At 40.1% G+C, this 72089-nt stretch overlaps 3 protein-coding genes and 1 pseudogene across 5 annotated transcripts; 1 reads left to right on the forward strand and 3 right to left on the reverse strand.

The window, feature by feature from the left end:
* Window positions 1-26603: 26603 nt before the first annotated feature.
* On the forward strand, window positions 26604-28036 carry LOC133818077 (probable galacturonosyltransferase-like 10). The gene has a single exon (XM_062250769.1). The coding sequence runs from the start codon at window positions 26690-26692 to the stop codon at window positions 27848-27850; it is 1161 nt and encodes a 386-aa protein (XP_062106753.1). The 5' UTR covers window positions 26604-26689; the 3' UTR covers window positions 27851-28036.
* A 411-nt stretch (window positions 28037-28447) lies between these two features.
* Window positions 28448-31852, reverse strand: LOC133818079 (uncharacterized). Its single transcript, XM_062250774.1, has 5 exons — window positions 31316-31852; window positions 30928-31183; window positions 29289-29387; window positions 28871-29085; window positions 28448-28647 (listed from the first exon to the last, which is right to left on the reverse strand). The coding sequence occupies exons 1-5, from the start codon at window positions 31765-31767 to the stop codon at window positions 28572-28574; spliced, it is 1098 nt and encodes a 365-aa protein (XP_062106758.1). The 5' UTR covers window positions 31768-31852; the 3' UTR covers window positions 28448-28571.
* A 955-nt stretch (window positions 31853-32807) lies between these two features.
* Window positions 32808-36553, reverse strand: LOC133818078 (E2F transcription factor-like E2FF). 3 transcript variants are annotated; one of them, XM_062250772.1, is made up of 11 exons: window positions 36013-36553; window positions 35851-35918; window positions 35630-35682; window positions 35442-35519; window positions 35302-35355; window positions 35102-35183; window positions 34800-34867; window positions 34644-34716; window positions 34397-34458; window positions 33872-34280; window positions 32808-33357 (listed from the first exon to the last, which is right to left on the reverse strand). In XM_062250772.1, exons 1-11 carry the CDS (start codon window positions 36096-36098, stop codon window positions 33344-33346), a joined length of 1047 nt encoding a protein of 348 aa, XP_062106756.1. In that variant the 5' UTR covers window positions 36099-36553; the 3' UTR covers window positions 32808-33343. The 3 variants fall into 3 exon arrangements, with proteins under 3 accessions (XP_062106756.1, XP_062106755.1, XP_062106754.1); XM_062250771.1 differs by having other exon boundaries at window positions 32808-33311; window positions 34674-34716; window positions 36013-36552; XM_062250770.1 differs by having other exon boundaries at window positions 32808-33311; window positions 36013-36547.
* Window positions 36554-37945: 1392 nt separating this feature from the next.
* On the reverse strand, window positions 37946-39068 carry LOC133816140 (protein transport protein SEC13 homolog B-like; annotated as a pseudogene).
* Between the last annotated feature and the right edge of the window lie 33021 nt (window positions 39069-72089).

Consider the following 72089-nt stretch of genomic DNA (forward strand, 5'->3'; position numbering starts at 1 on the left):
GCTGCCTTGCTGCACTGCATGTCATCCCAGAGAGGAGATCCAAATCTGATCTCGGACTGGAGAGCCACCAGGCGCTGTCCATCGTCCACCTTAGTTTTCGAGGCTTCCTCCATGAAGCCCTGGATATAAGCCCTGAGGGTCTCCGTGGGATGCTTTTTGACATTGGCCAGTGCACTGATTTGCATGTCCATCTTCATGGCGGCCGTGAATTTCTTAGGAAACGCCAATTGCAATCCAGACCAGGATTGGATTGATCTCGTCTTAAGTCTCTTCCACCACTCTTCTGCAGGTCCAGCCAGAGTGATCGAGAAACATAAACACTTGCTGTTGTTGCAGATGTGAGCTACAGTCATTAGGCGGTTGTAGTGGGATAATTGGTCCCTAGGGTCTGCGTTCCTAGCATAGGCGGGTAGGTTTGGCATCTTGAACCCTTTTGGTAGCACCACATCCAGGATGTTTGGCGCATGACTCCTTTTCCTCTTCTTCGAAATTGGAACCTCCACCTTCTTGTTTTCAGACCAAGCGGTCCGTAACTTTCTTAAGAGCGACCAGCTATTCCATGAACTATTTGGCCATTACATCGTCCAGGGGGACTCTCTCATTCCTCCTGCCGCTGAGGTTATTCCTTAAGTCGCCTCCTGGGGGCAAATCTTTTCCTTCCGGGCCAACTCCTTCTGGGCATTAAGGCCATCATGCAATCTACTTGGGAAGTATTGTCTCCCGAACTGATGGCTTCCAGTTCTTCTTCACGTTTGTACCCTTTGTGATCTTTGTTCACGGAGGTGCTAGGATAGAAGCATTGTTCCCATTCGTCTTGTCTAAGGATATTTCGGGGCTTGATACCCTGCAGGCGCTTCCCCTGCGAATCATTCGGATGATCCCGTCCTGGGACATGATTCATTCGCTCTCTTCTAGGGAAGTTCCCTGGATTGGCCCCAGTTTTTTGAGCGGGATGAGCTTTCTTCTGGGGGTTTGCTTTTCCCCCAGAATCGGCCATTTTAGATTTTCCTTTCTCCTTAACAGGATTTGACGGGCTGGCTCTGGGATGTGGTCCCAGAGGAGGGATAGGGCTACTGTTGTGAGGTACGCCAGTCCTGATTAGTGGCATAGACAGATGCGTCCCCGGAGGCGAAATGGTTGAAGGGTTGGCTGCCAATCCTTGGGCAGCAATGAAGGCCTAAAGAGCCAGGATGGACTCTTGCATCTGACGGGTGGCTTCTTTTTGTTCGGATATCCTGGATTCTTAATCGAGGACCTGTTGTCTCAAGCAGACCACTTTTGGATCCTCCTATTCAGGCTCCATATTCATTTCTTCATAATCGATGGGGTTTTCGGCCTCTTGATCCTCGTAGTTCCCTTCATCCTCCTTATAATAGCCTTCGCGATAGTCACCCCCATCTTCGAAGTTCTGGGAATCGTCGGGAGGGACCCTTGAGGAAATGTTTGATCAGGCAATGGCTCTCCATTTTCTTGTTGTTTCTGGTGAGTAGGATTAAACACGGTATGTCTGGTGTTCACCATTTTTGCAGATGTTCGAGAACTTCCTTCAACTCTCAATGAAAGCACCAAAATGTTTACGGAGTTTTTCGAAAACTAGAAATATTATGAGAGATAAGAGCAAGAAAGAAAGGATCAAAGATCAACAAGCAGAGTTTTTTACGTGGTTGGGGCGTTAATGAGCCTTAGTCCACGAGTCTATTGTATTGTATTGTATTATTTTTTAGAGAGCTTTCGACAATGAAGTTTTTTGCAAGTTTGAGCAGAGTAATTGGTTACAAGAGAAAAGCTGGGATCCCCACTATAGTGCACAATTGGTCCTATTTATAGGCAATCAGATGCAATGGGCTTGGGCTGGACTAATCTGGGCCCAATAGGGATGTAATCATGGTTTGCTCGATAATGGAGGCATAATACAAAGGATGTTGCTAAATAAACATATTAATCAGGGCCCATTGGGTCGGCTTGGGCACGGCCAAGCCTTATAGCTGCCAATAGTACAAAACCTTAGACTGATCCACGTGGGCTTCTAAGGGGATTCAGGAGACATGATCTGTCAGAGTAGTGGCACTGTTTCCTATTAACAGTGTACATTCCGTACATAACATCTTCTGCAGGTTAGTTGAGGAGACCAACTTATGTGTTTCTTGGGGACATGTCAGTGTCAGGGAAGATTAATCTTGCCCTCTCCCGACGTCTGGTCCAGGTTCCTTTACTAATGTCCCAGTTCATTTGCCAGAGTCCTGGTTAGCTCACTAAGACGGGCTCATCCGTGGCAAGGTCTATTCCTAGACTAGTGAGTCAGCCACCTCTATTGGCATCCCAGAGGATACAGATAGGCGGGACCCGGAAGATGAGTTGGATTTGCATCTTGGCCTCGGTTCCCTTGTTATGGTCGTGCCCATCGAACACTTGTGCTCATTGACGATGAGGCCATTAGGATTTTCTTCTTCCCTGTTCATCAGCTTCAAGATGGGCCTGGTTCTCTTCAAGGGGACCCATGGACCCATTGCGTTATGCCACGTGTCACAAGGGGAAAACAGGGATAACAATATTAAACTTTTGAAGTTAAAAATAAATTTAAAAATAAAAATAAATATAAAATAAACAAAAAATTGAATTAGAATCAAACAAAAAACTTATAAAAGTCTACATTACAAAAATATATATGTTATACCCATTTTTGGGGCATTTATGACATTTCAAAAAATAATAATTATAAAGGGATGATGAACAAAACCTATAGCCTTCCTGTTCTCACGAAGCACAAAGCAAATCATGTTCTCACGAAGCACAAATCAGACTACACGCTAACAGGAGGATCATGTTCGTTCAACACATACTATCCACGCTAAGAGAAATAGCAAAGGAGTACAGGGTTGTATTTTATCAAAATATAATTGTATTTGTGTTGTAATGTATTATTTGTGGGCCAAGCCTAATAACTTAGGCCCATGATATAATTGTAACCCTAAACTCCTCACTATAAATAAGAGGAGATGAGATAGAAATATAGAAGGCAATTCATAGTGCCAAAACTTCATTCCTGTACAAATAGTCCTTATGTAATGTAAAAGCAAATGAGGACTATAGAACAACCAGCGACGCAAGTTCGCCAGAAACTATGGTTCCTAAAGCTTAAATATTAATAAAAGTGACTAAGTGGATGTAGGTAATCTTTTTTGGGCTGAACCACTATGAAATATGGTGTTATTTATTTTATTAAATCTCTATTCTTGAATCAATGCTCTTATGTTCCCAAGTTGACAAAAAATGGTGTCAACAGTTTGGTGCTTTCATTGAGAGAGAAGATTCAAGATGAAGGGATTCAATCTAACGAAGTCTGTAGATAAGACTTTGATGAAATCAACTCCAGAAAACCCCCAATGTCATCAAGGGCTAGATCAGTCCACCTGTTCGTTTTAACCTAGGCCATATGCGGTGCAATTAGGGCATAAGGCTAGAATTAAAAAATCCAGCGATTCTGAATCACAAGGTGAAGTGATCAAGGCGGTTCAAGGAAAGATCAACTTATGGCAATGACTTGTTCAAGTTGTTAATAGTGATAAAACCATTGCTTGGAACCCTTTTTTCATTTATGCATTTATGGAATCGATGGATATCACAATGAATTTTGTAAACCTAGAAAAGATCTCATGTTCGTTCACTTGTATACAATACACGAGAACAGAAAGTGAAATTTTTTCGCCTATGAGTATAAACTATAAATCCTAAAAAAAAATAGTAGTGCACTCATGCATACACTCCAAAGGAGAATAAGGATTAGGCAACCCCATCTATCTGAAAATGGAAACCTATTCGCCCATAATGGCCTATACTAGGTGAATAAGAAATTAGAAGGGCTCGAGAACCTTACAAAGCTAGTATGTGGAATTTTACTTACTTCTATGTCTTTATTAGGGGCAAGAAGAACCAAAGAAGGACTGGAATAACATGCCAAAAACATGTAAAGAACATGTTCGTTTCTATGTCTCCACACAGAAAGAGAACCTGATCGCCTATTGTAGCCTATACTAGGCGAACAGGAATGTAAAAATATGTTTAAAATTCTTCAAAGCTGCCAAAGGAAACCTATTCGCCCATAACATACAAAGAACAATCAGGAACCCAAGTGAAGAGAATTGGCAAGATTCGAACTCATACAAACTTGTTCTCGTGCCTATGAGAATCATGTTCTTAGGCCTATGTGCAAGAATCATGTTCACCCTATATCACAGGAAATTCCGAGTTGACATATATGAGGTATCAAGGACATCAACTTGCAAGCTTCATGACACCCAAGATCAAATTCAAGCTCTCATGGAAAAGAGGGTCTATCTGTTCGCTTATAAGCCTTTAAAACTATTAGGAGTAACAGAGCTTCAAAAACAAAGGGATCTTATGGAAATAACAGCTCAAAATCATTAGTGAAAATTCTGAGGTCGAAGACATTCGAGCCATAAATGGAATTTATCTTCGAGTTGATCTATGTTGTAACGCCCTGTATAACCAAGATCGTTACACTGTGTGTTTGAAATAGTGCTTAACTCGCTAAGCAAGTCATTCGAACTTAAATGTGTAATTAAAGACTAAGTCAAGGTTGAGTATTAAAAGATTTGGTCAACAAAATGGTTATTTTTCATTAAAATATTAAGTTTACACACGGGATCCCAAAATCAGTTTACAGACTTTTAAAAGAAAAATAGAATACAACTTAGCCGTCCTAAGCAGAAAAACAGGGTTTAACCCTAGTTCCTTCCAAGCTATCCCGACCGTGGCGATCGAGCAGGCTGCATATGTACACACAGCCCTTGAAGCTCTCTAACTCACGGCTAGTCCCGTTATCCATTTCCCTTACCTGCACCACATAGCACTCGCGAGTCAAGGCTCTGCAAGAAAACTTAAACCAGCATGCACTGATTAGTGCCCAAAAATGCATATTTGTTGATTTTAATTGTCAAAATATATTAAGTTTTAATTAATATTTTCATGGAATTAATATGATTTATTTTATAAATGAAAATATTTTATTACAATTTAATTTATTGTTATTTTGTAGGAATTAAAGATGCATTTTGGCATAAAGAAAAGAAAGAAGAAATAAAGAAATAAAGTTGAAGAAAGGAGGAAAAGTTGGTATTTTTGCAAAATTGAAGCCCAGAAATTCGACCCAAAGCTTTCCCTTCTCTCCCGCAGCCACTTGTCGCGCTCCCAGCCTGCCATGCGTCCCTGCTCCAAAAGCCCACCTGTCAGCAACACAACTCCTTCAGCATAAGCTCCTAACGTTAGCCTTCAGCATCTCTCCAAAGCCTTCACGCCCAGCCTCACTTCAGCATCCAACCTTGCTTTACCCCAATGAAGAACCAAAGACCCCAGCGACACAGTAGGCCCAACGTGGCCAAACGAAGACCCATTTTCCTTAGCCTTCTCCAGCTCCTTTTCCAGCGGCCCAAACGCACACAAAAGCCCAACTCGGCCCAGCTTCAGCTGCCTACGTGTCCTCCTCTGATTGGCTGGGAGTGGGTCAAAACCCTCATCTGCCACAGCCACTTTCAACCCACATTTTGTGGGTATTGGGCCTTGAAAAATTTCCATTTTGAGCTTTAAAGCTCATCTTTTTTGGTGTTTTTGAAAAATGGCATTTGACCATACACCAAAATAACTAGGTTAATATTTATAATAAGATTTGATTTTTTAAAATCATATTTTATTATTAATATTTCAGATTTATTTTGTAAACCCCAAATTGTTGTTTAATTTCTTTTTAGTCATTTTCTCCATCTATAAATAGGGACACTTTCTTCACATTTTATATGTAATTTTTAGGTAGCAAAACTCTACCAAATTTTAGTTTCATCTCTCATATTTTCTCTCTAGAATTTTATGAGAATGTCTAGCATAATAGGCTAACCTTCTTGGGAAGGTTAGGATGATCCTATATGCACTATGACTTTGTTTGGTATTTTTGATTCACTATGTACTTAAAGTTTATATATTTGAGTGATTTATTTTCTTTCATCTCTCCTTCTTCATCTTGTTATCTATATTTATGTTTACTAATAGTATATAGATTTTGTCATGCACTTTCTATGTATTATCAAATTAGTGAAAATAGTCTAGATAATATCTTTATCATTTCTCCATCTCATCCATATATATTTACTTTTGATAAAATCTATATAGAATTAGTCATGCTCTTTCTATGTATTTTATAAATGGTAAAAGTAATATTTGTGTTAGGTTTTATGTCCAATCTTTTATTGCATTATTTCCAATGGTATAATGTCATTTTTAGATTTCTCATAAGATTTATCTCATCTTTTCATGGTAAAGAATAATAATCACTTGAATATATTTTTGTTAAATATATTTGTGCTTCAATGTTAAATCTTCCAAATGAATAGTTGAGATGTGAACTATCTATTTGTGTAAATTTTGTGAATCAAAGATCCAAATAAACAAGTATGCATATTGGTGATTCTTGATCCTTCCTACTTGTTACCTATTGTTACATCAAATTTTAATTTATCTTTATTTCTAATCTTTAAATCTCAAAACCAACAAAAATATCATTTGTTCTATTTTCTTCATATTATTTATCTCTAACATTTATTTATTGATTAACTTGTTTCTTTACCTCCTTGTGGAATCGACCGCCCATCTATACTACGACTAACGCTAAGTGGAAGTCACGTTTGGGCGTTAAACATGCACAACTAGGAAACAATATAAAAGAAATAATATAAATCATCAGATTCAATTAACAATAAAATATACATAACCAACCAACAGTAATATTCAACTCAATAAAATATGTAAACCAAACTCATCAATCAATAAAAATGATTAAGTGTGAACCACAATTCTGTTTACAGTATAATACCCAGGCCCGGTGCCCTTAGGCTGAGTCCCTCGATCTCTTAGCCGACCTCGCCACCCTTAGGCCAGGCTGTGTTCCGCATGCTTGCTATCGGCCCTCAGCACCCTTAGGCCGGCCTGAAAATAGATATACTCACAAATGCACAATGCATAGGGAGCAATCAATGGCAACGTATACAAGCATGCCCATCCATATATTCTCAGCTACAAATATGTTCATATTCATATAAGGGGTTTAAGCCCCATTCACAACTCGGGCGCAGCTTTCTTACCTCAATTTCTGAGCAGCTAGCGTATGACAGCCCCAACCACGATTCCTAATCCTGAGCCCTTGCGGTATAATCTAGTCACAATGCGATAATGGATAACCAATAAAATTATAAACCAATTAAAAGCTTTGGGATAATATACGAGTCTCTGGGACCTCAATTCTACTAAACCGGGTAGTAGAATTCATCCCGAGCGCTTAGGTTAAATTTCCCGTCATTAAAACCTGAAGTGGCCAAAAAAATGACCAAGCGAGCCGCAACACGCCTCCCAGGTCAAAGATCCCCCCGACTGGAACTAGGATGTGGGTCACGACTTACCTTAGAGAGTCGCGGCGCACCTCCAAAGCAGAAGCCCCTACCTGGCCTGGGTTAACCTAGGTCGCAGGGCCCCAAGAACAGGGCCGCGACTTGAACCTACGAACCCAGGATTTCCCTGTTTTTCCTCAGCCAAAAATCCATCAAAACTTCCCAAATAAATTCTAGAATTATAATTCAATCCACAACATAACATCAATATGATACCAGCAACGAAACCCCAGCTCAACACACTCAAACTTCCATCCAAACTCAAATTCATAATCTTAAACCTTAAAGCTAGGAACAACTACAAAACCAAAATAGAGCACCATTGAAACAACAATTAAAACTCACCTTAGCTGTGAATTACTCCCCCTAGCTGCAGCTAACCAACTTCTAGGCCTCAAGTCTTCAATTCCTCAAGCTTTCAGCCACCAATTCCCCTTAGCTTCTAAGGTATTAAGTTTATCCTCTAGCCAAATGACCACTATACCCCTGCCTTACAATCTCCCATCAAAGCCCCTCAAGGGCAAAATAGTCTTTGTGTCCCATTTCCCACTAATCCTCCAATAGTCCTGTAGATTCCTAATTAATCCCGACATGCCCAATTAATCACCAAATAATTGCACGTTAACCAATAAATCCTAAATATGCACTAAGTTCCCAAAATACCCCTAAGCTCGCCCCGAGCTAGGTATTAGACCCCGTTGTGACTATTCCGCTCACTAGGATCGCCTTAAGCCGAATATTGCAAATATATCCACATAATAATGTGGTCTCAATAATTTACACACATATAATCATATTTATGCCCACAGCAGGCAAATACTACAAATATGCCCTTATTATCAAGAACGGGCCCACATGCATATTTAATACCCATAAATATGCATTTAAATTTGTATTATCATATAAATCATGTATGCCACGTAGTCACACATTTATTAAATTTTGTCAACATGTATATCCTATTATGCCCTCCAGGCATTTATCCTTAACAGTAAATTCGGGACGTTACATATGTGTACCCTTCGAGCCAACTCATATAAGTCACCTGAGTCGATCATCACTCCACAAAATTATTCGATCCATAAACGGAGTGCCTCTTCGAACTAAACCACAGTTTACAACTGTTGACAGTAAGAACTCATCAACTAAGTTAGATCAAGAACTTCGTGAGTTGTAAAAGAAGTAAATTTAAATCAATTGAACTTCAAGCCAACTCTCTTATGATTTCAAGAACACAAAATATAAGTGCTAAAATTTTATAATGAAAAATAGAGAGAATGTAGAGTGTCTATTCCCATTAACAATGTGTTGTTACAAAATTCTCCCAAAATTTCTCCCCTCCTCCCCAGATGAAGGGATGTCATATTTATAGTAGAGTACTAATGACTCTTAGTACACTGTGGTCCCTGGGGACACGACTCTGCATATGCAGTTTACATGTGGTAATGGTGCCAAGAGTGTGGTGGTTAGTTTTAGTACATGCAGAGGGTTTATTGGAGCACCTCAACTTCAGTACTTGGATGTACCTCCACCACTTGTTTAGTACGAGTGTCAAAGATTGGCTGGTGAGGACCACACCAGGTACCTTACTCGTACGACCACTACTTGTCTGGCGTGTACATCGTGTCCGTACTCCGACTCCTCTTGGTTTGTAGGTACATTTCTTATTTGTAAGAGCTCCCCGAGCCACAAGTTTTTACCCTCGCAAGGTACCTTATTCCTACGGAATTCAAGTGCTGAAATCCTTATATATTATTCCAAGATTCTTGGCAATCAAGGATCTCGCGAGATGGCCCTATGAAAATGAGACGAGAGGGGCCTCTCGACCCCAAGTGCATATTCTGGGAACAAATTGTGGCTCTGTAGGCGTATGAGGCGGGGCACATGGGGTGTTCTCACAAGTCCAAGGTGCGAGGCAAGGCTGCACGCGCGTGGCTGTGGCGCGGCTGAGCACGCGAGACTGTGGTGTCTCACGAGGTGTGGCGCAAGACATGGGCTAATGGCGTGGCTCTGTGATGCACCAGGGGTGCGCGAGGCGCTTGTGGGCTTATAAGCGTGCGAGGCGGTGGTGTCTCATGAGGTGTGGTAAGAGACGAGGGCTGATCCGCGAAGGCTTCACGTGAGGCAGCAAGCGGGCGAGGCGAGGTGCACCAAGGGTCATGGCCTCACAAGGGCCTCGCATGGGGTGAGATGAGGCAGATTCGCGAAGGCCTCGCGTGAGGCATCAGGCGGGCGAGGCGAGGTGCACCATGGGTCATGGCCTCACAAGGGCCTCCCGTGAGGCATCAGGTGGGTGAGGCGAAGTGCACCAAGGGTCATGGCCTCGCAAGAGCCTCACGCGAGGAGAGACGGGGCAGATCTGCGAAGGCCTAGCGTGAGGCATGGGTCTTGCATGGGGTGAGACACAAGTTTTCTTGGTGTGCCTGAGGTTACTAGGGGAAAGCCTTACCTTTCCTCTCAAGTGTTGACTGTGGCCCTCTCGGGATCATGTCCAATTTTTTGCATTCACATTTCCCCCCAGTCTACAAGAGGGTCTTCAGGCTCTCTGGTAGACTTCAAGGTGCGATGTTTTTGGGATGCCTGCGAAGTATTAGCTTGCTTCTTCATTTTGGCATTATAGAGAAACACACTTTGGAGTTGAGGACTATTATGAGATTTTGAGAGTGAATGTGAGCCTATCATTGTGCTCCGCAAATCCCAAGGCAAGTGCCAAGCCTCCTTCTTGACCATCGATCAAGCATTGGATTTAACGGCTAAGATGAGTTTGTGGTTCTTATAAATAGACCTTCACCTCAAACATAATGCCTACGCTTTCTCTTCTTACCTTGATGATATTTATGTCTTCACATCCTCCAAGAGGTAAGGGGTTCCATTCCTCACAAAGTCATTTTGGCTTTCTTTCCTCTTTATTATTTAAATTCCTTTCTTCTATGTAAACGTCTATATAGGGGCTAGGAGACTAAAACACCTTTCTCCTTTATTTTTGCAAACGCATACTTTCGACCCTTTGCATTCCTTCGACTGCGACGGTGCCTTCGACCTTTTGCATTCCTTCGATTATGATGGGGCTTTCGACCCTTTGCATTCCTCCGACCGTGACAGTGCTTTCGACACTTGGCATTCCTCCGACCCTTTGCATTCCTCCGACCGCAACGGTGCTCAAGTTTACCCGCTCAAGGTATCAAGGTATACTTTCTTCCTTTCTTATGTTCAACGAGTTTAAATTAGCATTATTCAGGATGGGTTGTCTTGGCCAAAGCTCCTCGTGAGCTAACCCACTTACATGCCCTTGCTTGCAGATATACCCATCCTTGCACCCCGTAGTTGGTCATTTCGAGCACTTGTGTCTGGAGGTTCTGAGCATATTCCTTTGTATTTTGTATCACCCTTTCCATCTACACTTGCACCCCTATTACCAACAAGGCGAGGTTTCATGGAATGTGGGGGGTCTTCTAGCATTCCTTTGGGGGTCGAGTTTGTAGACTTATCTTCAGACTTGGAGTCCCCCGAGAACAACCCTTACCAAGACCATGACACCTTGAGGAGGGTTCATATATGTCACCTTGAGCGCATGGCGGAGCTTAGGCGTAAAATCTGGGTGGTGGAGAGCGAAATAGATTCAGTTTTGAGGGGTGATGGAGTCCCTTTCTCTTTTGACCTTAACGATCACATTGCAAGCCTTAGAGTGAGCCTTTTTTATCTATAAATGGAGTTGGAGTTCATGGAGGGAAACCTCCCTCTTGAACCTCCTGCCTCATTCTCACCCTATAGTAGCCCTAAGGTCACACTTGGTTCCCCTCAACCTTTGTCTTCAATCCACCCGTATTTGATGCTTCCACACTCAGTGCCTCGGTGGAAAACTCTCGCAAGACGGAAAAAATGGAGGGTAAAGTGCCCTATTTCGACCTCACCTTTTTCCTTGGGTTTTTCAGATATGTCAAAGAGAATGCGATGAAAGGTGGCTCCTGAGAAGCCAAATTCTGGCCCTCTGTTGGCTTCCACTATCGTGTCTAATGTGTCAGAGAACCAGTTGTTGGGGTTATCTGAGAAATACCATATTGGCAAGGAGTACAAGCTGTACGTTCCTTCCAACAAGTACCAGGCCGACAATCCCCCCAGGGGTACGTGGCCATGAGCAAGCACATCCTGAAGGCAGGTGGGACCATTCCCTTACACCCGTTCTTCATCATGGTCCTCAACCACTTCAACCTTGCTCCGCTTCAGCTGGCGCCTAATAGCTGGTTGACTTTAAGCTGCCTATATATGGCATTTATGGAGCTTAATCGTCGTGCTCCAACGACCCAAGAGGTGCACTTTATGTATAATCTCATGCCTATCTCTAAATCCAAAGGCTTTTACTTCCTGCAAAAAGCCAACTCTCAGGTCTCCCTAATTGAGGATTCTGTGTCCAACCCAGGTTCCTGGAAGCAGGACTTTTTCTTTGTGAAAGGTCCTCTTTTTGTCCGTGAACATTTTCGCTCATCCCCAAGTAAGTACTTCAGACTTTTTCCTTTTGCATTGAATTTGCTATTTTGGAACTTATGCTCATATTGATAACTGTGTTGATTGTTCGGAGAGCTTCAGTATCCCCAACATTCCTGAGTCGGAGGCAGCACCAGTAGACATCTTTCTCGATGTCGACCCCGCTATAAAATTGGCCACCCATCTCTTCACTGTGGCCAACCTTAACCGCTACGGTTTATCCACGGTTTCAGAGCTCGATCTGTTGTGCCATATTTTCGAACGAAAGAAGAAGGCGACTCTAGTCGAGCCTCACTCAGATGGGGGTGATGTGAGTGGGTGCCTGGGGAGGTTTCCCCAAAATCTAGCCGCCCAACCCGGTCATCTTCGTCACCCAGGGGGTGCCCTCCTTTTTTCCCTACGGACCACGACATGGCCTCTCATTCTCGCGGTCCGTAGGCCATGCCAGGGTGCTTCGTTGTGCCTTTCTCTGAGGACTATGATAATCTTCCTCATGCTCCCACTAATCATGGTCCTTCGAGGCCCCATTTTTCCGATGTTCCTGCGCCTCTTCCTCCTTCGGTGAGTGGGTCATCTGCCCCTGCTCACCTGGGCGCCCCTGATTTGGAGGGGACATCCTGGGTGAGTCGCATGGCGGCCCCTTACGAGCAAAGGTATACCCGAGTTGCCGAGGGTATTCCTGAGACCGAGTGTTGAGGTCTCGGCAATTTTACCATGGCGGAGCTTGGGGAGACCCTTGTGCATTCCGCAACCTGGGTGAGTTCATGCGTCTTACATTGGTCTTTCTCTTTCTCTTTCTTTTCTTTTTTTTTTTTTTTTGTTTTGTTTTGGGTTCTTTGTTTGCTTATTATTTTTTTTCTTTTTGCTTCCTTGTAGGATTCTCTGGTGGCTCAACACTTCACCGACTCGGCACGGGACCTCTCTTCGACGAACGCTGAAAGGGACCGTCTAGCAGTCAAAGTTCAGGAGCTTGAAAGGGAGCTTACCGAAACCAACCTTAAGCTGGCGAAGGCCCTGGCGAAGGCCTCTTCGTCGTCAAAAAAGAGGAGGAGAGTGGAAGCCAAGGCTATGATGTTGCAGGAGAGGGTCACTCGCCTAGAGGCTGATTTGGGTGGAGCAGAAGCCAACGCTGCGATGTTGCAGGAGAGGGTCACTCTCTTGGAGGCTAATTTGGCTGAGGTCGAGTACAAGTCCACAAAGCACATCCTCTATGGAATGTGGAGGAAAAATCCTAACTTCAATTTCTCCTCCTTTGGTGAGCATGCCGTGGCCAAGGTGGCCGAGTGGAATGCTCGCGGTGGGAGGCCTTGAGATTTTGCTTCTACAATTTTTACCTTTTAATTCGATTTGGTTGTATGCTCATTTGAACCTCATTTTTTTTTAACTTTTCTAAGTCCTGCCACATTATCACAACTTTCTTTCTCATTATATATACATATATATATATGTGATCATTTGTTTTTTCTTCTCTATGCTTGAGGTCCTTTTGAGCCGACGAAAAGGGGCTCGATAGGTCTCTCTTTGGTGCACCTTGATTGTATCTATAAGGATATGTTGACCCTTTGGGTTCTAGCCATCCTTTTATATACTTTTGCGCGCACTTATTATTTCTTGCGAGAATCGTCCTTCTCGTCATTATGCATAATACTATTTTTGCAAGGGTCTCTTTTAGGACCCTTTTTGGCTAGACGGCTTGGTGGCCACTCTAGGCTTATTGGTGGATGCTCTTCCTGAGGCCTTTCCTCTCGTGGAGGCATCAACCTTTATTAGGAGGCTCTTTCTGAGGCATTTCCTCTCGTGGAGGTATCAGCCTTTATTAGGAGGCTCTTCTTGTAGGACCTTTTGACCCTCTTGATATTCATAAGGGTAGCTAATCCTTGTGAACTTGAGAGATGCCTTGCAAGGTTTTCTTCCTTATTTTTTATTTATAAGGGTCTCTTTTAGGACCATTTTTGGCTGTGTACTCTACCCCCCAAGTGGTTGGCGAGATTTATCTCGTCGGGCACTTTGATCATTTTGCTCATGCACTTTGAAAATTCCAATTGGTGATAGGTACACAAGAGTTAGATACGTGCTCATGTAGATGAGGAGTGTGACATGCCAATAAGAAGCATATTCATTAAAAATAAGGAGAGTACATAGGTATTTTTGGCAACAATGTTCTTTCTACATATCAAGGCATCTAAGTTACCCCTCTAATGCATAGCTGTTGGGGGGCTAACTATGGTAACCCTTTTGATTTATCATACTAAAAGTGGAGCATTACCCGATGTTCCCTCTCATGCGCGTATGCACAACCATCAATTCTGATCTCCTCAGTAACTTTGGGGTTGAACTCGTTCGGGTTTGTGCTCCCATGCACTACCATCACCATAATTTTTGGCAGTCTCATGGTTGTGTGAAGGGACGTGTTATAATATTCCCTTGCTTCTTTATGCTCCCCTTTCACGCTCGCTACCCCCCAGGAGTTGGGAATTTTATGGCCAAGTGGTATATCGAGGTTATCACCTTCAATTCTCTCAAGGAGGGTCTCCCTAATACTGCGTTGAAGGCCGAGGAACAACTTATTAGAACAAATTTCATCATTACAGTGGTCTGTCTGGGCGGCTCTCCCAAGGTGAGGGCTAACTCGATTATGCCCAGGGGTTGTATCGAGTCTCCTATTAACCCATACAGGGAGGTGTTACAAGGCTTTAGGTTCCTGATGCCCAGTCCCATCTTCTCTGAGGCCGGGTGATATAAGATGTCTACGGAGCTTCCATTGTCCACAAAGACCCGATGTACCCTCATGTTAGCAAGTTGAACAGTCAACACCAAGGGGTCACTATTAGGGAAATGCACACCCTGCGCGTCTTCTTCACGGAAGGTTATCAAATCGTTCTCCCCCTTAATGTTCTTTGGGGGGCGTTGTTCCAAACTTAAGACGCATGGAGGTGGACTTCGCCTAGCTTCCCTGGCATACTTGTCTCGCCCTTTCCTTGATTCGCCTCCAAACCTTGGCCCTCCGAAGATGGTCCTAACTTCTCCTTGCAACTCTGAGGCTTCATCTCGTGCTCATGGTGAGGGTACTCCTTTCGGTCTTTGGTTTTCTTTGTGGACGTATTTACCCAAGTGTCCCCTGCGTATAAGCTCTTCGATTTCCATCTTCAAATCAGTGCATTATGCGGTGGTGTGCCCAATGTCTTTATGATACTGACAGTACTTTCCAGGATCTCTTTTTGACCGATCCCTTTTCATTGGTGGGGGTCTCCTGAATGGGACTTGATTCTCGTTCGCTACAAAGATATGTTCCCTTGTATGTGTTAGGTTTGTGTAGAAAGTGTGGGATGTTCGATTGGGGTTACCTCCGTGCTTGTTCTTCCTCCGGTGGTCATCTCTTGGCCCTTCGTACATGCTTTTCTTCTTTGCATCATTCGAACCTTCGGAGGCTGAATGCTTGACAAGTGATGCCTTCAGGTTCTCATGGCCCTCTTCGACACAAATGTACTTTTGGGCTCGTTCGTAGAAATCGTCTAAGTTAGTGACCTCCCTTTTTAGCATGTTATCCCACAAATTACTACCCAGGCGCACCCCAGCTGTAATGGCCATTTTTAACTCCCTGCGGGTTAGGCTTCCCACTTTGGCTGCCTCCATATTGAACCTATGGATGTAGCTCTTCAGGCTCTCCTCTTCTCCTTGTTTCACATTAGTGAGGCCGGTGCCTGGCATGGTGTAATCACGCACATCATGATGTTGCTGGAGAAATTCATCAGAAAATTGTTGCCAAGACCTAATGAACCCTGACTGGAGTCTCTTAAACCACTTGTACGCAGGACCCTTTAACGTGACAGTAAAACAATGGCATCTACCTTTGCTAGTAATTCCCCTTAGCTTCATTAGGTCATTGAACGCACCCATATGGTATTTTGGATCTGTATTTCCCTCGTAAGAGGTCATGTGAGGCTCTTTGAAGTTGGCCGGGAGCCACACAGCTTGGATTTCTCTAATGAAGGGCGGTTCGTAATCAAACTCATCATCGACAGCGTGTCCCCCAGACGCGGTGATTATCTTACTCTACAGGCTCCTCATTTCGGCGTCTAAGTCTCTCATCATTTTGTTCAAGGAGTCTCTCAAGTCGAATGGGTTGCCCTTTCCTTTCCTTTTGTCTTCCTGGGGAGCCATAGGAGGTGCAGTCCTCTCGTTTGTCCTTTTCTTGTTGAGTTTTTCCCTTAAGTCTGAGGGTGTTTCCCTTGAAGTGACTTCAACTTTGTTATAAGGGTTGGCGTTGTTCTTCCGCCCTGGCCTCTGGGGCTGCTTCACTTGTCTGGGATGTTCGTGCTGCTTTGTCCGAGGGGTATTACTAGTGGAGATTCAAGTTCTAACGACCCAAATTCACTAATAAGGCTTAAGGGCCTTGATTAGTGTGCCGGGAGGGCATAAATGGGATTTGAGTGAATAGTACTTATTTGAATGTGATATTATGTGATTAATAGTGTTTAAATGACATTATATGATAATTGGTGATATTATGTGATAATATGAACTAGACATGTTGTATATGTGAGAACCACATTATTATGTGGATAATTCTGCAGCCGGCGACTCGAGGCGATCCTAGAGCTAGATAGCAGAAAAAGTCACAACGGGGTATTATAATTGACTTTGGGTAAGTCAAGGAGTATTTTAGGTATCGAGTAGTGAATCAGACTATCGGGTGATGGAAATAAATAATTGGAGATATATTTGAGGTTAGGATGTCTAGGCGGGATTATTGGGGGATTTTACCGTTTTGGCATCGGGGACGTTTTCGGCACCCCGAGCTTTGGGATTAGTCTAATAATCTAAGGATATACTTGGAGAACTTAGAAAATACTAGACAGAAAAGTGTAAACCGACCCTATCTCTCCTTCTCTCTCTTAGCAAAGGAAAAACTACTGAACTTAAGAGGGAACTGCTAGAATTAAGATGTGTCCTTGAGAATTGAAGGGAATAATCTGGAGGATTAGCTCAGGAACTGATCATGGTCTGAGATAGAGCTAAGGTAAGTTTTGAATTTTCTTTTCTGAGGTTAGGAATTTAAAGAAATGGCTGAGTTTTAAATATCTGTGGTTTTGGTATTTAAGGTGGGATTGAGGCTTGAAACTTTGAAGATAGGTTAGGGGACTCTTGGAGAATCGATTCTACAGCTGAGGTAAGGTCTAATTTAAAGTTTGATGGTGGAATTTGAGAGTTTTCATGGCTGGTTTTGAGTTCTGTGGGTTTGAAATTTCAAAAATTGGAATTGGGATTTTGGTGAGTCTTAGGCTGGATTTTTGGTTGGATTGTGTTGTTTAAATCATTCTAATGTTGTTATTATTAATTGGTTTTGAGTTGGGGGCTTTGGGATGGCTTAAGGTGAGGTTTAGAGATTGAAAATTGTGGTTTTTTCTGGGTTCAAAGGGTCGGGCCGCGGCATGGTTCTTGGTGAGCTGCGGCCCTTCGAAGTTGTTGCATGCTGAAGAAGGAAGGCGGGCCGCGGCATGGCCCAAGAAATGCCGCGGCCCTTACCTGTTTTTGTGTCTTAAAAGGTTTTTTTTGGGGGCCATGCCGCGACATGGGTGGCCTATGCCGGGGCGCTTAAGGGATTTTGGGATTTTGAGATTTTAGGCTTGGGAATTTAACCTAGGGTGCTCGGGGTTGAGTCTTTTACCATATTTGGTGAAGTTCAATGTTCCGGGGACTAGTTCTTGGTTTGGGAACTCATTTAAGATTGTTAATGGTATCCTTTATCATGGTTGTGACTAGGTGTTAAGCCAGGGCTCGAGGATCGGATCGCGCTCAAGGAGTATCGCCCGTAACTAATTCATCTGAAAGCTAAAGGTAAGAAAACTTCACCCGGTTGAATATTTGAACGGGACTAAGGGCTCCCTGATATATATGATTGAAAGAATGGTATTATGCCATGTAAATTGTAAACCAACGGCCTAAGCATGCCACGGTTAACTTGTGCAATTGGCACAGCTCGGACACTGGTATCCGAGGACAGCTTATTATGCACTGAGCTCGGTTTAAGCGGGCCGGAGTCAGTGGGTTAAACAGAGGGTGCGACCTAAGGTGTCGACCCTAGTATTTGTGTTAATTGATTATTATATTTGGCTACGAATGTGATTAATGAGATTGTTGGTTAATCTGAGTATAGATGGGGTTATTTGTACCTTGAAGTATGCTTATATGCTGTGGACTGAATATCTGAACATGCTCACTGGAATGTCTATTTGATAATATTGTTTATACTGTGTATGTTGTTTTCTTGCTGGGCCTTGGCTCACAGGTGCTGCGTGGTGCAGGTAAAGGCAAGGGCAAGAACGATCAACCTTGATTGGAGAGCTCTGCAGGGTGAATGTACATATCAGGCCGCTCAACCGCCACGGTTGAGGAGATTACAGGGACGAGAGGACCAGAACCTTGTATTTTTCCTTAGTATGGCTGATGTTTACTCTTAACTGTTGAATTTTGTAAACCAACTTTTAAACACTGTAGATTATGGGGATCCCTTCTGTAAACTATTTATAACTTATAAAATGTATCTTTTGAGGCCAAAATGTCTTTTAGCCCTAGAACTCTTTAGTTAATGACATGTTTTGATTAAACGACTTGATTAGCGAGTCTCACACCTTTATAAATACACAGTGTAGCAGTCCTGGCTATCCAGGGCTTACACAAGTCCTCCCATCGTCCACAGGGATCGTGGTTTCTCCACCCTCTTGGCCTTTCTCCTTTCATCTAGGAAGAGGCACGCTTGATTTTCCTTGCAGCAGGCCGTTCAACACCTCTTGCATGTGTTTCTAAGGTGGTTTCTAGCCTTTGGTTCTCCCGGTGTAACTCGCGTATCTCCTCTTCATAAAATTGAGACCTAGAGCTCGAGCTTATGGAATGTATTCAGGGGTTCTTGTCTGGCCGGCGCGTCGATGGACCCAGATCTTGCCAGCTAGAGTTCGACACCTTCGGTGGCCTTGGGGGCGGAAACTTTCTGGCCTCTTTCGAGGGAGTAGCCGATGATTTTGGATGGTTTTCATCAGGCTGGACAGCTGGAGACGAAGCCTCCCTTTCATCTCCAGGAACCATGGGCTCCTTTGGTGCATCCACATTTTCGAGTGGCGGAGGGTTCTTTAAGGAGGCCTTCAGCTGATCTTCGTCGAGGTGGACCTCCACCTCTCGTGGTTCTCTCAGTCGCTTAGAGCGTCTCGGCATCTTTCTCTGCCAGAATCAATGGAAGAAGAGTGGCTTGGCACTTATCCTTCCCACAGACGGCGCCAATTTGTTGACGGTAAGAACTCGTCAACTAAGTTATGTCAAGAACTTTGTGAGTTGTAAAAAAAAGTAAATTTAAATCAATTGAACTTCAAGCCAACTCTCTTATGATTTCAAGAACACAAAATATAAGTGCTAAAATTTTAGAATGAAAAATAGAGAGAACGTAGAGTGTCTATTCCCATTAACAATGTGTGGTTACAAAATTCTCCCAAAATTTCTCCCCTCCTCCCCAGATGAAGGGAGGTCATATTCATAGTAGAGTACTAATGACTCAGTACACTGTGGTCCTTGGGGATACGACTCTGCTTATGCAGTTTACAGGTGGCAGTGGTGCCAGGAGTGTGGTGGTCAGTTTGAGTACATGCAGATGGTTTGTTGGAGCACCTCAAATTCAATACTTGGATGTACCTCCACCACTTTTTTAGTATGAGTGTTAGAGATTGGCTGATGAGGACCACACCAGGTACATCGTGTACTCGTACGACCACTACTTGGCTGGCGTGTACATCGTGTCCGTACTCTGACTCCTCTCGGTTTTTAGGTACATTTCGTATTTGTACGAGCTCCCCAAGCCATAATTTTTCACCCTCGCAAGGTACCTTATTCCTAAGGGCTTCAAGTGCTGAAATCCTTATATATTATTCCAAGATGCCTGGCAATCAAGGATCTCGCGAGATGGCCCTATGAAAATGAGATGAGAGGGGCCCCTCAACCCCAACCGCATATTTTGGGCACAAAGTGTGACTCTATAGGCATATGAGGCGGGGCACACGGGGTGTTCTCGCGAGGCTGAGGTGCGAGGTGAGGTCGCACGCGCATGGCTGTGGCGCGGCTGCACGCGCGAGACTGTGGTGTCTCGCGAGGCATGGTGCGAGACGTGGGCTGGTGGCGCAGCTTCGTGATGCACCAGGGGTGCGCGAGGCGCTTGTGGGCTTATGAGCGTGCGAGGCAGTGGTGTCTTGCGAGGTGTGGCGCGAGACATGGGCTGATTTGCGAAGGCCTCGCGTGAGGTAGCAGGCGGGCGAGGCGAGGTGCACCAGGGGTTACGGCCTCGCAAGGGCCTCGCGTGGGGCGAGACGTGGCAGATCCACGAAGGCCTCACGTGAGGCATCGGGCGGGCGAGGCGAGGTGCACCAGGAGTCACGACCTCGCAAGGGCCTTGCGTGGGGTGAGACGGGCAGATCTGCGAAGGCCTCGCATGAGGCATTAGGAGGGCAAGGTGAGGTGCACGAGTGGTCATGGCCTCACAAGGGCCTCGCGTGGGGCAAGACGGGGCAGATCCGCGAAGGCCTCGCATGAGGCATTAGGCAGGCGAGGTGAGGTGCACCAGGGGTCACGACCTCGCAAGAGCCTCGCGCGTGGCAGATCCGCGAAGGCCTCACGTGTGGCATGGGTCTTGCGTGGGGTGAGACACGAGGTTGCTTGGCGTGCCCGAGGTTACTAGGGGAAAGCCTCACCTTTTCTCTCGAGTGTTGACTGTGGCCCTCTCAAGATCATGTCCAATTTTTGGCATTCACAACAACCAATTTAGGGACAAAGTTCATCTCCGAGACGATAATCACTCGAGCTGAAACTACAACATAAATTTATGTTCCCAACTGTACTTGTTTTTGAGACAGTGGTCAGACAAGAAATTTTGTGGTTTTCGATATGACATAAACGCCTATTTGATATGACTTGGATTTTGAGGTTCTGTTCGCTCATTAAAAGCTCATGCTAGCGAACAGGAATAAGGGAACTCAACTTGAAAGATTATGCTCGAACAATTTCGAGGTCAAAAAAGAGTTGGAGACATCTTGAGGTTTTTCCTGTTCGTTTGACTTAACCCTTCAATGAAGCCTATATGCCTCCTTCATAACCCTTTAAAGAAACCATTTCACCCATGCATTCTTACAAGGGGCGAACAAGAATAAGGGAGCACTTCTCAAAAGATTATGCTCGAACCATTTTGAGGTCACCTTTGGATATTTGGACAAAAAGCTTATGCACACAACTCAAAATATTATGCTCGAACCATTTCGAGGTAAAAAAAGAGTTGGAGACATCTCGAAGTTTTTCCTGTTCGTATGACCCTCGAATGAAACCTATTTGCCCATGCATCCACACATGGGGCGAACATGATATATCGAAGGCATTCTGAGGAAAAGCATGTAATCTTTGTTGATGAGATTTCGAGCTTATCGGTACGCATTATCAAGATAACTTCTGAACTAACTTGAACAAGTTGTCTTTGAAATAACTTGTACATCATGCTGACACATGGAACAAACAGAGTCCAAAGAGATCAAAGGAGCCTGTTATCACGAGCTTGACTATGTAATGAGTTTGGATTAACCAACACAAATAAATCGATATAAGGATAAAGTTGAAATTTCTAGAATAACCAACGATATTCATAAATCGATACAGTTGGAATTTTTTGCAAAATAGTTTCAACCTTGCAACCTTTAAATCATACTCGAGGATGAGAAAAAGCTACTATCACTAAGCAAGAAATAACTAGACTACACGAACAGATTACTAATTGTTCGAACACAAGTAGATTGGAACATGTTTTCACATGTTTACATATCTACATAAATAAAACAAGGAGAAAGAATTGCAGGGCTCACCTCGGAGTCATGACCACATCAACCCAAAGACAAGCCTGTTCGCCTAATTATTTATATTCGATTTTTTTTTTCATTTATGATATACATAGAAAATAAACAATAGTCCTACTCGCTTATGGCATGGAGACATATTCTGTTCGACAACCACAAACAGAGTATGTTCGCTCGTGTGCCTTAACGAGAAACTATTGGTATTAAAAAAGCAAATCAAAGATACATAGCAGGGAATAGGCCATTTTTAATAATTATTAATACAAGCCAAGATCATACACACACAGATATATATATATATATATATTAAATCACATACAATCAGATTAGAGATTACCCATTGTAGCCTATCAAGTGTCTTCGAATCTTTTTGTATAAAATCAACGATCTTCCTATCCAAGTTCTGAAAGCTCACACCTTGATCTTCCAGACCAATCCTCAAACACACAAGGACGTGTGTGGGCACGTAGGATTCAAAATGTTGATTTATGACTCTCTAGATGTACTCAACACATGAGATCTAGAGAGGTTTGATTGAGAGAAGAGGAATTGAACAGTTTTTAGGTTTAGGAAAACTATCGCTTCTATCTGAGAGAGAGAGAGCCTATTTCTAATCACATGAAAAATAACATTTTTGAAAAATATCGCTCTATCAGTTTTTATAAAGATAATTAATCTTTATTTAATTAAAAATAGAATTCAATTTCAAACTGATATGTTATTACTATTTAATTATTAAATTAAAATCATATTTAAAATGAATAATTAAATAACTGATTAAATAAATAATTCAAAATTCAAAATTAAAATCCCAGGGAATGGGGAATCCTTGTGTGTGGCGCCACACTCAGTGCAGAGTGAGTGTGTCGCCCCACATATTAGGGTTTTTCCTAATTTTCTCATTTGTTTGTTTAATCAACTTTTAACACAATATATTTATCCCAACATAAATATTGGTTAATTCAAAATTAACTTTATCTTAAAATATCAATTTTAAATAAATAAATTATTCTAAATAAGATAATTATTAATCTCTCTTTATATATTAATCCAAATAAGATTTATATTTATTTTAAACTATAGTTTTTCAAAATAAAAAATATATAGTTAAATAATTAATTAATTCATAATTAATCAATTGCCTATAATTATCACATAATTATTTTTTTGCCTTGAAACATTAATTCTTTTGCAATTAAACTCTTCTCTTTAAAAATATTTCTTTTAACATCCTTACCCTTGACTGTGTAGGATAGAGGTGATTTAGGGACGATAGACTTAAAATAAAAAACTACAATAAACCATATTATTAATTAAAATCTTTACAATTTGAAAATACATTTTGACTGTGTTGAGAAAATGCAACAAACAAACAAGTATATAATGTTGACAACATACCAAAAGCATAAAATGGGGTTCGATCATTATGCGTTTTTAAAACTTTGTTGTCCGCAATCAGTACGAGTTGTTTTACTGACCTTTGTTATTGGTTGGTTTCTTCAGACGAATAGGTTTGTGAAATTGAAGCAGAGGAAGTTCGATGTTCGGCGAGAACAATGGCTCTCTCAAGGTATTGCATTGGCAATCTTTATAGTTTGACATATTTCTTTTAGTCCTAGTTTATGTTATTCAATCCTACCAATTGCTATTATTATTGAATTTGATAATGTGCAAGGCTCTATTCTTTTGTTTTACTATTGATTGTCCATGCAAATGTTTATTAAACCATCTGTATTGTATAATTTTATTATATGCTCCTCAGCTATGTATTCAAATGCAGATGAGGTAATCGAATACCAACTCTCAAGATGACAAAATGTGTCAATTTGGGGGCAATTGTATACATGTTCCTCTACAAGTTGTATCAAATTTTAAGCACATATTGATTTTGTTTGATACTTCGCTTGGATATGGAAAATAAGGAATCTAGACATTATTAGCATAAAGAACATAAACACTTTCTGCCAGTTCTCCAAGTGGCTTGTACTTGCTCATTATGTCAGTGAATGACTCCCCCAATGTCCTTTAGGAACAAGAAGTTTCTTTAATGTTTATCCTTGATCAAATAACGGTTTTAATGCAGTCAAGTCCAAGGATTGTAAGATGGAGTCAATTGAGAGGAATAAGACTCCCCAATCTGTCCAATCAAGTGGAGACAACAATGAAGATTCGACAATTCATTTGGAGTCATTTCTGAGTAGCCAAAATGGAAGTATATTGGACCTTACTAGTGATTCTAATAAGCAGCTTGGTAAGGGCAGCAGCTGCAGTAGCAACCATTGTTTCTTTGGTAGTGTCAGCGAGGCAGAAGTCAATGATGATGATGATGAAGGGTGCGTAGATAATTGGGAGGCTTTTGCAGATGCTATCAATGCCGATGGAAGTCAACAAAAACCATTCTCTTGTTCTCCTCCCAAACCCCTTATGGAAAATCAACAGAACTCGCGTGTGTGGAGCCCTGATGATGCCTTTCGACCTCAGTGTCTGCCTAATATCTCATTCTCAAATCACCAGCAACATAGTTTTCCAATTACTACTAAAAAACTTAAGTTTTTACCTATCTTTCCAATTTTACAATATTCATATAGAGTTTATCTTGATTTATGCTTGAACATTTAAAACTAAATCATAAGAATCAACATATGAAATTACAAATTTCCTCTGCACTGAAAACATATTCAAGCCGACTAGTGCTTGGGTTCCCTGAACCAAGGTAATAACTATCACTATATCAAGATTTAATTTTACAATAACCAGTTCAAGATTAAACCTGTAAACTATACAAATCTTTTTCAAAATACAGTGAACCTTTTTACCCTAAAAAACCAAATCCATTGGTTATAGATGCAAGATCCTCTTGCTTCAATGTTGAACTTCCTTCAACAATATTTCAGATCTGAACACCTTCAGATCTATGGCGTCAAGACTCAGCTGAAATCCCTTCAGCAATCACAGCTTGACTTCAAAGCTTGCACAAAAACCTTGAATCACCCTCAATGGAGTTTCTTGCAAGAACCTGCAGAAAATCAACAAAACAAAGAGAAGAGTAATACAAAGCACAATATCCAACAATCTGATCTTAGAGAGTTAACTGTAACTAATTAACCAAGCCAGTATATATACTTAGCTACAATTAGGTATAAACCAGAAACACCCAACAACTGTTAATCACTAACAACCTTGTTGTACACACAGACTGACGTGGATACTTACTAAAAAACGAACAAACTCCAGACACAACATAAGACAATTCCAGACACGACTGGACATAATTTGTCATACTGAAAATATTGGTCCTTACAACTACTACTACTACTACTACTAATTCAGAGTGGCATTGTGGCCATGGAGGAGTAGTACCCAAATGGGATTATTCTTCATGTCCTATATGCTACGAGGATTTAGATGTCACTGACTGCAGCTTTCTCCCATGTTCATGCGGGTTTCGACTTTGCTTGTTCTGTCATAAACAAATTCGTGATGAGGTTGACAGCCGATGTCCAGGCTGCAGGAGGAGCTATGATCATGTAAATTGAAAAAAATAACAATACTTTAATAATGGGAAGAGTTATGAATTTTAGAGTAGCTCAATCCATCTATGAGAACAAGGTTGTATAGAGTTCACACTTAACACTTCCCAACTTGCATTTTACAATCTGAAAATGCAAATAATGGTAATGGAGTTTGAACCAAACAACTTCTTTCGATTTTCATTGTTATGTGATTTGTGAATACTTTTAAAATGAGAACCTCATATTATAACTTTGAGATTTGAGACTAATATTGCAATTATATACTAATTAAACCAAATTGCATATAAAACAAAATAAGTAATGATATGTACATTTAAAATATACACCTAAACAATATTATTAATTTTTAAAACAGTAAATTTCAATTTTAATAAATATAATTAATTAAGTTAAACTAGCATATATATTGATTTCGTACATCGTAGCTATGCCCTTCTGTGGACCCAAATGCACCGCCCTACGGTGTATTTCCAAGCGTTACTTATTTTTTTGAAAATAAAAAACAAAAGAACTTTCTCTAAGCCTACCAAAAAGAAAAAAAGTGAAAAGACCAGTCCGCATTTTTTTTATGTACTTCTATAAAGGAGGTCAGTAGGGTCACTCGTTAAATACATGGCCAAGTAAATGCCAAAATTTAAAACAAAACGAAAAACCTTATGGTAAAATTCGATTTCATTTAACCTATTTTTGTCAAAACCAAATTTAAACGCGTCCTCATTTTTCATTCCACCAGTGTTGAAAAAAATCAGAAAATGACGCAATATCCATTACGAATGCATGCAGAAATTTCATTTCATAACGTAGAAAAAGACGTTGAGAAAGAGGTCCGTAGTTTGAAACAATAAAACATTTACAACATCCGCTTATTATTTTTATTTTACTTGTTCCTTTTGTTACATAAGAAATGTTCGCAGCATGTGGTCACACGAAAGACAAAGAGATCCAACAATTTATTATATTTAAATTCAATTTAATACGAATTCAAAGCACGTGGTCACCTGTATATTCAATTCAAAATGAAGCACGAACGTAATTAAATTGTACAGTACAGTTGATACCCCCCAAACCCTTGAACCAAGAAATATGTTATAATATAACAAAGGAAAGGAAAGCATGAGGAAAAATCGATTGACCCAATTATTCAAACCAGGTACGCTTACCATTCATATTAATATTATTACATCAGAACAAAGTAAACGCGTTTTGTGTTGCGCCATAACGCGTTAACGTTCTCCATTCCCTCCTTCCCTTCTCAAGACCATTTCTATTCCAATAAATACATACAAACCTCTTCTTTTCTTTCTTTACGTTTCACTCGACACACTCCATTATTCATCTACTCTCTACTATGAATCCCATTTCGAGACCGGTTTTTCTTCTCTTCTCTTTATTATTATTATTATGTTCTTCGCTTATGCTCTTTCCTACCACCAATGGGTCTCGATTGTTTCCCGAGAAAATCACTTACCGGGGCAGAGAGATAACCGATTCCGAAACGATTCCCCTCCGTTTTTCGGAGGCTCCAGAGTACAGAAACGGATTCCATTGCCCAGTTCTGGAAAACGACGACGGGTCAATGAAACTATTAGCTTGTAACCCTTCGGCTATTCACATCGCAATGACTCTCGATTCAGAGTACTTGAGAGGCTCCATTGCTTCGGTACATTCCGTTCTCCTGCACGCTTCTTGCCCAGAAAATATTATCTTTCACTTCGTTGCTTCTGAATCTGATTCCGTCGTCAATACTCAGTTCCTCAATCGGGTTCTTCATCACACGTTTCCTTCTCTGCAATTCAAGCTCTATCTCTTCAAGGAAAGTGTAGTCGCTAATCTGATTTCGTCTTCGATTCGCCAAGCTCTTAATAATCCATTAAACTACGCGAGAAGCTACTTGGCCGAGTTGCTTGACCCATGCGTTGAGCGAGTGATCTATTTGGACTCGGACACCATTGTAGTGGACGACATACAGAAGCTATGGCAGGTTTCCTTAACTGGGTCACGGGTAATCGGAGCTCCGGAATACTGCCACGCCAACTTTCAGAGCTATTTCTCGGCCGAGTTTTGGTCAGATATAGAGATGGTTAGCGAAGCTTTTGAGGGTAAAAGTCCTTGTTATTTCAATACAGGTGTGATGGTGATGGACTTGGTGAAGTGGAGAGAGGGAGATTACACGACTAAGATCGAGAATTGGATGAAGATTCAGAGAGAGAGAAGGATTTACGAACTGGGTTCTCTTCCCCCATTTTTGCTGGTGTTTGGAGGAGAGGTTGAAGGGATTGAACATCGGTGGAACCAACATGGTCTCGGTGGGGACAATGTGGTCAACAATTGCAGGTCATTGCACCCGGGTCCGGTGAGTTTGCTCCATTGGAGTGGTAAGGGAAAGCCATGGGTAAGGCTCGAATCCAAGGTGCCTTGCCCAGTTGATTATCTTTGGAAGCCTTATGATCTTTACAAATCATACGACGAACATGGTGATCAAAATCCAAAACAACAAATTGACAGTTGATGAGGGTCTTTTTTAATTTAATTTATTTTTATTTTTAATTGATTCATTTTTTTATAAATATTTAGATGATGAGTGTATATATCAAGATACAACTATGTGAACAGTTTTTTGTATTCACATTATGATTTTCAATTGAAATCAAAACCACTTCAGTGGCTGACACACAGATTTTGACACCCTGTGCAATACTGCCGTTCTATATATCATTTTATCTTATTAATTAATTAATATTTACCAAGTGGAGGAAATGTTTGACAGCTAAGCTAAAAAAATAAGAATCATTAATGTGCATTGGATTCGTTACAAACCTATAAAAATAATTAAGCCACTTGGCAATTTGGGAATCAATTCAGTCATTTATTTGAAAAGTGATAAAATTTATCGAAATTTTCCCCAACATTAGTTTTTCCATGCACACTTTAACTTCATGTTAAGTTAAAATGATGTTCTTAAAATGAGTGGCAGCAGGCTTACCCACCCAATACCTACCTCAACTACAAATTACACAAAACCCCGAAGTTTTTTAGGTTTCTGACTTTCAGAACGCTGGCTTTTAGTGAATGAAATACAAAATGTCAAATTACGGCAACAAACGAGTGATCGATCGGGAATGGCTTAACTTAGATTAATTTTAGAAAAAGAAAAGGAAAACAATATAGATAAAAAGGGGAAAAAAAAGGAGGGCAGTAAGAATATACATGATTTTCCCACTTTCCTCTCTTTACAACAATCCAACAACGCAACTTAATTGTAATCTGTTTTCCAAGCCTCTTAAATGATGACCCAATAGCATGCACCTGCCAAAAAAAAAGATAAATTATTCAGTGTCTGAAAGAGGTTATGGGTCTTAACTGGTCATAGCAATCAAGGAAGCTACATTATGTGAAACGTGAACCATGTATGTTCATCTTCATTTGCCATGTGAAGATAAGATAACTCACAGGTCATCTTCACAATTATATATATATTGTAGATATATAACAACAAGCCATTTATGAATGATAATGACGAAATTCTTACCAGAAAAGCAGCTTCGCTAGGTAATCACGTGAGGTGCCCATGGAGTTGCAAAATTCATCACTGTCATCGGAAAGATTTTCTCTGTTCCCTGTCACTGACTCCCCCATAAAATTTGAATCCCCGTCATCTTTGAAGAATCTCTGAGATATGTTTTGAACAAGTTGGTGTATTATTTCCTCCACCTCTAGCGAAGATGGCTTCGACAATTCAATCACCTGTTTGAATGCATCAAGCAAATTATCATGGTATCGAGATATCTCAAATAAAACAGACACAAGACGAAATAGACGAACGTGAAATAATGTAATAATGGTTTAAACTTCAAAGAATAACATTCGGGAATTTAATTCTGGAATAATATTCTACTTCAAAAGAAAATAATTTGAAGTAGAGGTTTTGGCTTGGGATAGTATAGTACCATATTAGAATCCAAAGACCGAAGATAATCCAATAGATCATTTCTATGTTCTCTGTTATATTCTAATTGTAGATTGTCTTGCCTTCGAGCATTCAGTTCCTGCAAAGAAGTACAATAATCAGTTCCAATAGAGCATACCACGGACACTGGAATATTCCAAAGCAAACAATGAAACCTCATGGTCTAAAAGAGAGAACAATAATAAACCTAAAAAAAAAAGCCATGGTTTATTAATTACACAAATTTGTAAAACAGTTTTTTCATCTTGGTCATTCCAATCGCATTCCATCAGTGGATAAAAGGATAAAGGCTAGCTAGAAAAATGTGTTTTTTAGCAGCAAACTATAATGATGATGACTGCAAGTTATGTTGAAAACACATTAAGCTCACAAATATGTTAGCCCAACAGAAATTGGAAAAGGCTAACTTGCACCTCCTCCGACAAAACCAATTGACAGGTCAAAAGGGAAGCCAATGCAGCAATAGGCATAGATGAGAAATCAAGAAGCCAATGCAAAGCTTTTCACCCAAAATTCCCAACTCTAACACTTGTTATAAGACTATCCTATATGGCATGGTTTTGAAAGCTCTTTCAAAGCCTAAAAGTTACTTCTTTAGAGTGTGATTGGATGAATTTTTTAAAGTATTTCATGGGTATGGAAGTTCTTCCTAAAGAAGTATCCACTGATCTTTCCGTAAAGCTCTTTTGAAACATCAAAGAAAGTTGTTTTGAGTTTTATTGAAATTTTTATATTTCATATATTTTTTTGTGGGAATATTTTATATATATTATTATTTTATTCTTAATCCAAATATTTATATATATAAAAATAAAAACTACGTGAATTAGCCCCGTAGAATGTCAGGATTGCACGACCTTGCACAATATGTGCACCCAAACACTATGTGCACCCACACATTACACATTACGTACACTGACATGACATTTTTTTTAACCAATGAAATTTATTTAAATTGGGACTCGATGTTTTAAAAAGGCACCTCACTTTTGTAGAGTGGTACAATGTTATAATGGTTATCCTTACTCATTTCTATTTTGTGTGTAAACCTAATATAGTTTGAAAACTGCTCAAAAAAAATCATGGGGAAATGAATCGAGCAAATAAGCAAACATCAGTAAGCATATTCAGCCATTTGCATGTGACACACGTGTCACATCAGTAAGTAAGTCAAAGCAGACATATCATGCAACTGAAGCAAAAATATTGGAAACAGAGTATTTTACAAGGGAAAGATTATAAAAGCTTTCCCACTAGATCAACTATAAGCTTTGAAACCCAGGAAACAAATCTAGTTTCAAGATCATAGCATTTGAAGCATAGAAAGGTGAAATCAAAGGCCTTAGGGATTTGACATCAAAGCAATTACCTTTCTAAAAAGGACATGGTTGAGATAAATACGACTAGAACGACGCTTCTAACAGTCTACTCTCTAATTTAACACAATTTTCACTAATCAATAAACACCTATCTTAATTTATCAAAAAAAAAAAAAACACAAGTTAAATGGTCTATATTGCATATGATTAAATCACACACGATACAGAAATTTCAGTTCTTTCTTCAGGGACAAATTTGAAACTAAAAAAATCCAAAAACTATATATTAACTCGACTCACCTCCTTCACATTAGATAACTCCGACTGTAACCGTTGAATATAATTCAAAGCTTCAGGGGATAGGTTCCCAAAAACCTGAGGACTCGTTGTTTCTAATCCTTGAATATCATGAACAATTTTACCGTCCTTATTCTCAATCTTTTGGTCGTCCGAAACCCCTTCCCGCGATGATTGTTTCAACTTCTCAGAATTTTCCATCGGAATATCGAAATTCCTCATCAACGATAAGCGATACTCTGCGTTCCACAGTGTATACCTAATTCCAGAAAAATCCAATCCAGTCCAATCAAAATCACAATTGATAAACAGGCAATTCCAATTCCAACTATAATTTGTTAAACTAATTGACAAAAAAAAAATCGAAATTCACGAGCTAAAATTGTGTTACCCGGTAATAATCGAAGACACGAGAAGGTGATCGAGAGGACCTTTGGAAACATTTATCGTCACGGAAAACTGATCCGAAGGGAGTAGCCCTAGCATAGTCGAGATCGTCTCCTTCATGGAATCCTTAGCGGAATCAGAAACGCCCTTGGAGATAACGGACGTATCTAGAGGTTCTATTCGCCTGAGCATGTTGGCGATTACGGAGAAGCCGCGGTCAAAACTGGATCTCCGAGTCGAAACGAACTCATCGGAAACACCGCCTCCGTCAACGCCGGAGATGAGGCAGCAAACCTTGACCGGTGACTTAGCGAAACGACGCCGTTGCAAAGAAGGAAGAAGACGATGCCGGGAAAAAGATGGCAGCGCTGGCGGAGGCGGTTGTGGAGGCTGGCGAGGTCTTAGGGATAGGTCTGTGAAGCGAGAGAGAACGAAAGCTCGAGCTGTGGCTGCCATGAAAGGATGGATGGGCTAAGCGCGAGAGCTCTCCGACTCTCTTTCTCTCTCTTGTGTTTAGTGTATGAGATTTTGCCACTTCAGACGGGTAGGTCGGCTTCGGCCAGTCTTTCTCTTACCACTCCATTGGGACCTACCAAAGTGTGTTTGTTTTTGTAACTTGTGGCGCTTAATTACTATACTGCCCCTAGTTCCAAATTATAATTACAGATTCGCCATTGGGATTTTGGAGCTAATGATTCACGGTTGAGCTTGGATGTTGGAACACTTGGAAAATGGTCAAGTATAATAACAGCTGTGGTTACTAGGGATAAGAGCGATTAGGTGGGGTATTCTCTTAAGATTCGTCTCTTTATTCTAATTTTTTAAAAAGGTTTTAAACAATTGGGAATTAAAAAAATTAAAGGAAAATACTTTTGAAGTACTTAATATTAAATATGCAAGATAAAGTTGCTAATAATGCACAACTAGATTATAAAGGTGATTTCAGTTAATTTCTGATGGGACGTTTCTGAGTTAATAAATGTGATCATCTTAATTGGCCAAATTTTCAAGTGATAAAATTTGGTCCAGTGTATGAGAAATTGGTGTTATTCAAATGTTCACATAGAATAAAACAAAACACGTATGAAAAAAATAATGAGAAATAAAATAACTTATTTTCCAACTCAATATATGTAGAGACAAAGTAATAAGACATCACTATGGCCTATAAACACAAGAGTTGAAACTTCAGAAAGCAAAGGGAGTTGTTTATTATTCAAAAGGAAAAATAAAGCTCTGGACTTTCCGCATCATTTAGCTCATTAAACAACTCTTATTAGTCACTAACAAGTAGCAAAAAAACAATAAAAAATAAGGGGTCTGAGAAGAGCCATCTGATTTTTTGGTGTTTAAGAATTTGCCTTGCGTTCCAGTAGTAATGGCACTTGTTTTATTTTACAGATTCTACTATTGTGGCTTCTGATATTGATTGATAGAATCCCTGATTTCTTAGACAAAAAAACATGCAAGAAAACTGGATATTTACAGAACAGTGCTGAAAATAATGAGAAATAAAATAACTTGATATTCAAAATCAATACATGCAGAAGAAACAAAGTAATAAGACATCTTGCATTGCCTATAAACACAAGAGTTGAAGCTTCGGAAAGCTACTGAATCATTTATTATTCTAAGGAAAATAAAGAAAGCTCTAGACTTTCCAATTCCTTTGGCTCATTAAATAATTCTTATTAGTCACCAACAAGTAGTATAAAAATGAGGGCCCGTAATGTATGATTAGTGTAGGAGGTGATCGCCGTCTTGCTACCATAGCAAGAAACTTATTCCTGGAACACGTATATGCTTTGTCGTGAGAAGACAGTGTAGATGATGAAGAAGAAGAAAAGGGTAATCCTCAGTCAACCATGGGGTTGAAAATCCTAAATGAAGTTAACAGAGTATTCTATGTCAGCATATTTGTTGCACCTCTTGCTTCCCTACAGCGTCCACGAACCATGATTTCCAAGCCTCCATGTAATGAGCAAAAAGGTCACTTAGAGCTGCCAGATCATCAACAAAACGAAACCCGTCTCTAAAATTTAGTAGCTGCCATTGTTAAACACAACCGGGGTCGATATAAATTTTTCAGAACATGCAACATTACACGAACGAATGATGCATTCACCTTTCAAGCATTTTACTAATCTAGAGCTTAAGCTGGAAAAATGACAAGAAAGCTGAGATTAATGGGAGGTTCCTTGCCAAAATGTGGACTCAAAGAGAGCCCAGCTTTTATGGACAATGACAAAGAGAATATTTACACGAGAATTGTTCTAATGTAGATGATATATTTACAAGAAAATATAGGATTTTAAATGGGATAGATATATAATAGATAAATTTGGGAAACTAGACGCAGCAAATAAAAGAAAAGAAGAAAGCCAAGGTTGGAATTGATTTGTTGTTCCTGTTCAGCTTTGGAGCTACTATCAATAAAAAAAAAATCCTACAAAACTGGTGCTAATTTTACCAAGACTGACAATTGCCGGAGCTTTTTTATTTTCCACTAAAGTGAGCATCACCAAAAGCTTAGATCCGTGCATTGTAGTTCAAAATGTACCTTGGTTGCGATACTGAGGACGATAAGTAGAAGCCAAACTTTCCCAGTCTTGAACCTGTCTGACTCTTTTATTTGCTGCATCTCCTTCCATAGGCAAACTAATAGGTGCAAAAGGGCCAAATACAATACCCTTTGAGGCATACTTTGGATGCTGCTTCACTTCTTCATCATCACATTCATTTTGTTCCAGTTCAGTAGAGTTAGCGATTGTTTGCTTACTTTTCTCTTGATTTGACTTGCAATCCTCTGCAGTATCTCCTCTCTTTCTCTTGGAATTGTAATTCGTGATATCAGCCCCAAATACTCTCTTTTTAGGCTGGTTAGTATCCGAAGTATCAATTTCATTCTTGGTCTTTCCTCCCCAATACAACCACCTATATGCTGGTTTCCCACTATCAGGGTGACGAATCTGCAAATCATTTTAACAAAACAAGGACTGGTAAGGGGAAAAAATGTCATAAAAGAATCTATTATATGGTTAATCCTACTTTCTCATGTGCTAATGTTTCTAAGATTATCTTTTACCTTCTCAATCAGATTCATAGAAGATAAGACATTGGCAATATCATACAGACGCCTAACCTTTGCTGGAAAATAAAAACACAAAGCATTAGTTTCGGGTTTAATTCTTGGTTTTGATAGAGATAATAAAAAGATAAATATATATATATATATATATCAAGATAAGATACACAATTTAAATCCACCTTTTTATTATCTCTATCAGTTTCATTCTATTAAATTATTTTTAACATCTTAAAAGATTAATTACTTCTCAAAGCTGTCGGATCATCTGCATCACCTGGCAATCCCTTCGCAGCATTCTCAAGCAAGATCAAATCCATCTAAACAAGGAAACGAAGGTATCAGCTAGCTACAAGGAAACTGGGAGTTAGTAATAGATCATAAATTTATCAATTTAACTCACATCTGAACAAAGAAAAAGCTTGATAAAGTTCTGGGTGAGAAGCGATAGAGATTTGTCTCTCTTGTTTTCTGCGGAAACAAGGGTAAAATCCCAAATAAGTCATAAGAAGATTGAGAATTCTAAACTATCCACACCATAAAAGTGAGGCCACCTTGCACTTCCATATTTCACCTTTCAGTTATGAAAAACGATGTTCGACTACATTAAGCTGTTTAGAAGAACTAGTGTAGTCAATGTTCTTAGTTCCAAGTAAATTAGATTACATGATCAAAACACAGGTCAAAAAAGGCAATGGAGATTACTGCTTTTCGACCACACAGAAGAATAGTCCTCCTCTTTAGAACTCAGACTCAGAAGCCCACTAAGCTCATTGTCATTTAAAACCTAGTAGAAATAAATCAAGAAAATCCAAAGGGCAATTCATAAATTAATTGCTGCATATGATTGGTGTTAACAAAACTAGCTATTGGAAATCTAGGGTAATCTATAAGTAACAACATACTCTAGAAGAGCTACAGCAAACAGAGGCACTGAAATTCTCCTTCAAACCCTCTTCCTGTAAGGAAAACAAAACGGAAGTATGTTACGGCTTTCGATTCCATATAAACTCAGCAGGAGAAGAATAACAAAAGCTTCACTTACCTTCAACTGCTCCAAAGCACGTGGGATTTCCCCTAAACCCTTCCATGTATACTGGTTTTTAGCTTTCCTTGCTACAACCTAATTGAGCCAAAGACCCATTTGAGGAAAATTAAAATTTACATAAAGTGTAGATCAAATATATAATCTTTCAAAATAAATGATAATAAAACCAAATTATGAGAACTGACTCCAATAATCTCCAATATGTTGACAACATCATACATGCGGCGCCGTTCCACTCCTGAAAAAATCAATATTGGCAATCATTAAATTCAATGCAGAAACTTGGGCTGGGTTTTGTTTTCTTCATCCACTGACAGAAAATCCCAGATTCAGAACAGACCAACAAGTCAACTCAGTATCCTAAATCTCTAATCAAATTCGGATTAGAAAGAGCACAGATCAAGACCTAATTGAGAAGCAGCTTCATCGAGACCGATGGATCCAACGCCTTCCCGATTATACAACCTCAAGAAACTATTTAAAACGAGAAAAAAACGAGTTAAGATCGAAAACAAAAACTTGTATACACATTCAGCTCGAAAGAATAACAAGCAAAAGAGTAATTTACTTGGAACACAAGACTCCGAGAGATTTTTCTTTACGGCAATAGACGTTGGGTCTAGAATCGGACTCCATAAACATAAAGGAAGACATTTTTTTGAAACAGATGAAGCTGAACCTAAAAGGTACTGCTAGTATCAGTGGTTCTTTGTTTGTTTTTAGAGAGCGAGAGAGATAAAAAGGACGAACCGTTGAATTGAAATGAAAGTGGATGAAGTAGAATATGATTCTTTCGCGGGTTCACAAATTTCGAAAAATGTCTATTTTGGAATTTGATGATCCAAATTTTTTATTTTCTTTTTCATTTTTGTTCGGAATCTCAATCTCAATCTCCATCTCCATCTGGCTTTAACCAGTCGACACGGCGCTTCTGAGAATGGAAGGGCGCGGGAATTCAAATTAACATTGCAGAGCGCGGTTAGAGTGGAATTACCGATGTGACCATGTTAAGTTTACTTTCTGAGGTTGGTGAAGGGGTAAATATGGTATTTCGTAGCCTAATTTTTTTGTTGACAGTGTTTTTGTTAATGATTTTGCAGGAAAATTATAATTACAGTTAACGGCAGGAGATTTTTTATTTTGGAATTATTTAACAATAAAAGAAATTATTGAAAGTATCGACTGGAAGGGAAGAGGGGCCCACAACAGTTCTATATTGGGCTGCTATTGACATTTCTTAGGCCCAAGGTCACATCATTTACCCTTAGTAATGTTGGAATTCTTTTAACAATCAATAATGTCTTGACAGACTGACACATTTTGTATAAATGATGTTGTCTTATAAGTTTCCATTTTTTACTTGGTTGAGTAATGATGACTTACATCCATCGTTATTTTAGGTTAAGAAAGAGGGTTGTTGGCAAAAATGCAAAAGAATAATGATAAATAGTGTTGTTAGAACATTTTCAACGCATTTTTTTAATATAAATTTTAGCTGAAATAATTAGAAATTTAAATTAATTTGTAACTTTTGTGTGACCCAACTAATCACACTCAGCAATTTACTTTATCCAAAGTAATGTAGGGTTTGGATTGGAAATGGGTCCTGAAATTTCCTCTTTGTAAATATAAAGCCAGATATTGTAGCAACAGTTCTTGAATGAAATTTTCCTGAAAATATGGTAATGATTCAAAAATAGTTCGTTTATCTCATTTTTATATTATATAAAAAATAATAAAGGACAACTATGATATCGAGCACTGTACTAATACAAATATGAAATCAACATGGTAATTTTATATTCTTTTAGTGTGTGGTGCAACATGACATGTGAGAGGTGACCATAACAATGCTCATTATATGTGCCTTAAATCCTAACACTATGTTTTGTTTGGCATAAGAAATTTTAGCGAGGATGGGTGGAGGGAGAAAGTCGGAGGAGGGAGAAAGTCGGACGAGGGCACAACAATTGTTTGGTAAGAGGGAAAGTTGGAAGGAGAGGAGAGATAAGAAAGAATGAGATCTCTCTCCAAACTATCAAAATTGAATCAAAAAATATAAAAGAAAATTACATAAATACTCTTCAAATAATTTACATACATATATTTTATAATAATTAGTTTAGTAATTTTGAAATTAAACTTAGTACCCATCATTTTCACTCTCATTTCAACACTAGAAATATATCATCATCTCTATCCGTCAAATTCTCCATTTTTTTTAATTTTACATCTATCCAAGTCTCCATCATTCCTAACATATGGTATTTTACTCTAACTTGTACAATAAATTTAACAACAACGATTTTTGGAATCAGTCCCTCGTATTCAAATTTCCAATAACCACGGAGAGATAACGAATATAAAGAAAGGGCTTCCTCATATTGGAGTGAATCTCTCTCTAGGAAATGAAGTATAGAGATTGATAATTTAGTCACATTTGAATAACCAAGGGGGAAGAGAACAAAACGTAATCTTAAATGAATAAAGAGAAAGAAAACATAAAACACAGTATTGAATTCAGTAAAGTCAGAAAAGATTAATTTCAACAGCCTCTTACCATCCAAACATTGTAAACATTGGATATAAGTTAATGGAATAACTATCTTTGGAAAATTAAATCCACAAGAAAAATCATCATCTGAAAATGATAAACTAATTCTTGACAAGACGAAAAATATATCAGTTCAAAGTAGCAAAACCATAAAAACCTGAAACCTATGTCTCCACGGTAGTGACTTCTTGCCTCTCACCATCAACAACTTCTTTCCACAATGTTATATTGTTATTTCCATCAGCTACAGACAACAAGTTTCCAGTGAGTGACCATGACACCCTCCAAACTGGGGTCTTAAAACCATTCACAATTTTACCCTCCCACTGATCTCCTTCCTTGGCCATGGTCCATATGACCACAGTATTGTCCTGGGAAGCACTATGAATGGTGGACTTTTGAATCCCCAGTTGGGTGCCCAGGCAACATCTCTTACCCAATCAATGTGCATCTGGAGAGCAGGGAAGCAATCCATCTTCCAAGTACCATTATACAGCTTCCATACTTTCACAGTATTATCACTACCACTAGAAGCCAGCTTCAAAATATGATATGTTAGACCTGAACCAACTAAAGCACCAGGAGCCATAGATGGAGCCCATGAAATAGATGTTACTCCAACAGGGTGAGCTTGATCTATCTTGGTGGTGTCCCAACCACCATCAATCCTGGATGTGAGAACCGAGATGTTCCCATCAGATGATCCACAAGCCAAGCAAAGGCCAAGCTCATGAGGTGCCCAATCAATGGCATTCACAGATGTCTTGTGGTAATAAAAAGCACGGGCATGATGCCATTTGTTTTGATTACCATCCTTCTAGTTTATCACTTGCCCATTATAGGAACAAGAAGCAAGGAGCGATCCAAACTTATGATGCGCCCAAGCTACCTCCCAAACAGGACCTCTGTGACCACTCAATGTAGCAAGGTGTTGTGAACTCGAGTTATTGCTAACGCTTAATCCTAATGGTAGCATCAGATTAAGCTGTTGCAAGACACTTTCCATAATAATCCGTGGCTATACCATGGACAATGTCCTGGTGACCCGTTTCAATCTTCTGTGGAGGCATTCTTTCCAACTTTTTTCCCTTGTTAGCAGCTCCTTAATCATTTAATCTGAATTCCAAATTTTTCAAAACAAAAAAAGTATGATACAAAATATAATTTTTACTACTAATTCTCATATCACTAAAACCAATTCTCAAATTATCACCTACTCGTGTAATCTATATAATTTGCTGCAAACTACTCACCCTTAAATAAAATCTTAATATTTCTTCACTCTATAGATTAAATCTTCCAAAACCACAGTTAACTAATGATTATAGAAATTCCGTTTAAATTTTCCCTATGGATGTTCAAATCTTGTAAACAAGGATTACATAGAACATGTTTGGAATTTATGGCTTTACACTTTCTAAATAACAACGAATAATAGGAATAAATTTAATAGTACAAACTCTAGAGACTAATCATGAATCACATGCATTGTATGAAGGCAAATCTTGAAAATTAAAAGATTAAAAAAAGCTAGAAAATAATATAAAATGAAGAGTGAAATTACACCTCCTAGATAAATGGAATCCTCGCATGACATATTATAGAACTATCAAATGTTTGAACACAAAATATGATGGGAAACTCTAAAACGAAATCAAAATAGTCTATCTCAGATTGTTAGAGTTTAGAGAAATACAACCTTTGTTTTGAACCATTGAATCTTCAAACCTGGGGAACATCTAAAGGCTTATACACAAGAAGTATTGCTGTCCAAAATCTTTATTTCAAGCATTCCCAATGTTGCTTGAAGCTTCTTCGAGAAAGAATGAGATTTGGGATTGAACAAGTCTTTGAAACTCATACAAGTCAAGCAATTATTGATGAGTTTCTTGGAGAAAACTTATGATCTTTGAGAGCTAGAGAGAGAGTTGAAAAGTGTAATCGAGACTTTGCAACTCTAATAACTCGTATTTATAGTGTAGGCATCATCATTAACTCTAACCAATAGGATTAGAGCTTTGAACACATCATTTGGAGCTAAAACCACGTAACTGTACAGACACGTAGGCGATGCATCGCTTGACAAGCGATGTGTCGCCTCCCTAACTGCAATGCATCCCCTACACAGGGGCGACGCAATGCCATGTAAGCAGGTTTAACTTCTCAAAAATGGCCTTAAACACCTCCAAATGGTCCCAAACCTTTTGGGCATGCTTAAATACCTCATTGTACCACTTTAGACCCATAAAAGTCAATTATAGATGCCTACTACAAATTCTCATATTTTCACTTCAACTTAAGTGAAAAATCATTAAGTATTTTGCACCACATTGTGAAACAACTTAATCATTATATTTAACCAATCTCAGCAGAATCTGACATAATCGAACGCAAATACTAATATCAGGGAAAAATAAAATCAAGTCGTAATGCAATGTTCTTGCAATCAAATAGGTCTCGACAATTCAATATGTATGGATCAAAGACTAAGATTTTCCAATAAGATCCACAAACAAAATGTAACATATCTAGAACTTTGTCTTCAAAATCTCCAATCATTTCAATTCAGATAGATCCTATGCATATATTAAACCTCTAAACGACTAGAAAAATCATTGGGTTTTGAATAACATACTTTCGTCAGAGAGAGCAAGATAGAAGGCATTGAGAATTAGATCAGAAAAGCGATTAAAAGTGGGGTGAGATTAGGGGTTTTCTTTAGTTATCAAGTGTGGACAGTTGTAGGTTAACTCATGGGAAAGAACCAATCAAGTATTTTAAATCTATTAAAAAAATTAGTCAATATTGCGAGTGAATCAATATGGGAAATTTGAGTATCTATGTATCTTGTGTACTGTTAATACTATAATCTCCTTCCCTCTTTCTCCCCCCCCCCCCCCCCCCCCCCCCCCCCGCCCCCCCTTCTTTGTTGAAACCAAGACCAATCTCTATGGAAATCAACACCCCTAACCCATATCACCATATCCATTAACACCACCTCCCCTCACTATTAGCACCACCTACCCTACCCAATCCGATCATATAGGGCCTTAATGTAGTGATGTGGTTGTTTCTAAACATTTATTTTCATATTTTGAATAGATATGTGCCTGCATTTGTGTGTGTTTTTTGGTTTTTTTTTTTGTTTTGATCTAGGTTTTCCTGGTTTTTCTACAATCTTCTGTATTTTCTTGCTCAATACATCTCGATTGATCTCGATGGGTTATGATAATTAATCATACATTAGTAAAGAAGATGATTCTTGATGCATCTCCACAATTCTCGATGCATTAAGATGTGTTGAGCATCGTCTTTTTCACTTATGTTTGATCAATTATCATAACCCATCGAGATGCATCAAGGTGCATCAAGATCCATCTAGATGAATCAAGCAAAAAAAAAAAATCCAGAAAACCCCAGATCCAAACAAACCTACAAAACACAATAATGCAAACACACATTTGTTCGAAATATGAGAATAAATGTTTGGAAACAACACCCATCACTACATTAAGGACCAATGTGGTTGGATTAGGTGGGGGAAGTAGTGTTAATGGTGAGGGGAGGTTTTCTTTATAGTGATGGTGATATGGGTCGAAGGTGTCGATTTCCATAGAGATTGGTCCTTGTTTCGGCAAAGTAAAGGATATAGAAAGTGAGGAGGAGGAGGAGGAGAAATGCGGGTAGTTTTGGAATCATTAGCATGATTTTCTAACTTTTTAACTAAGGAGTATATTATTGTGTTATAGGTACACATGATGCATAGATACTCAAATTTCCCATCAATATATAACTTGTAAGGGGCTAATGGGTGTAGGATCTTGTTGACGTCATTTTTCGTCAACTTAGAAATGAAGAGCAATTAAACAAAAATACTGGAGGAAAAAAACAATATAGACACGATTTTTTACGTGGTTCAGCAGTTAAAATCTGCCTAGTCCATGAGTCTGTGTTATTCACTTTTTGGAATTATCTCCAAGCTTTTCAGGAAGCAATTATACAGAGTCTTCCCAATACAAATTTCTCTATTTCTACAAATGAACGATTCCACTCTATTTATAGAGTGGTTTACCAAATATCTCCCCACAGATTTCAGGGAGTTATGATACAAATCAATTAAACAAATGCAAATAAATGTGTATGGTTATTATGTACACGTATAAATCTCATGATATTTGGGATTTAATAATAGATTACATCTGATCCCTTAAACATAGGGATTCTATAAACAATAAACATGTTCACACCCAGCTTACGAGCTTGAACACTAGACTCATATGCCTTCGAGACCGTTCACCCATCATGAGCTCAATACCTCGGTTCACCTATGTTCTCAACAAGTAACGTTGTCGAGATAATCCTCTTCGAGCTCACAATCCTCGAGCTCAAACTGTCTTGTCTGATGGTAGGAAATAAATCAGGAGATTTATACAAGTGTTGAACTACTGTCATTGTGGCTTCCGAGCTCACCAATCCCGATGTTGTCGCATTTACTGCTTAGCAAGACTGTCCTAGATATTTTCATCAAAGTGGATTATGACGAACCTGCTTATTCCAAGCTTACACTACAAGAAAATACAGATTTTATAACACTTGAAAACTGCTAACCAATAGTATTTATAACACTTTTCAAAACGCTAACGTAGCCCCTGTTATTAAAAGTGTAGACTTTTCGATAACAGTTTTCAGATGATATGTTTAATGCTATATTAAACTATTCAATAACACATATTAGTTGCTATAATATTAAATAATAACATTCTTTTAGAGTAGTTTATTACAAACTTGTAGATTATTCTTAAAAATTTGGATAACACTTTCCAACTGTTATAATTGATTATTTTATAGCATTTTTAGTTAATTATATTTTGTAAAGTATAACATTTTGTCACACTTATAATATATATGCAAAACAAGCATAAATATTATAAAGGCTCCACATTATTTTAATTTTGTTGTCTACACATATAATATATTTGTAATTGTCTTGTAAAACGTTATTTATGAGTTTTTTTTCTTTTGCAATTAAAAAACTTTTATTGTATTTTGATAAAATAAATATCTTAATTGATCAAAAAATCTAATATTAAATTGACATGATAATACATGAGAATTATAACATTAACCAATTCAAATCCCTTACAATATTCAATTCAAACCATAGTTATCGCCACTTCATAAAATTCTTAGTTGAAGTTTTGAAGTATACTCAAGACATAACAAACTACTAGTCCTTCACATGTTTACCTAAAAAGTGAACAAAACATAATAAAATATTTGAAGATAGTTCCGTCATCCAATCAATGATTCATTATGCTCTTGTTTTAGTTGTGAGTTTCTGACGCCGGTTCGCTCAACTACATAAGAAATTAAATGATTAATACTCAAACTCATACTTAATAGTAAACTAAAAGAATACAAATAAAAGTACTAAAAAAATGCAAGAACAAGAGGAAACTTATAAAATAAAACTCATTTAGTCAAAGAAAATATTCAGACATACTAAGAAAATGAAAACACTAATATTTACTACAATCTCAGGTAGTAATACAAACTCAATCACTCTCACTATCTTCTACTAATACTCCACAATATGTGACATCTCATTCCATGGCAAGAAAGCTTCATGATTTAAGGGCATAGAGAAAGAAGCAAGCATAGGGTAAAAAGAAACAAAGATGTAGATTCAAATTAGTGGTACAGTAAGTTTTCTCTTCTTCTTTTATAATAACACATAAAAACTAAAATGCACTTTAGAACAAATCATAGCAAAATTCTAAATAATAAATAAACAAATAAAGAGGGAAAATTACTGAACAACAACGCAAGCTTCAAAGAGAAACTAATTATCCTATTAGCACTTGAAATCTTCCCTTCCTTTTCTTTTGATTAAATTTTACTTTCTGCAACAAAATTCCTAAAAAGAAGTCATTTATATATATAATTTATACAAACCATTATAAAGCTTCAGAGACAACAAAATCACTAGGAAAAACTAGAAACTATAGAGACAGAGGGACAACTTCAAGACAAACAAAACCAGGGGAAACATAAAACAAGGAAACATGGTGAAAACTACAAAAAAATGATAAGTAACAGTCCATAAACTTCCCATAACAACACCCCTATAAAACATAAGAGAGAATAAAGCTGACAACAAATAGAACAACATCAGAGCAGAAACAGAACTAAGAAAACTTAAGAAAAAATAGGCTCCACAGAGAAGACAGGACAGAAATGGCAAAATAGACCAATGATAGTCACTAAGGAGGGACAAGTGACTAGCATGACAACCAAATAATAATCTCACTACACTTAATTCACAGTAACTGCTCTTTAAAAGTTCTATGCATGTGCCTTTATGTAATATGCAATGTCCTAATGGGAATTTATATTTGGAAAGACAACCAAAGAAAAAAAGTTACTTTTTGATGCATAGTTGAGTTATCTAGACATGATTAAGGAATTTATAACAAGGCAAACAATAATATGAACTTCATTTTCTGTCTTCTCCTACATGACATATATATTTATATGTATTGACACTTACACATGAAACACAAGAAACCAAATCCCACAACACAAAAAACTAAATAGAAGTTCCAAGGTTTAAAAAAATTTAGGGAAACTAATTGATGCCCAAAAATAGTTAGGAGAGGATAAACAAAATAGTAAATATGTAGTAAACAACAAAGTCAACAAGATACTCAAAAGAAATGTGAATGTATATATATAACAATTACTTCTCAAAATTTCAGATATCTCTTTTTCATTCTCTAAACAATGTCAAACTTTATCATTTGCTACTGTCTAAATTTTGTTCTTGCTCTCTTATCCTATATCAAACAATTTGATCAACTTGTAAAAAACTAAGTTAAATACGTACCATGTTGAGAAATTTGAGATAAATAATTGGGCCAAAAGGCAATGATTAATTGAGTATTTCAGGCAAAAAGAGAAGTAATAAAATAGAATAACAAATTTAAGAAACATGAAAATTTTAAATTCTCATTTCATTTATTTCACTATTGTGATAACATGGCTTAAACAGAATTTATCCTTAATCAATAATGGAAGTTTTAGTCGCTCGCTTCTACTTAATAAGAAAGAAAATACTATATTTAAAATATCATATGAAAAAAACTTATAGAAAAGGATAAGGGGGGAGGATTTCACAACTTAATCACCATGATTTATTTGTTGCGCATTAAGGAATCAAATACTAACTTTATTTTATGGAAAAACATAGCCATATTCATCAAATTCAAATATCAGATAGAACATTGCATAATAGAATAGTACCAATGCAAATGCACAAAGCATAGACAAAGCATTCAGATATATAATTAGATGCCAATTGTCTTAGGCTCCTAGTCTTTGGGAGGTATCCCCTTTGTAGATACCATTTTAGCTTTAGAGTTAAAAGACTTAAATAAAAAATAAATTTAGTAGTGCCATTTTTCAAAGGTTAAAAGCATCAACACATGTGATCAATAATTCTATTTACACAAAGTAAAATTTTGAAAGAATAAAACAGAGTCCATTTTAATTGTTCTATAGTCAATTGAGTATATAAAAAAACAAAAATACTAATAATGTAGAAGAATAAAAAACTAAAAACAAAACTAGTTGTGGAGCATAAAAGATACCAATAACAGTAGCATGAAACAAGATCAAAATGCAGCTGCAGCACAAGCTGTAAACAAAAGTAGACCCTACAAGCAAACAAAATTAACAGAAAACATATGAAAATATTGAATACACCATAACAGATAGAAATACTCATCATTTAAACATCGCAAGCTAAAAAATAGGGGACCGCCATTGATTAAGAATAGCTTAAGAATATAATAAGGTGATTGACATGAAAAATGTTTTAAAAGAAGGGTACCAAAACAAAGATCAAAGGCAATAATCAAAAGACAAAAAAGATTGGTGAAAAAAATCAATATTTTCATCTGTTAACAAGAGCAGTTCTTATCTGGATATTAACTTTCTCAATAGTAGCAACATCATATGGAATGGCCTCACATATGGCACTTGCAACCATAAGCAGGAGCAACAACTATATCAAGATTAATTTACTAATACCATTAATATAAATTTATGAGGATAGGTTTATGTAGGAATGAAAGGAGAATGATAATTACACTCACATTCTCACTAAGTAAACAGTAATAAGAAACAAGGATCATAATGTCAAATTCTTGGTCATCTTTAGTGTATTCCTACATTGTGTTGTAACAAATCTGTAAAAACATTTGATCAAAAAAAGACTATGGAAACTTATAAAAGTAATAAGACAAATTCTCAGAGGAAATCGGCAATATAAATACTTAGTTAGAACTATAAAAAATCTATGTTTTTATAAAAAAAAACAATTTATGCAATATCAATATATATATATAGACATAGACAGTGATCATCAAGAAACTTCATAATTAATTTGGTACAACAGATCGATCATTAGAAGAATGACCTGGAAATAAAGAACATAAGGCACAATACAACAACGAATGATAATAAAGATTATTAACTCTCACTTTCTCATAACTAACGAGATAGTCAGAAAGTACTTAATGATTTACAACACATTAGCCATCTCACTCTCTAACTGACTCACAAAGTCTAAGAATATTGAAAATCCTGAAGATGAGTAAAATCCTAAAGCCTTCAGCCAATCCAAAATCCTGAAGCCTGTTTAGTATGGAAATATATTGGAACAGTAGAATTTAGCATATCATAATAATATGGCCAAGCTAAAAAACATCCAATTGATGTCGTTTGCATAAAGGGTGAAATTCTAATTTATTAGTGGATCACCATCATCAAATTTGGAGAGCACCTACGAACCTACTTAATGGAACCAGAGTTGCACTCAAACATGAATCACTAGCAGAGACCATAAATATGAGTGTTTTTCCTATCTACTCCTTAGACCTATGAAAAACAATATGATAAGCTAAGCTGGAGTTATTCTTCGCTAGATGCTCCCTATAGACCTTAAACCAATAGACTGTTGTTGCTAGAAACATAGTGAGATCCTAGCATAGGACTTTTAAATTAAGAAATGAACACTGTACTCCTTGCAGTTGGATTACAGTCAAGTTTGAAATTCACAATTTGCAAGGAACATGAATTGAAAAGCTTCAAATATGCGGGGAGTAACTAACGTGCATAAAAAATTCAAGTACGAACATATAATATGTAAAAATGAATGTAAAGTACTTAATTTCTCATGCATGTTATGGCAATCGATAGTAATTGACACAAAACCAGAGCCGTGATTATAATGCACTGATTAAATAAAAAGGGGTCATGACTGCAATTCATTAACATACATCATAAATAATTCATTCCAGAATCTGTGATATGAGCTCCAAAAAGATCCAGGTGTGTCAATTCAGTAAGATCTGAATTCACAATTGACTGACATTATTATTAACATCAGAGGCCCTACTTACATGAGCACATAAACCTGTTCAAGGAAATCTTTTTACACATAAAATCAATCTTATTCTAAAATCCCTAAAACATAACGAAAATCAATAATCATTTATAAAATCCCCAACACCATTAGAATTAATCAGGAAACAGTCTCACAAGAAAAAAAAAACTAAGATAAGGATGTACAAACCCCAAATCACATCTGACTTTCACATAGACACGGAAACAACTTGAATCTACAAACCCCAAATCGTATCTGATTTTGGGATGTAGAATTTGGATTAGACTACTAAAGTATTGTAACACCTTGTAAATAATTAAAAAATAATGTACAAACTTGCAAAACAACCAATTTCCCCAAGAATTTTCTTGAGAAACAAAAGGAAATACAGAGATGGATAATTGAGACCTGATGGAAGATAGACCAGTCGAGCCATGTCGTAGACCCACCGCCGTAAGCACCGTCGCACCCACGAGCGAGCCACGCCATAGACCCATGAGTCGAGCCTCCCTGTCATACGACCCAAGCCGCGGGCCCCCATCACCTTGTTACACACCTGCAACAAACAGAGAGAAGGAAAGAAGGATTGAACGAGAGAGTAGCTAAGAGAGAAAGATAGAACGAGAGAGAGTTACTGAGTGTGAGAGAGGAGGCGTAAAGGGTTATTAGGGATTCAACCTTAGAGATTAGGGTAAGGGCTTTTGTCTTTCATTTGGCGCCTAAGTCTATTATATTTTCCGCCTAATATTTCATTTTAGCTGTGTCTTTTTCTATTAGAACGGGACAATAACACTTTTAAAAATATGTTATATTTTAATGTAATATATGGGCATAATTGTTGTAGTGTTACACTTTACGAGCCTGACTTTCGAGATAAAAAAATTCTATTCTCGAAATTTGGGTGTAACATTTTGCCCCCTCAAAAGTATCAGTTCGAATCCTATGAGAAGGAAACTTTTGAACTGCCACTTTCAAAAATTGAGCCACCTACCACACTCGAGTGTGGACACACGTCAGCCACGGATTGTTCAACCAGAGTACTTGAGTACTTTTTCAACACGCCCACGTCTTTTTGCGTTTCAGCTTTTTGTCGCCATTGTCACATTTGCACCCGTCCGTTGGATCAAGTACCAAATCCAACCAAAGGCCCTGATTAGTTCGACCCTTGACCTCCCTCTGGGACATATATATAGGAGCATCATCTTCATCCTCTTCACTTTTACGTTCCATTTTTTAGAGAAAAAGAAAAAACCAGAGTCGAAAACTATATTTTCTTCTTGGCATGTTCTCCAAACCAAGAAGACAAAACAACCTTGGCATTTTCGACTCTGTGAGATCATTCTTGCAACCGATCCTTCAGTCGACAACGTCACTATACCCGCAAGCTTTTGTGTGTAAGTTCCATTCTTTGGCTTCTCAATCTTTTATTTCTTTATGCATTTTTATGTTCTTCATTTCTGTATGAATATATGCAGTAGTTAGTAGTCTTGGCAATATTGTTTAGCTGATACTACACAAACCTTCAATTCAAAGTTTTTTACAACACAGTTCTAAAACCCAGATTTAGTGTAAAAATGCAAACATAGGGTTTTTTCAGATTAAGGATAGTGTATCGTGTAAGCAAATAAATGGGGGTTCTGAATTAGGGTTTTTAATTGCACAAATCCCAAAATTATCACCTTTTTGGGTAACTACTAACTTTATCCTTGAAAATCTGGGATTCTTAAAATGAATCCAAACTTCCCCACTCTCGGTTTATGTACACGCTCGAAGCCCAAACTTTACAATAGTTCGGGGTTCCACTTCAAATTCGATCTATCCTTTCGAGACCTCGGTCTCGATTGATTTTACTCCGTGATCTCGGGCTTTCGAGCTCGAATCACCAAAATTTTATTCTTTGATTCCTTGCATGCCTGGCCCTCACCCTCTTATTTCTTGTTAGATGTCGCAAAAATATGAGAATCGGTGGGGGTTAGTGCTTGCAATTCCTTACTCTCCATCAACTCCCAGTCCGGAGTATCCCTTCACTCGGAACCAACAGTTGATACGCGAGCACCACGTGAGGTGCGAACAAGAGGACATCCGAGACCGTTTCCGACATCAGATTGACGAGGTCGAGGAAAGAAAAAGGAAGATACTCCCATTCACGATTTATCCAGATTCGGACCCCGAGATCAGACCTATCCTTCTCGATCCCAAACTCAAAGTCACCGTTGCTTACGAGCCTGGTGCACTTTCCTTCTTGTTGATGGATGACCCTTTGGACCGCCCCTCCATTTCTCGAGTTGCATCTATTCTGACCCTGCAAGAGGGTTTTTTTCGAGGCTGAGCATTATTGGAGCTCAGTCACCTCAACGGGCCAAATCTCTGAGATTCTAGCTTGCCACGGCCTGAATTTTTCGGCACACTAATGTGTCGACCTGTGACTCCAAACGAGCGGAGCTGCTTCACCTCAGGTGATGGCAACCTTGACAGCAAGATTAAGCTCATGGCCTGGAGTTGCGAGCACATGAAGGCAGGGGCTCTACTTCCCCTGAAATCCTTTTTTTTAAGGATTTTCTGGATTTTGTTGGGCTCGCCCCATTCCAACTCCAGAACAATTCATATAGGTACTCTCCGCCCTCAAGTCCCTGTACCACGAACTGAAGTGGGAAGGACCCTCACCACAAGAGATTCTGTATCTCTTCTGTCTTAAAAGCAACCCCTCTCGAGCTCAGGGAGGGGATCGATTCTATTATTTGTCAAGCTATCCGAAGGAGAAGAAATTTTTTGAGGACATGCCAAACCATCCCCCAAACTTCAAGCTGGCATTCTTCTGGACGGATGGCCTTACTCCTTCAAAATTCTATTCATTCCAACTCATCTGTAAGTACTCACACTTATCCATTTCCTTTTCGTTTAATGACTAGGCTCGGAATAATAATATGTAACATTTTCTTCAGCCAATTATCACCGTCCCACCCCCTCAGAGTCGATGGTGGAGCACAAGACAGCTCTGCTCCAACTGCCATACGGTCGGCGTTCTTTATCCTATCTTCTTCACGAAGAACGTCTCCGAGTCTGTGGCCTCTTGGAGCAAGACCAGTCGACAAACGACGCTGCCTATCATAAGTATTTCAAGTGGGAGCACGTGCCACTTCCCACTGAGAAAATTCCCTCGAGACAGAGGTCTTCGAGCTCACGGGCTCGTCCCCCTGTGGCTAGTCGTCATGATCGGGCTAGCTCGGGAAATGAAGCACAAGATGAGGCCTCGAGCTCGGGTGGTGGAGGTAAAGTAATACTTAGCTCTCCATGTGGTCCCCTTCTTTGCTTAAGCACAAGCCCGACACACTGATCCTCTTTCCGGATCCTAAGGATAACTTTCATGCTTGGTCCTAGGTAGATGAGAGGGTACGTAGGTTTGATAGCTGGTTAGGTCAGTACCAAACCATGTATAGTTTAAACGAGGTTTGGGATGGGGTCGCCATTCAATACGGGACAAACGTCTATAGAGAGCTTTTGAGGCTATCTCCTACATATAGGGAAGGGAATCCCCCAGCATCCTCTAAAGATAGGGGAATTTCTTGGTCGCCGAGCACAAGCTCGGTAGAGAGAACCAGTTACGTTTCTTTTGACCTTAATGTTGTTTCTTTTTGTAGTTTAGGCTCGATCACTAATGTATAAATTGTGTATGTGCAGGTGACATGGAATCCAACTTAGACAACGTGCTTAACCATCGCTCCGAAGCCAAGCAGAGTAAATGCCCAAGGGCGTCATAGAGAGGGGGGTGCCCCTCCAAAGTCTTGAAAAAATATGAGGTGACACCTCTTGCCTCTGATACTCATGGCCCAAGTCTACATGTTGATCTGAACCCCGAGGTCAGAGTATCTACCAAGGTCTCACTTCCCCCGCCTCCTCTTGAAGTCCAAGTTTCCCAATAGACTGCTTTGGCCTCAAAGAAACAGGTTCCCACATGGGAATGTTTATTGTCGGTCTTAACCCACGTCTCCGAGTATGTGGTCGATAATGTTGCGGGGACACATGGAGTCAGTCTGGGCTCGAATGTATTATCATGAGTTGGCCAAAGTCTCAACAACCTTGGCACTCCTCAATGGCAGTTTCTCACCTCCTGCCGCGATACCAACACAATCTTTGACAAGGGAAACAAGCTCTTCACCTCAATAAGTCCTTTTACTCTGTCATGTTGCTTATATGGACTTATCGTGTATGTTTACTAACCCATTTTTGTTTATGTGTACAGGATTTCGCCGCGTTTGCTTAGCTTAATTACAAACTGAACAACGAAGTTCACGCGAGCCAGTCCTACACTCAGAAGGCAAAAAAACCTCAAGATAAAGCTCGCAAACCAGCTCAAGGCTGCGAAGTCGATGATGTCTAAACTCGAATCAAAACTGGAGGCCAAGGATTCTAAAATCAAGGAGAAAGACTCCAGAACCAAGGAACTTCAGGAGCTGAATGCCAAGCTCGAGGAGGATAAGAAGGACACCTTTGATATAATCGAGGGTGAGAAGGCTCGCCTTCTTGAGGAGTTCAAGCAGAAGAAGGATCTTGTTGTTGACATGGCCATGTATCGCATCTGGGTCAACAATTCTGATCTCGACGCCAGCTTTTTGGACAACCTTGAAGTCGAGTTCCTTAAGAGGTGGCAGGCTCAACTTGACGAGGAGGATGCCAGGGATGAGGCAGAAGAGACGGTGGAGAAGTCTGGTGATGCTGAGGGGGAATTGCCTGCTTCATGAAAGCAAGGTCATGGGTTGTTTCCAATCAATATTTTTGTAATACTTTTTATATATATGCCCTTGGGACAAAGACAATACATAGCTCATTTTAGGGATATTTTATTATTATTTAGACAGTAATTTTAATCTTTATGCACACAAGTTTTTTGCTCGAAAAACCTTTATGCATTTGATTTTACATTCAGCTTTTGCTTTAATATTTTTGCTTTACATTTCTGAGTCGAAATATTTCAAGCATGTTATACTAAAGGCTTGCTTTTATGTTTGTTTATTCGTACAAACACATTTGTTGGATTTAAGCTCGAGTTTCGATGCATTCATGCACAGTTTACTCGATATATCCATGTCTGATCTCGTTATTATCAAGGTCGAGCCTTACTTTTACCATGTACTCGAAAGTACTTATATGGCATGTAATTTTAGTAGTTTAGTTATATTTTGCTTTTCTAGTCACTTTTCTCATCATCGAGTAGGTCCTCGAGGTCGTGAGGTCGAAACTAATTTTCGCAAAATTTTCCAACCTCGGACGCAACTTAATTCAAAGTAGGTTTATTTACACTCCAACTTTCTGTCGATTAGTTTTAGCTGGTTTGTTCCAAACATATTTAGCTCGTGTCTGGTTTGTAATCCATCCACTTATAAGTTTTATAATCTGGTTGTGTCCAGACCATCTTAGCTCGCGAGTTTGGTTATTAATCCATACACTTGTAATTTTTATAATCTGGTTATGTCCAGACCATCTTAGCTCATGTGTTTGGTTATTAATCCATACACTTGTAATTTTTATAATCTGGTTATGTCCAGACCATCTTAGCTCGCGTGTTTGGTTATTAATCCATACACTTGTATATTTTTATAATCTGGTTATGTCCAGACCATCTTAGCTCGCGTGTTTGGTTATTAACCCATACGCTTGTAATTTTTATGTCGGGTTAATGATCCAGACATTTTTGCCCTTATGTTATTTATTTTTTCAAACTTATGGTATAATTGTATACCATTGATGCCCCTTAATACCCTATGAGTGTGACCATAGGTTATTGAATTAAGAGAGTTTGCAAAAAATACAATATTGAAAAAGGATACAACTTTTGAACAAAACTTAGTACTTTATTGAAAAAAAGTAGAAAAAATAAACATGGCTGGTTCTAATGAAAACATCATTCCTACATTACTGATAATAAGGTCGTAGATGTTCACCATTCCAAGCTCGTGGAACTAACTCTCCATTTAATCTCGCCAATTTATACACCCTAGGCAGGATGACAGACTCTATCTGGTAAGGTCATTCCCAATTAGGTCTGAGCACACCAGCAAATGGGTCTCATGTAGCCAGAAATACACATCTTAATACCAAGTATCCCAATCTAAATTTTCTATCTGAACCCTCTTATTGAAATACCTGGTAGCTCGTTGCTGGTATGCAGCATTTTTCAATTGAGCTTCATCTTGTCTTTCTTCAATGAGGTTGAGACTTTCTTCGAGCTGGGACTAGTTCAAGGCCTAATTGTAGGCATGACTCTGTATTGTAGGTATTTCGACTTCAATCGGCAACATGGCCTCACATCCATATGCTAGGGAGAAGGGAGTATGCCCTATTGAAGTTTGAGCTGTGGTTCGATAAGCCCACAAAACCTGAGGTAACTCCTCGGGCCACCTTCCCGAAGCCTCCTCTAACATCTTCTTTATGAAGCTTTTTAGGGTTTTGTTGACTGCTTTGACCTGGCCATTTGATTGGGGATGGGCGACGGAGGAGAAGCTTTTTATTATCCCATTTTTTTCGTAGAAATAAGTAAACAGGTCACTGTCGAACTGGGTACCATTGTCCGACACTATCTTTCTGGGCATCCCATATCTGCAGATGATATTTTTTACCACAAAGTCTAAAACTTTTTTCGAGGTAATCGTGGCCAGGGGTTCGGCCTCGGTCCATTTCGTGAAATAATCGACCACGACCACAACGTACTTTACTCCACCTTTGCCTGTTGGTAGCGAGCCTATAAGGTCGATTCCCCACACCGCAAATGGCCATGGGGAAGTCAACATGGTAAGCTCAGTAGGTGGAGCTCGTGGAATTGAAGCAAACCGCTGGCATTTATCACATCTTTTGACATATTCCAATGCGTCTGCCTTGACTGTGGGCCAGAATTACCCCTGTCTTATCACCTTTTTGGATAGACTATGCCCGCCGGTGTGATCTCCACAAAATCCTTCATGAATTTCTTCCAAAATTTTCTTCGCCTCGGGTGGAGTTACACATCGGAGTAATGGCATAGAATACCCTCTTCGATACAACCGTCCTTCCACAATAGTGTACCTCGGGATCTGATACATCAATTTCTGAGCCTCGTTCCGTTCAGCTGGGAGAATTCCAGTTTCGTGGTAATCGACTATTGGGGTCATCTAGGTAAGTTGAGAGTCGATCATGCATACGTCCTCTTCGTCAGGCTCGCTGATACTTGGGGTAGATAGAAACTCTACTGGGACCACGTTCAATGTATCGGCCTCGCTGGTTGTAGCGAGCCTGGCCAACGCGTCTGCATTTGAATTTTGTTCTCGGGGTACCTGCTCTATATTGTAGCATTCGAACTATCTGAGCGCAGCCTTGGCTTTTTCTAAGTACGCGGCCATTTTTACGCCACGAGCTTGATATTCCCCTAAAACATGGTTGACCACCAGCTACGAGTCACTATAGCAGTGTATAGTCTTTGCTTTGAGTTCCTTGGCTATTCGAAGTCTTGCTAATAATGCTTCGTATTCAGCCTCGTTATTTGATGCTTCGAAGTTGAACCTTAAAGCGGAGTGGAATCGATTTCCTACTGGGGTAATCAGTATAATGCCTGCCCCCGATCCATTTTTGTAGGAGGATCCGTCGACATAAAGTTTCCACAGCTCACGGGCTGAGGTTACAACTTCATCATTAGACACTCCAGTACACTCGACAATGAAATATGCCAGGGCCTGTCCCTTGATGGTCGTTCTCGGGTGGTATGTGATCTCGAATTGTTCGAGTTCGATAGCCCACTTTAACAATCTTCCAGAAGCTTCTGGTTTAGATAAAACTTGTCGTAGTGGTTGGTCAGTTAGCACATGAATATGGCGCGCTTGGAAATAAGGTCGGAGCTTTCGAGATGAGTGTATCAGGCTGAGAGCCGGTTTTTCCATTAACGGGTATCTCGATTCTGCCCCCAGTAACCTTTTGCTGACATAGTATACTGGTTTTTGTACCTTCTTCTCTTCTCGGACGAGCACGACACTAATGGCGTGCTCGGTTGTAGCGAGGTATAAGTACAAGACTTCTCCCGCGATAGGTTTCGACAAGATTGGTGATTCGACAAAGTGCTTCTTTAGGTTTTGGAATGCAAGCTTGCACTCCTCTGACCTCTCGAACTTTTTGCCCCTTCTTAAAAGGTTGAAAAAAGGAAGACATCGGTCTGTAGATTTCAAAATAAACCTACTTAGTGCTGTCATCCATCCAGTTAAGCTCTGGACATCCTTATACTTTCGTGGTGGGCATATCAATCAATGCCTTGATCTTGTCTGGATTAACCTCTATGCCTCGTGCATTTACTATAAATCCCATAAACTTTCCCCAAAACACTCCAAAAGAGCACTTTTGTGGGTTAAGTTTCATGTTATACTTTCATAGTATAGTAAAGCATTCTGCGAGATCATCCACATGGTTATTGTTATGTTTGGACTTGACTAGCATGTCGTCAAAATAAACTTCCATGTTATTTCCTGTTTGCTCGGAAATCATCTTGTTCACCAGTCTCTGGTTCACGGCTCCAGCATTTTTGAGCCCGAAAGGCATGACATTGTAGCAGTACAACCCTTTATCGGTTACAAAGCTCGTATGTTCTTTGTCCGGCGTGTGCATGGAAATCTGGTTATATCCAGAATAAGCATCCATGAATGACATGATGTTGTGACCTGCAGTGGTGTCTACGAGCTGATCTATCCGAGGTAAGGGGAAACAGTCTTTTGGGGATGCCTTGTTAAGGTCTGAGTAGTCGATACAGGTTCGTCATTTGTCGTTGGGTTTTGGAACCAACACTGGATTGGCAATCCAATCAGGATAGAAGGCATCTCGTATGATTCGATTTGCCTTTAACCTGTCGACTTCTTCCTTGAGGGCCTTCTTTCTATCATCGTCCAGGAGTCTTTGCTTTTGCTGCTTCGGGGGGAAGCTTTTGTCATCTACTTCTTCGAGCTTGACCTCCTCGAGATCTTCTAGAGGTTCGAGGTCAGCTCTTTCTTCTATTATGGGGTCGATCTCTTCATCTATCTCGAAGACTATCCCATCCTTGTTTTGAATAACTACAAGTGCATGTGCACTTGTTTGCTTCTTTCCCTTTATGGAAATGCTATAGCATTCTCTTCCTATGAGCTGGTCCCCCTTCAACATCTCGATGCCCCTAGAATTCAGAAACTTGATGGCCAAATGCCTAACAGACGATACTACCCCCAGCCCAACTAGGGAGAGTCTTCTGAGCAGTATGTTGTAGGCCGATGGGAGGTTCACCACTACAAATTCCATCATCTTGGTCAGTGAGACTGGATAGTCTCCCAAGGTCACGGGGAGTACAATGGATCCCATACAGGCAATCCCTTCTCTAGAAAAAATGTACAATGTTGTTACACATGCTTTCAGATCATGAAGCATGAGTCCCATCTTTTCTAGAGTGGCTTTATAAATGATATTCACCGAGCTCCCATTATCAATCAGGACTTAGTATACCCTCTTGTTCGTGAGTTAAAGAGTTATGACCAGGGGGCCGTTATTGGGAAACTGGACGTGTGATGCGTCCTCTTCAGTAAACGTTATGGGTTGAGCCTCAACCCTCTATTATTTTGGAGCTTGTGGTTCGGGTTCGTAGGGAGAACCGTCTCCAGTCTTGAGCTCATTCACGTATCTCTTTTGGGCGTTCCTGCCCAAACCTGCAATATGAGGTCTCCCCGAGATGGTTATTACATCCTCTCCATCAATTGGAGGGGGCCGCTCGTCCTCCCGAGCTTGGGAGTTATTGTTCTGGGCAGGTTGTGTAGCTGCTTCCCTTTGGCTTGTCGAAGCTTGATTGGGATTTTGGTTCCTGACGTGTTGTCTGAAATAACCCCTCGAGATCAAACCTTTGATCTCGTCTTTCAGTTGTCGACATTCATCGGTTGTGTGTCTGATATCTTTATGGAATCTATAGTATTTATTTGAATCCCTCTTTGCCTTTTGGTTCCTCATGGGGTCAGGTCGTCTAAACGGGACCTGGTTTTCATTAGCCAGGTAAATATTCTCCCGAGACTCGTTGAGCTTGATATACACTTTGTATACGGAGAAATATTTGTCCCTTTTCTTCTTTTTTCCACCATCAGCCTCGGGGTTATTCCCTTCGTTCTTCTACCTTTGAGATGGGTTATCCCTAGAGGGTTTCGAAGTTGATGGGGCCACCGAGGTCGTGGCAGAGTTCATGTTTTTCGTTGCAGTTATGGGCTGAGAGGTCATGTTCAGCACTAACCTCGCATCTTCTACATTGACAAACCTCTGGGCTCTCCAATTGAACTTGGTTAGCGACCAGATAGGTTATCTTTGTAAGTCTGCCTAGAGGGGATTTCCTGGCAGTATACCCGTTCTAACAGCAATCAAGTGACCGCTATCATCGACATCTCAAGCTCGGACCACTTTTTGGTTAAACCTTGTGAGGTAACTCTTTAATGACTCATTTTTTTGTTGTTGGACATTCGTTAAGGCTGAGGCCTTGGGCCTGATGCCAATCATAGCCTTAAATTATTTCTTAAAGTCTCTACATAATTGATCCCAGGACGAGATTGAATGCCTTTTAAACTTCTCAAACTAGTTTTTTGCTGGTCCCGTAAGTGTGGCTGGGAACATCTGAGCTCGTAGCCAACATTTTCTGGCTCGCATGATGGTGTTGAAGGTACTCAGATGACTATGGGTCTGAGTTTCCGAAAAATGGCAGGACATGAGGTATCCTGAACACCTGAGGGAATAGAGTGCTGGAGATATGCGGGGCAAAAGGCTCGAGCTCTTCATCGGACTCTTCAGCCTTATCCCTGCTCCGCTCGTTCTACAGGATCCTGAATGTTCTTTCTAATTGGTCAATCCTTTCCTAGACTAAATCCACTGGGGGTCAAGCATGGACCTAAAGAGGCTGGTTATCGTTAATAAAATCTCCAGCTCCTTGTCTCGATATAGAGTTATATGCTGGCTGTTTGTGACCATTCAGATGGTCGCGCAGATCAGGGTTCAGGGGATTATCTCGACCCTGATTATGGTTTAGATGATCTCGCAGATTAGGGTGATTCCCTCGATTCCTTGTATGCCTTGGCTCTGTGTTATATATGCTCACGGACCGAGTGCAGTCCGAGCTTTTGCTTACGTAACTCATAGCCCTCCCGGGATGCGTGGCTCGATGATTACGAGGTGGGTTGCCTGCTGGCCTCCTTGTTCTAGCAGTTTGTGATCTTGACATTTGGCTTCCCGAAGGCTGACCAGCCTTGCAATCTCGTGTAGCCTCTCTTTCGTTCCCCTGTCCAGGCCTAGCCTATCAGTTTCTATCTCGACTGGCACTATGTGATGTCCTTTGATGTGCAGTTCGTGGGACCTCTCGGACTAGTGAGGGGCGCCTTATAGGTGATGGTGGCTATCTTCCAATGTCAAGTCTGGATGGTCTAGAGTTTTCCCGGTTAGGCTCTGGGTTGTTTCGTGCAGCATCAGGATTCGAGTTTCGAGTCACTGGGGGGGCTCGGTTATTACCCGTTCCTGTTAATACTTCTGTAATCGGGTTAGCAGTAGCCTCAGCTTCCAGGGCCTTGACTGATTTGGCTAAGACGCTGGCTGCAGCACTTGCTCTGCCCTCCTGGCGGCCGTGCTCCCACGGGGACGTCCCCTAGGCCTTCGAGGAGGTGCCTGGGTGTCAGCAGCCTGTCTAGCTAATTATTTGTTGCATTTTGTTGCCTCTACTAACTATTTGCGCAGTTGGCAATTTTCAAGTTCCACAATAGGAACATATCTTTCAGGATTGTAATACAAATCCTCGTCAAGCCTGGGGGTAGGTGGCCCCCAAGAGTTGGACGAATCACTCCTCTCTTCAGGATCTGGATCCATTATGGGCTGCTTTCCAAGCCATTGGGGGTAGTCCTCAACATGAGGAGTCTGCTCCTCAGGTATCTGGGGCAATGGTCGCTCACCAGTATTGGGGTTACTTGCAACGGCCATTGATGATTTAGGAGGATTTCTGATTAAACAGGCTCACGTCTTGTTTAATGGCTTTCAATAAAAGCACAAAACTGTTGACGCTATTTTTCATCAACTTAGAAATGAAGAGCAATTAAACAAAAATACCAGAGGAAACAAACAATATAGACACGATAGAAACATTAAGAGCATGACACTTGTCATAATCATGTTTATTTATAGTTTAAATAAAAGAAAGTTCTAGAAACTCTAGAATCTTCCAGAACCATTAAGAGCATGAAACTTGTCACAATCTTGTTTATTTGAGGATTTAAGCATTTTAAATGGATAATTCAATAATAGAAGTCTCTAGAAGCGCTAGACCCTTCCAGAACTTGCTGGAATCACATATTACTCAGTCAAACCTGATTAATCAACTCTAATTATCCTAAATTCGTGCAAAAATGCGTTTAAATTATCTACATATGCCAACATATCGCAGCCTTAGAGGTGATATATCGCAACACAGGAGATACAGAAAACACATTGACTTCACACGAACGAAACCACGAGCACTCAGGATATAGGGTCAGGCGATATATCGCCTAGGGTGGTCGATATATCGACCCTAGGTGTGGTTTTTCGAACTCCAAGAAATCTGAGCTTGATTCACCCCTTAACCTCTTGACTTGCCTCTGAACGTTTTTGACCGAGTCTTAAGCATTTGTTGACCAAGTATTCAATTATTTTTCATTTAATATTCATTATTTTATTCAAGCCAAAAAGGAGATATTTTCATTCCTTGAACTCTATAAATAAGACCTAGTACCCAGCCATTTCTCTCATTCTTCAAGCTGTGTTCAGAGCCTTCAAGCATCTAGGATTTTTATAGAGTGATACACTTGGGTTTTGGGGATAAAAGCTTTATCATCTTAAGCTTTATAAACACTTGGGTAGTGAGATAAAGTGTGTTTTCGATATTGAAGTGTAGATCGGTTCTAGTTCACCCAAGGTAATATTATTCATAAGTTCTATTCTTTATGATTCCTTAGTTTTCCTTAAGTTTCTTTCAGATCCTAACTTCTGTTTATGGTTTTGTGGTTAGGTGTTTAAGTTCTTTGATTTAAGGTTCTTCTCGGTAAGTTTCTTCTTTAATGGTTCAGTTTCATTTTCATCTCTTTTCTTTAGAAACTCACCATTCTTACTTTTGGTTTTAGGAGTGTTCTAGTCCCGCTCTTGTTCTCAAATATCCCGGTTTCGGTAAGGAAAATAGGATAGATTTTATATGTTTATATGATATGTTATGCTTATGTTATGTTATGTTATGTTATGTTACGTTTACATTATGTATAGTATGTTTATAGTCCTTGGGCATACGACTTGTCTAGCTAGCAAGCCCCAATAATTTATGGGCATATGACTTGCTTGGCTAGCAAGCCCCACAAATCTATGGGCATATGATTTGCTTAGTTAACAATCACCAAGAAGTATGATTGTAACGCCCTAAACTCCAGGGACCGTTACAGTGCGCATTTTAAACAGTGCTAAATTTGCTAACCGAGCCTTTTGGCCATAATCGTGTAACTAAGTATGATTAGCGGTTTAGGGATTTAAAATTTTGGTTAAGATATAATGTTTCACTAAAACATTTACTGTATACATTGGGATCTCAAAAATATAACTTAAAGGTTTGTTTCAATAAAATATTTACAACCAGTCGATCTAAGCGGAAAAATAAGGTTTAACCCTAGTTCCTCTTTCAACCCTCGGCCGTGGCAGTCGAGCAGCCGCATATGTACACATCGTCACCTAAGCTCTCCAACTCAAGGATGGTCCAGCTTTCTTTTGCCTTTACCTGCACCACATAGCACCCATGAGCCGAAGCCCAGCAAGAAACCCCAATATGCTCATGTACAGTAATAACATGTCATCAAATCATAATGTGCATGCCTAGCAATAATAGCCTTAATCACGCACGCAAGCAGATACAAGTAAATGTTTATGGAGTCTTGCGCTCTGAGTAAATGACTAGTAAGTCTCTCACTCTGAGGTAGATGACTAGTAAGTCAATCTTGGGGTGGGTGACTAATGAGTCACACCCTGCATAGGTGACTAATGAGTTACACTCTGTATAGATGACTAATGAGTCACACTCTGTATAGGCGACTAATGAGTCTATCTCTGTGTAGATGACTAATGAGTCTATCTCTGTATAGGTAACTAATGAGTCACACTCTGTATAGAAGACTAATGAGTCTATCTCTGTATAGGTGACTAATGAGTCACACTCTGTATAGAAGACTAATGATTCTATCTCTATGTAGGTGACTAATGAGTCACACTCTGTATAGAAGACTAATGAGTCTATCTCTGTGTGGGTGACTAATGAGTCACATCCTGTATAGGTGACTAATGAGTCACACTCTAAGGTCCCATACCCTCCTGGCCATGTGATCTTAGCCTTTCTGGCTCTGGCTCTAAATAACTAGCCTTTAGAATAGACAAGCACTTTTAGTTTTCATCGAACTTGAGGTCGGTCCGACATTAATGCTCATTTGAGTCATTCAATACAGATGTCGATTAGATCTAATCTTTTATCGGCTTGCATTAAACACGCTAAGACCGTTCTTGACTTATGAGTCAATACCAGGTGACCAATGCTCAGTACCACTGCCAAACTTGACTAATGAGTCACAGCTTCATAGTTAATACTGACACCATTGCCAAATCTAACTAGTTAGTCAGTGCCACGCACAAGTAAGCAATGCTACCAGGCATATATCATATGTCAAATATCCAAATGTAGGGCATTCAGCATGCTTACTTAACAGTTGCTAGCATAATTATGATCATGAACAAACACAGAGACTCAAGCTCTGATCAATCTTATATTCAACATTCAGGGCATGCCCTAATCATATGTTTCTCGTGCATTACATGCATCACATTTAAACACTCAACATGCCTCAATAATAACCATGCATGTCACATATAGGGTGTAGTTTTCTTACCTTTGGTCCAAGCACAAGTTACCAATAAATGAACCACAAGCATGATCCTGATTCCAAGCCTCTAGTGATAACCTAGTCACAACCATAAACGGTGATCCAATGAGTTCAAGTTCTAAAATCCAATCCCGGAACCAAGACCTAGCCTTCGGGACATCGAATCCAACTAAACCGGGTAGTAGGAACGATCTCGAGGCCTAAGATTTGAGTTCCCATAACCAAAACATCATTTTGGCCACAAATGGCACCAAGTGCCGCGGCCCTAATAACCAAGTGCCGCGGCCCCCATGCCTTTCAGAATCCTCCACCTACTTCATCGAGCCTGGGCCGCAGCCCAACCACGAACCAGCCATTTTTCCCTGATTTTACCATTTTAAAACCTTCCAAAAACCTATCCAAACATCTCCAAACTCAAAAATCAAAGTTCCCAAACATCCCCATGATCCAAAACCAACAAAACCCAAGTCTCAAATCAATCAAAAACTCATCAAAACACAAAGTCCAATTCAAGCTCAAAAACTTTAAAAACTTAAAACTTGAATTACCTCCGATTAAGTGGTTTCCCAACTAAATCCTCTGGCTAATAAGCTTCTAATCTTCCCTAGGATTGCTATGCCTCGATCCTCGCTTGAATCCGAGTCCTAGAACTCAAGTTTCCTTCGAAAATGAGATCGGGAGACAAAAAAGGAACTTTGAGGGAGAGAGAACTTACTGAACGTTCTTTTTATTTCTTAACTGGTTACTTCAAGCTTAAGTAGCCTCAAACAAATCCTAACACTCGGGGTCCCGAAAACGTCCCCGAGGGCAAAATAGTCAAAACCTCCAGAATTTCCCCCTGATCTTACTAACTCCCAATTTATCATCAAATACTTATTCCCATTACCCAATAACCCGGTAATGTGCTAGATACCCCTTGACTCACTCCGAGTCAAGAATAAATCTCATTGTGACTTTCCCACTAGCTTACCTCCTAGGATCGTCTCGTGTTGAGTAACCCTGGCGTAACCAAATAATAATAAAGCACCACACACATATCACATATATGCCAAATATGACCTGAAATGGCGAAAATATGAAAATCACTCAATTAATCAGAAATGGGTTCTCATGCATATTTAATACACTCAAACATGCATATAATCATTTAATAGCATAATAAATCAATTATGGCCCTCTCGGCCTCCTAATCAAGGTCCTAAACCTTATTAGGAAATTTGGGGCATTACAATGATGGCCATTGTAGTCTTATATGATATATGTTTTATAGTATATGTTTATGATATAGTCTTATGTATATGATTTATGTTATATGATGTTAGTAGATTTTCTTTGATGGGCATTAGGCTCACTCCTTTATTTTTTTTAGTGTGATGCAGGAAACTAGATACGGAGGCAGAAGGATTCTTGGTGGCTTGACTTGTGTGTTGAGGATGAATGGAATGAATGAGCTGTGAGTCGATCGAGGATGACGTTTATTTTAGTTTTTCAACTATGTTTTCCTTTGTAATTCCACATTTAGTTTTGAACAAATGATTTAAAGTTATGTTTTATGTTTTATTAAACAATGGGTACCCATACCACATTTTATAATTTATATTGTAATTTGCACAACATTTTGGAGTTTCAATAAAGTTATGATTATTTCTTATGTATGTTTTCTTTAAATTAGTAGCTATGTCTATTAGTTTTAATGGTCCAAGGTCTTAGAAATAGTTGGGTCATTACAGAATGGTGGCACAAGTTTCATACCACCATCCTTGCACTTTGCCTTGGATTGCATTCACCTCACTAAAGGTAGCAACCAACTCCTCTTTGGTTGTGTTAACTTTGGATCCATAGTTGTGGAACTTTCAGAACTTGCATTCACTATCCATGTGACCATTCTTTCCACAAACAAAACAAGGCCTCTCTCACCCATGAATCTCCCTTCATTCTTCTTAGGGGCTATAGGTAAGTGTCCTTCTTTGATTGGGGTTTCTTGTAGGCCTTCCCTTTGGATTGAAAGGTTTTCTCTATGTTGTTAACCTTGGATATTCCACCATTGGACTCTTCCATATACTTGTCTCTAGAACGAGACTCATCTTTAATCCTTAGGTGCTTTAGGATCTACTCCAAAGATATCTCCTCATTCTTATGGAGAATCGTATATCTATAGCCCCTCCAAGATGAAGGCAACTTGGCTATGATCCCACCCACAATGAAGAACTCTGAGAATGTTATCTTTAGAGTAGATAACTTATTCATCATAACTTATAGCTCATGTACTTGGGGGAGTAAGGGTTTTCATCAAAAAATTTAAATTCCACGTACTGAGTTATGAGAAATTTCTTGGTACCTTCTTCTTCAGTTTTGTACTTCTTCTCAAGTTAATCCCATATCTCCTTTGTCGGTGTTGTATTGCAGTAAAGATCATAGAGACAATCTGAGAGGGCATTAAGTATGTGGCCTATACATATTGTTGAGATTGGTTGAATATAATGGTTAAGATGTTTACACGTTGAGGTGAAAAAAACTTAATGGTTTTCACTTAAAGAGAAGTGAAAACATGAGAATGTGTAGAAGGTATATAAAATTGACTTTTATGGGTCTAAAGTGATAGAATGAGGTATCCAAACATTCCCAAAAAGTTTGGTAGCATTTGGAGCAATTTTAGGACCATTGGAGGAGTCCAAAGTCAGAGGGGGTGGCGATGCATTGCCCCCTAAGTGGCATAGCGTTGCCAAAATGAAAAGGGCTTCAAAGCCCTAGCAAGCGATGCATCGCTTGCTAGTAGGCGACGTATCGCCTAGGCAGTCTTTTAGATCCGTAAAGTTTACGTAAAAAGCTCCAAATGAAGTTTTTTAAATGCTCTAATACTATTGGTTAGACTAATGATGATGCATACACTATAAATATGGGTTATTAGAGTTGAAAAGCTTTGATCACACTCTCCAACTCTCTCTCTTACTTCTTTTTCTCTCTAGCTTTCTACGACAAAAGTTTTCTCAAAGAAACTCATCAAGCTTTGCTTCACTTGCATGAGTTTTAACGCTTTTTCAATCCCAAATCTCATTCTACTTAGTTGAAGCTTCAAGCAATAAGGAAAGACTTGGAATAGAGATTTTGGACAACAATATTCTTATTGTGTATAAGCCTTAAAAGTTTCCCAAGTTTGAAGATTCAAGATGCTCAATACAAATGTTGTATCTCTCTAACCCTAATCTTGTATTTCTGTATTCTATTATGGTTTCATTGTTAGTATTGATGATTAAATGTATCCAAGTTCATTTTATCATCATTTAATCATTTAGTTCTTTATATTCAGGACTAACATTCATATCATGAACATATTTTTTTTATTATCAAGAATTGCATTCATACTTTGAATTTGGATCTTGTTTAACATCTAGGGTTTGGAATATTGCATTATTCTCAGTATTCATTGTTGATTTGCAAAGTGTAAAGCCTCATATTCCCAACACATATTAGCTCGTCTTCTTCCATTTTCTTCATTTCCTTGATCATTTCTTAAGTTTCATCATCCTTTGGAGCATCCAAAGTCTTCAAATCTTTGTTAAGGATGTAATGAACCTTCAATGTTGCAAGAAGAAACTTAATCTTGTCTTGCCAACGCAAAAAGTTTGAGTCATCGAATTGATCTAGTCTCAATATATCTTGAGACATGAGCTTGAGGGTTGAGAATGAGGAGCCTTCTTACATATTCTTGGTTAGTAGATAAACCTTAGAGATAGACAATCTTTGATACAGAACTTAGGTTTGGGGTTAGAGATTTTTTATTGTTGGGGATAAGGCTATAAACCAAGCTTTGTACATTAAAATCAAAAGAATAAACAAGGACAATGTTGATGGTAAGAACTCGTCAACGATTAAAGGTTAGAAAACTCAGATTTTTATACTACGGAAAGCTTAGAATCAGATGGAAAGAACTTGAATCAACAGAAAAAATCAGAACAACAATGAAACAAGGATCATGTATTTCTTACGTGTCTTTCATACAATCAGTTTTCCAACCCCTTAACCTGAGGGGTTGAGGCCTATTTATAGGTGGGCTCTATTGGCCCCTGATACAAACAAGTCCCAGAAGACAGGGATGTACGCGGGTACACTGATAGTGTAGTGGCTCAGGGCATAGTGGTATCTATCCTGAAAATGCCAGAGTCGTGGCTCAGGACATAGTACTGTTGGCTCTGGTGTATGGTCGGGGGTGTTCAAGTGGTGCCACTACTCTTTGTACAGGTCCGTACTGCCACTACTCCTCAGATGCAGATGATAGGGCCATGCCTCTGTTCTCTTCACAACCGTACGCCTCGTGTCAGTACACGTGTTCTGTACCCGGCCATCTTCATCAATCCCCATTCGATGCCTAATGTTCGTTTGGCGCACCCATTAGGTGTCTCCAAGTGTTCCTCGTGCCTATGTCAAGGAGGCTTCAACCTATACATGTCATGAGAAGCCAAGGCTCCAGGGGTCAAGGATGGCCTATGCAGGTCACATGGAGGCGAGGCTCAAGACATGGGCAGTGCAACGAGGCCACACCCTCGCATAGCGAGGGTGTCTCGCATAGCGAGGCTGGCCCTCTTCCCTTGGGTGTAGGCGTGGCGAGGCTCGGGATACGGGCGCCGCAACAAGGCCACACCCTCGCATAGCGAGGGTGTCTTGCATAGTGAGGCTGGCCCTCTTCCCTCAAGTGTAGGCGTGGCAAGGTTCGGGACACGGGCGCCGCAACAAGGCCACACCCTCGCATAGCGAGGGAGTCTCGCGTAGCGAGGCTGGTCTTCTTCTCCCATGTGCAGGCGAGGCGAGGCTCGATGTTTGAGAGGATGCGGCGTACGCAGATGGCCGGCCGAGGACCTGTACACATCAAAGGCTACGCGGCGCACATGGGACGCCGGTCGAGGACCCTCACATAGCGAGGATGGCGTCCAGATTGGTAAGCGGCCAAGGGCCCTCGTGTAGCGAGGGTGGCTCTCTTATCCCAATTCCTCCAACATCGTGTGACGTCATTGTCCCCTTGTGCATGCAATAAGTAGCCTTTAGGATGCCTCATAGTGTAGAGGTCCCCTTGTGAATGGAATTCACAAGGGAAGAATTCCCACATTTACACTTCCCCCCGAGTCTATAAGTACACTTTTAAGTGTGTTTGTAGACTCTTTCTTTTTCTCTTGCTTGACATGTATAGCCAAGTTTTTGGGGGACTCAGCCTTGGAGCGTTTCCCAATGTCGCTTAACGAAATACAAAGTGAGTTTTGAAGTTGTGTTTCTTGATAGTGTCCAAAGAAACACAAAAACCATCTAACTCTTGGGGGATCCATGAAAATCCCTAAGATTGCATAAGGGCCAATCATTCTCAATTGTGGATCCCAAGGTTACCCATACTCTTGATCTCCACCATTCATAGGGATATAGATCCAATGGCTAGGGGGCCTTGACTTTCCTTATAAATACCCCAAGGCTTGAAGCCATTTCTCCACACCAAGACTTGCCTAGCCTAGTGGTATTCCCTCCAAACCACTTTCAAGAGTTCAAGGGTTCTATCCACCTCCAACGCATTCTTGAGGTACCCTTCCTTCTATTTTCATTATTCATCTTCCTTTCTTCTTCTTTTTTTATTATTATTATTTCTTTTTTTTTTGTTGGGCTAGCTTTGTGGTGACGCTAGGCATTCTCCTGCTCCTACGGTCTTGCCCCTGCTTATCGCTCAACCGACCCCACACCTACACAAGTCTATCCTTGCACACCCTCAGCTTCATATACCCACAGGTATGCCTCCTTCCTCTCTTTCTCTTTTTGTTTTACATTGGTTACGCGGGGGTAGACTAAATGGTTGCACGACACTCATTCTTCAGAGTTTGTCATTCTTTTCGTATGGCCTTTCCAATACATATACATAGGTCCTTTTCTTATACCCCTCACACTGATGTTGTAGATATAGGGTTACCCTTACACATACACGCCCTCGAGTCTTAGCTGGTCCATGGCGTCTAGGCGATGTCCTGAAGGTCCGTCCAATGTTGAATTTATTGAGTTGTCATCCTCCGACTCAGAGGCTGACGTACATAGACCCTCTAACCGCGAGGGTGTGCGGGCGCTCTACCTCCGGAGACTATCCTACCTCAGACATAAAGCGTGCGACCTGGAGAGGGAGCTAGAATCCCATACCAGGGACGTGAGTTTTGGTTTCTCCCCCCAGCAAGCGACATACATTTCCTAGCTACAATCATTCCTCCAGGATTGCCTTTCTGAAATTGCTTGCCTAGAGGAAAACTTGCCCCCTGAGCCTTTTTCCTTTCGTCATGACGAGTCTCCCGGTCATAGGGATCCCTCCTTTAAAGGCGGTAGACATGAATTGGTTGAACCGAAGTTCATTTCCATGATTCCACTTGCGCTTCCTCTCCTATCCCAGGTCTTGCACCCTAGGGTCAAGCAAAGCGCTGGTAGACATAGGACACGTGGGGGGTCTTCCAAGATCCTTAGAAAGTCTATTGCTCATAAGCTGCCTATCTTTGTCCAGGTACTTGAGATGTTGAAGAAAGCCTTGGACACTTCCGAAGAAACAGGCAGGTCCACACTTACCTTGAAGAAACTGGGCAACATGCTAGAAGCTCATCAGTTAACATTGAATCTCAAGTTCGTTATACCAGAGCGCAATGAACGCGCGTCCAAACCGCCAGAAGGGTTCGTGGCCTTCAGCGATTCTATAATCCGATCTGTTGGGGCTTTCTGCTTCACCCTTTTTTCATCAAAGTGTTGAACTACTTTGAATTGGCGCCACTACAATTGTCCCCCAACTCCTGGGTGACACTTAGCTGCTTATATGTGTTGTACCGTCAGGTGTACTCTAGGGGGCCTTCGATGAGCGAGGTTCATTACTTCTTTACCCTGAGGGAGAATACATCTGCCCCCGGGTTCTACCAACTCCAGAAAGCCACGACCCTTAAAGGGAGTTCCCTCGTGGAGGGCTCCATTTCCAATAGGGGGTTGTGGAAGTCAGACTACTTCTTCACTTATAGCAGGCAGACCTGACACACTAGCTTCAACACCTCACGTAAGGCTATTCTCACTTTGATCCCATATATTAGAGGTTTCTCTTTTCACTCGACTTCTCTCTTTTTTTTTATAGCTTTTCTAACTGTAGTTATTTCTTTTCGTTTAATGGCAGGTCTCTTAGGGGTTGTTGGTTCCAACTTGAAACGGTCGGCTCGTGACTGAGTAATGCAAATTCTGGCCTTGCCGAAGGGATGCAAACAAGCCAGCGCCCTTTTTACAAAGAGAAACCTTCGCTTGTACGGGTTGCTGACCCCGGACCAGACAGTCACCCTATGCTCCATTTCCTCTGAATCTGAGGATCCATGCCCCACGTCACCTGACCCTGCGGGTTCCTACCCTGCGTCACTCGACCCTGCAGGTCCATGCCCTTCGTCACTCGACCCTGCGGGTCCACGCCCTATGTCACCCGAACCTGTGGATCTAGCCCCTACGGCACCCGAACTTGTGGGTCCGTGGGTATATGGTCACGATGAAAGTAATTATGACAAAGTAGCCGATAGGGACTATGTCTACCCTTCAGGTGACCATATGGACGTTGAGGAGATAGTGGTGTCTGAGAACTACTCGTGCTTGCACTCTACTGCCGGCATGGCTGGGGGTGTGGCCGATGATGGTCACACTGGCGGTGTTAGCTCTTGGACACCACCGTCGATGCTTGGCGACGAGTTTACCTTTGATGCCTTTGGCTCTCACTCTTCTCTGCCTAAAAGGAATTTCGTTATTCCTTCTTTTGCTGGGGCTCCTCTACCCCCGAGAAGGCGTTCTAGGCGGGTGCCTTCAGGCGCCTCTTTACCCAAGGAGATGACTCCGCACTCTTCTGCTCCCCGCACAACTACAGATGGATCAGGACCTTCTCGGTCCCCATCCCTGACAAAGCATGCCTCGGCAAGCACACACGCTTCCCCCGGCCAGGTTTATGTTTCTGCTTCCGAAGATCATCCTCTGGCTCGCCAGTATGGGGAAGCCATGGGCCATCAACTGGGAAACTTTCCCAAAGGTGAGTGGGGGACCTTGCACAATGTCCCCAAGGCTGAGCTTGAAGACGCCTATATGTGAGCCTCCTTGCAGGTACTTGTAGAGATACTCGATTTATTCATTTATGATAGATATATATACATATATATATACATTTTTTTTTTGTCACCTGACCCTCAAGGCTCTGTTTCATGTCATTGCCCTTACCTAGGCTTCCATCTTGAGTCATCGGCTGATCGCCTCCCACTCTTCATTGACCCAACGGTTGCAACACGAGCTTGAGGAGGCACTGGGGAACCTATCGGTGGCCGAGACTGCAAAGGATGCCTTGTCAAGTCAACTGACCGAGCCAGTTTGCTAGAGGGACGCTGCCTTAGCCCGGGCTGCATTAACCTCTCATACCAACACTCAGTTGGAGGCTACCATCCAAACTCTAAACGGGAGGATCACTGCGCTCGAGGCTGAGCTTGTGAACGCTGAGTATCGCATAGTCGAGAACATGTTGCATGCTGTCTGGAGGACTAACCCCACCGTTGACCTATCTTCTTTTGGGGACTATGCCGTCGAGAAGATTTCTGAGTGGAAGGGTCAGGATGGAGATTTGTAGGTTCCTTTGTATTCGGTCTATGTATATTATTGTTATGTAATCCCTCACATTATTTCTCCTTTTTTTTTCCTTTGTGTTCATCAAACTTAAGGGGCTTTGGTAAGTCCCTCTTATTACTATTTTTTGTGGATTACATATTTCTTCCTTGATCTGATGACGATAATCTTTCTGGTGCACCTTGGTCAGACAAATGTGAAGACAGTTTCCAGGAGTTGAAGCAACGACTTATTACAGCGCCAATGTTGAGTCTTCCTTCGGGGCAAGGAAAGTTTGTTGTCTACTGTGATGCATCAAGGTTGGGCTTAGGCTGTGTGTTGATGCAGAATGAGAAGGTTATAGCCTATGCATCACGACAACTGAAGGAGTATGAGTAGCGGTATCCTACCCATGATATGGAGCTAGCGGCAGTGGTTTTTGCACTGAAGATTTGGCGACACTACCTGTATGGGGAGAAGTGCGAGGTATACACTGATCATAAGAGTCTGAAGTATTTCTTTACACAGAAGGACTTGGATATGAGACAGAGGCATTGGCTGGAGTAGGTAAAGGATTATGACTGTGGTATTCTTTACCATTCAGGGAAAGCCAATGTGGTGGCGGATGCATTGAGTTGGAGAGGTCCAGGTCAGTTATACAGTTCCATTAAGATCTCAAGGGAGTTGGCTGATGAGATGGTTAGAGCAGGGATAGAGTTGGTGGTAGGTCGGTTGGCCAATATTACTCTGCAGTCGACCCTGCTAGAGCGGATTAGAGAAGGACAGTTGATAGATGCTCAGTTACAGAGGGTTAGAGAGGATGTCTTAGCGGATGTAGCTAAGGACTATTCTATATATGAGGTTGGTTTGCTTCGGTATCAGGGATGGATTTGTGTTCCAACTGATGAGGGGATTAGACGAGAGATATTGGATGAATCTCATACGACGTCGTACTCACTTCATCCGGGTACCACAAAGATGTATTAGGATCTACGAACTTTGTATTGGTGGCACGGGATGAAGAAGGATGTGGTGGAGTACGTTGCCAGATGCTTAACCTGTCAGCAGGTGAAAGCTGAGCATCAGCGACCAGCAGGGTTGCT

The sequence above is a fragment of the Humulus lupulus genome, chromosome 2 (genome assembly GCF_963169125.1).
Source record: "Humulus lupulus chromosome 2, drHumLupu1.1, whole genome shotgun sequence".
NCBI lineage: Eukaryota > Viridiplantae > Streptophyta > Magnoliopsida > Rosales > Cannabaceae > Humulus > Humulus lupulus.

Bases quoted from the DNA above. Each gene is read 5' to 3' on its own strand.
- LOC133818077 (XM_062250769.1), top strand. From the start codon at position 26,690: ATGAATCCCATTTCGAGACCGGTTTTTCTTCTCTTCTCTTTATTATTA.
- LOC133818079 (XM_062250774.1), bottom strand. From the start codon at position 31,767: ATGGCAGCCACAGCTCGAGCTTTCGTTCTCTCTCGCTTCACAGACCTA. The intron at 29,388-30,927 runs GTGAGTCGAGTT...ACTTCTTTGCAG, and splicing joins AGTTATCTAATGTGAAGGAG to GAACTGAATGCTCGAAGGCA. The intron at 29,086-29,288 runs GTACTATACTAT...GCATTCAAACAG, and splicing joins GGTCTTTGGATTCTAATATG to GTGATTGAATTGTCGAAGCC.
- LOC133818078 (XM_062250770.1), bottom strand. From the start codon at position 36,098: ATGTCTTCCTTTATGTTTATGGAGTCCGATTCTAGACCCAACGTCTAT. The intron at 34,459-34,643 runs GTAATTAATCTT...TTTATTTTCCAG, and splicing joins TGATCCGACAGCTTTGAGAA to CAAAGGTTAGGCGTCTGTAT. The intron at 34,281-34,396 runs GTAAAAGATAAT...AATGATTTGCAG, and splicing joins CTATGAATCTGATTGAGAAG to ATTCGTCACCCTGATAGTGG.